At 42.7% G+C, this 72,089-nt stretch overlaps 1 protein-coding gene and 1 long non-coding RNA gene across 2 annotated transcripts; one reads left to right on the forward strand and one right to left on the reverse strand.

Annotated features, from left to right (window-relative positions):
* Nucleotides 1-237: 237 nt before the first annotated feature.
* On the reverse strand, nucleotides 238-2,223 carry LOC143860469 (uncharacterized). The gene is made up of 3 exons (XR_013239719.1): nucleotides 2,067-2,223; nucleotides 1,173-1,235; nucleotides 238-453 (listed from the first exon to the last, which is right to left on the reverse strand). It is a non-coding gene; the product is annotated as an uncharacterized LOC143860469 (long non-coding RNA).
* Nucleotides 2,224-31,652: 29,429 nt separating this feature from the next.
* LOC143861471 (uncharacterized protein At2g29880-like) lies at nucleotides 31,653-33,703 on the forward strand. Its single transcript, XM_077372398.1, has 3 exons — nucleotides 31,653-31,771; nucleotides 33,202-33,523; nucleotides 33,608-33,703. Exons 1-3 carry the CDS (start codon nucleotides 31,653-31,655, stop codon nucleotides 33,701-33,703), a joined length of 537 nt encoding a protein of 178 aa, XP_077228513.1.
* Nucleotides 33,704-72,089: the final 38,386 nt, after the last annotated feature.

The following is a 72,089-nucleotide window of genomic DNA, read 5'->3' on the forward strand; positions in this document are numbered from 1 at the left end:
ACTTAATTTGGTCGCAAATACTATCTTCAACGTATGCATGTTCTATTAGGGACCAAAGTAATTGGGTAGCTAATACTCAATTTTAAGATTTTTTTTTTGAAAACTTTATTTTATTATCTTGTTGCACCTGCATCTATACAATATATATCAAAACTTACATAAATATCCATACTCATAGCAAAATTGAAGTGACATATAAATCAAAACTTACAAAAATATCCATACCCATTACATATGTTCAATATTAAAGTAAAAAAATAATTGTAGCCATGTCCATACACACAACACCCTTTAAAACTCTAAAAAACAAAAAACAAAAAAAAAGTCATTATTCATGTCTATATATTATGAGTCCTAGTACTCCTCATCCTCTTCGTCAACATCTTCTCCATCATCTTCTTCTCCGTCACCATCTTCTCCATCATCAACATTTTCTCCTTGCTAAGTTGTTAGCTGCAAAAGAAAAATGCGATGAATGAAGTATTTTTAGAGAAAGCTCAATTGAAAATGAGTAGTGTATTACTATTAGCGAATAAACACCAATTAATGAATCATAGGCACCCAAACAGATTAGTGTATTTTTAGAGAGAGTTAATTGAAAATGAGAACCACATATATGAGAACCACAAGTCATCAAGAAAATAAACAAACATATATCTATGTTTTCAAACAACTACATGTACAATTCCCAATTAATTGGGTAGAGCACTATTCCACAGTGAATCTCTTGTCTTCATCTCGTTTGCTTCTAATGGAAATAGGAATATCCATCAATGTTATTCCTCCGTTCACTTGAACCTAGAACAACTCAACAAGATTATATGTGTTCATGAAACACCTAATAAATGGTTGAGGAAATGTAACAAAAAGAAATTTGATAGAGGAAATGTAACATAAAAGAAATTTCATAGAGCAATGCAAATCAGACAGCTCTTTGAACAATGATAGCACCAAACAAACAAGCTCTAAGTACAAACAGGGCAATCAAATTATAGTCTTAATATTTCAAAATGATGATTTGATACATCGTGGAGTATGCAGATCTAAAACCAGGACCTTAAGCTGTAAACCTGGAAAAACATGAATTACATCTGAAAATTCGGAATGCCACTGTTATCAAGCACATCTAGCTTATGGTAAGCACATCCAGTACATAAGCAAACCATGCATACCTTCACTTTTATCAAGGATGTCGATGAAGCGAACCTTTGGAGATTTAGAACCGATTGCAATCCCTGAAAACAATAAAAATTTTGCAAGCAGCATTCGGGAAAAGTAAAATGAAACACAGTTGCAATTTCTGAATTTATAAAAACAAATTAAAAGAAAAATGACAGAAGATGGAAGCAAGGAAATGGAGGTCAATAGATAGGTCATGGGTAATAAGGATGTAAAGAGTTTATATATCAATCCCAAAGCATAGGAAAATCAATGTTCAACAGAATACAACTCCAACATGAATTCACTTAGGTGCTGCTGTTTAAGCATACAAATAACAACATGATGCTAATAGATAGATTTTTGTACAACATATTGTGTTAGCTTATGGCGCAAATAGATTAGCCTCGCTATTATCATCATTTTGAAGACAACTATGGTGAAAGTGAAAGGCCAACCGTGTACTGTGATACATGCCTTGAATAATCAAATGGAAGGAATAGTTCCAGTTCAAAATTTACTTTTGTAATATGTGTATCATGTTAGTTGTATAGTGACATATCTCAATTTCAGTCTGAAATTTGTAACTATGTCAGTTAATTCAGTGAACAAAACCTTTTTTATTTGGTTCAAATTTTACTTGAACTCCAAATTTGCAACTTGCGGGTCATTCTTAACATAGTATGTGGGATTGAATTTTGAATGGACATAAAGATGCATCATATATAAATAAAGGTAAAATGGAAAATAATGGAAAAAATGATAGATGAAAAGAGAAATCGATTAATTAAGGCCACTAAAAGGGTTGTACAATAAAGAGAAAGATAAGCATCAGATGGAATCTATGTAGAGAAAATTCATGCTGAAGTATATGCAAGCAAGGTGAAGAAGCTTTTAGATAAGAATACCCGAAATCTCTATTCCTTGGCTGCTTGTATGCAAGTGGCAAAATTCCTTAAGTTCATCATCTATGAACCATTTATTTCGAATTGCATCCTTTGGGCATGAAACAATAATTGCTGCAACTGGTTAATAGCATAACTTTGAGAGGGCATCATCTGCAACAACATTATGGAAATAAAGGAGTCACAAACATTACAAAAACTGAGCATTCTGTTTCATCCAAGAATAGGGGGAAAATACAAATAATGAGCAAGGCGGCGCTAATGGGGTAGAGAAAGTAAGATGATCATGGCAACATTTAATAAGTCACATCCTCACTATGCATGTGCAATCAACAATGTCGTGGAATATGTGCAGAAAAATGCAAAAGAATGCCGAATTATATCAAGTACAAGTGATAATGAAGCAGGATGTAAAACCAAACATGACGATCTATTTTTTATTATGAAACAATAAGAAATTTTCATTAATAAATTAGAACAATAGGGGCAGAGATTGCCCCCACACAGAGAACTTCTCTATTAGATAAAAGAATAGATGCCACATCCAGTTTGGGACTAAAGAGAGCAAGTTTTATATAGAACTTTCGAAAGCTTAACACTAATTGTACATTGCTTAACATGCCTATGATCAAATATACCTCAAATAGACCATTGATCCAAACTGATTATATCATTTCCCTATACATCATGGGAAAAAAATATCCAAGATAAAAATACCCTTGGAAGTATTTTTTCTTGCAATCCAGTTTTTGCTTCGGCTTCTACTAACATGGACTCATTGCAAAAATCTAGAAACCCTAATGTTGTCTTGGTTTGGCAATATCATCAAACAGATAAGGGGCAAGGTTGGTTAACTACTGCATGTCTCCTTCAGTGCAGTTGTGACTGCTTGGTTAGTCGAATGCTGCAGAGAGAGAGAGAGAGAGATTGAATTAGCCTGAAAATGCATATAAAAAAGGGAGAAGAGATGATAAGAGGGCGGTTGAAGATACCTTTTTGAATTGGGCGCTTGCGCTGGGAAATCCATCTCTTAAATGAATTCAAAATCCTGAAAATCAACCAAAAAGACATTAAAATCCCCAAAAAAACGAAAGAAAGATTGAAAACAGATTAGTAACTGATGGGGTCCAAAATCTGCAACCAATCGGCTGTTGACACGTGGCCCTCACAGGGACCACTGCAAGGCCAACACCTGTCCCTGCTAGGTGTGACACCTGGACCAATCAGGGACTTCCATCTGCCCCTCCTAGGTATGAGACCTGGTCCATACAGGGGCTACCACCTGTCCTGGACAGGTGGCTCAGGATCACACTATAAATAGCCCTCATTTGTGCTAAGGTGAGGGATCTGAAATAAAAAACCCTAAGCTTTCTGCTCTGACATTGCTCTGCACTCCTGCTCATACTAACTTGAGTGTCGAAGCGCCCGTCCGGAGCACCACTCCGGGTTGCTCTTCTGACCCTTTGTATTCTTGTCTATGCCCTTGTGCAGCGCAGGACTCCATTAGCCCTTCAGCTGTGGCCTGCCAGATCAGCCCTTCCGGCCCTACCATAACCTGTTACCAATTTTAGACCTAACAGATTTGGCGCCATCCGTGGGACCCCGGAACAAAAAGCTGTTCGGAACCTCACTCAAGCAATGGTAGGGAAAAACGGAAAGCATGTGCCAACCTCCCGGACGACCCGGGCTACAGCTCCCCGCGAAGGAAGAAGCGAGCGACTAGCCTCGCAGATAGAGGTCGGGGCGGTAGGGGAGCGAAGTCCGACTCGCTCGGACCGCTCAGACCCTACCCCGACCCCGAGGGAGATGCGGGCCCTTTTCCAAGAAATGACTGCTGTGGTTGCGCAGTTCAGGAATCCGGCTACCGCACTCCAGCAGCACCCAGCCGAGGCCTCTCAACCCACCCAGAGGAGGGGAAGCTCCCGCAGAGAGCACATGCCCCCGCCCCGGGAGCAGACTCGTCACTCCACAAGACGAGATCACCTCTCCCGGGACAAGCATGTGCGCCCCGAGCCTCGCCTACATCACCGGTCACGATCTCCCTCTGTACAAAGGCATGGCAGCAAGAGAGACGCCACGCACGGAGAGGGATCGCGGCACCGGCGAAGGAGTCCGGCCAGTCAGTCCGGATCGGCTATGAGCCCGCCAGCAAGAAGAGAGAGGCCCGTCCACCGGGCTGAGGAAAGAGAGGACCCGGTATTGCGAAGGATCCAGCAGATTGACCACCGAATTGAAGAGCTTGCCAGAGAGCAGGGCCGGCCTGCATCCCGGATCTTCACAAGCGCTCAACCATTTTCGGACAAAGTGCTCAGCGCGGAGGCCCCCGCGGGCTGGAAGATGCCGCAGATTTCGCAGTATGACGGGACCACCGACCCCGTGGACCACTTGGAGACTTTCAGGACCACAATGCTCCTCCACGGGGCGTCGGATGGATTCCTTTGCCGGGCATTCCCCACCACGTTGACTGGAGCAGCGCGGGACTGGTACTCGCGGCTCAAACCCAGGTCCGTGGACAATTTTGATGATTTTGGGGATGACCTGGCCCGTCATTTCATGAACAACAGAAGACCCAGGAAGACGACGGCTTCGCTGATGGCCCTCAGGCAGGGAGATGATGAGGCCTTGAAAGTGTTCGTTGGTCGCTTTAATAGGGAAGCCCTTCAGGTTCCCAACCTGGACCCCTCCGCGGCCACGAATGCCCTTCTGGCCGGCGCCCGATCAACTGACTTCAGGCGAGCAGTGGCCCGGCGCAATCCGCAGTCCCTCGCAGACCTGATGGCCGGGGCGGAGGAGTACATCTCGGTGGAGGAAACTCTCGCCGCCCTGGACTCTGCTAGCAAGAGAAGGCCTGAGGAGAAGAACCCTACCAAGCAGCGTAAGGATGATAAGTCTCAGAAGAAGGAGAGAAGCCCTTCCCGCAGGAAGAGAAGCCCTTCTCGAAAGGGGAGAAGCCCCCACCCGAGAGAGCATTACACGCAGCTGATCGCGTCTAGAGCACAGATCCTGGCAGCCATTCGGGAAGAGGACTTCATCCGGTGGCCGGAGAGGCAGACTTCGTCGGCAGAAAGAAACATGTCCCAGTACTGCAGGTTCCACAAGGACCACGGCCACGACACCAACGCGTGCCTTCATTTGAAGGAGGAAATCGAGCAGCTGATCAGTAGAAGGTACCTCGGAAGGTACTTGAAAAATGATGACAACAAAAGAGAGCGCAAGGACAAGCCGAGGCCCAGAGGCAGAAGCCCCCGGGGCGCTCAACCTCTGGGCGACCGCATTCAAGCTCCGACCCCGGCCGACCCCCCTCCTCAGGTACCTCAACCTCAACCTCATGGTGTTATTGGTACCATTTCAAGAGAGCCGACCGCAGGAGGAACCTCTTCATCAGCCCGCAGGACTTATGCCCGGCAGGTCAACGCCGTCCATACCTGCAGCAAGAAGGCCAGGCTAGAGAACGAGATATCCTTTTCAGATGCAGATCTCGACGGCCTGATCCTCCCGCATGATGATGCCCTGGTCATCACCATGCTGGTGGCGAACTGGGAAATGAAGAAGATCTTGGTCGACAACGGGAGCTCCGCAGACATCCTCTATTATCACGCCTTCGAGCGGATGCTGATCGGAACCGACCGTCTGAAGCCGGCCAACTCTGATCTGTTCGGGTTCTCCGGAGAAGTTGTCAAAGTTGAAGGACAGATCGAGCTTCCAGTTCTTATCGGGGAGTCGCCCTGCCAGTCCGTCGCCATGGTGAACTTCTTGGTGGTAAGGGCCAAGTCGGCCTACAATGCTATCCTGGGTCGCCCCGGCCAGAATCTCCTCCGAGCCGTTCCCTCCGCCTATCATCAGAAGATGAAGTTCAGTACACCAGGGGGCATAGGGGAAGTCAGAGGGGATCAGCCCCAGTCGAGGCAGTGCTATGCAGCGGCACTGAAAGGGAAGAATGCGTCCGAGTCTCTGCCAATCGAGCTGTTTGATCTAAGGGATGAAGCCCAGATCATAGTAAACGAGCCGGCCGAGGACCTTATATCTATCCCCCTGTACAGCGATGACGACCAGAGGATTGTCCAGATCGGCTCTGCCCTGCCAGAGGCCGCGCAGCAGGATCTTGCTCAGTTCCTCAGAGCCAATGCAGATGTCTTCGCCTGGGCTCCTTCAGACATGCCCGGCATCGACCCTGCAATCAGCACCCATGAGCTCGGGGTTGATCAGACCTGCAAGCCCGTGAAACAGAAGAGGAGGCACTTTGCACCGGAGAGGCGAAGGGCCATTAGAGAAGAGGTGGAAAGGCTTCTGAACGCCGACTTCATCCGCGAGATCCAGTACCCGGACTGGCTCGCGAATGTTGTGATGGTGAAGAAGTCTAATGGGAAGTGGAGGACTTGCATAGATTTTACAGATCTGAATAAGGCCTGCCCAAAGGACAGCTCCCCGCTCCCAAAGATCGATCAGCTCATCGACGCTACTGCAGGTCACGAGCTGCTAAGCTTCATGGACGCCTTCTCAGGATATAATCATATCAGAATGCATGAGTCCGACATTCCGAAGACATCCTTTGTAACCGATCAGGGGACTTATTGCTATCGAGTTATGCCTTTTGGACTGAAGAACGCAGGGGCTACCTACCAGCGGCTCGTCAACAGGCTGTTCAAAGAGCAGATCGGCCGCAATATGGAAGTATATGTGGACGATATGCTGGTCAAGAGCAGAGCTGCCTGCAATCATGTGGCCGACCTCAAAGAAGCGTTTCAAGTCTTGAGGGAGCACAACATGAAGCTCAATCCGACCAAGTGTACGTTCGGCGTCGGAGCAGGCAAGTTTCTGGGCTTCATGGTAAGCCAGAGAGGGATAGAGGCAAATCCTGAGAAAATCAAGGCGGTGATGGAGCTGACTCCGCCCAGAACTATCAGAGAAGTACAGCGCCTGACCGGGTTAGTAGCTGCCCTGGGGCGGTTCATCTCTAAGTCCGCGGAAAGATGCCTTCCGTTCTTCAACGCGGTCAAAGGTATAAAAACCGCGCCCTGGACTTCGGAGTGTCAAGCGGCATTTGAAGAGCTGAAGCAGTACTTGTCCTCTCCGCCATTGCTGTCCAAGCCAGAGCCAGGAGAAGAGCTGATTTTGTATCTCTCAGCAGGACCTTTGGCAGTTGCAGCAGTACTGATCAGAGAGGAGCACCACCAGCAAAAGCCGATCTACTACGTCAGTAAAGTCCTCCATGATGCAGAGACCAGATATCATCGAGTCGAGAAGCTCGTATACGCCCTCGTTATGGCGGCCAGAAAGTTAAGGCCGTATTTCCAGGCGCATACGATCAAGGTCTTGACGGGACAGCCCCTCAGGCAGATCCCGCACCGTCCAGACACTTCAGGCCGACTTGTGAAGTGGGCCGTGCAGCTCAGCGAGTTTGACATCAAATATCTGCCCAGGCTAGCAATCAAAGCTCAGATTCTTGCAGACTTCATAGCTGAGTGTACAATGCCAGATTCAGACCCCGGGTCGGAAGCAGCGCCTCCTTTAGAAGCAGAGCCAGTTATGCCCGAGCAGCAGATCGAAGCCGAAGCGGTTCCGCTTCCCGGGCTTGAGGGTGCAGCTCCACCAATCAACCCGCTTCCGTGTTCTGAAGAGCCGCTCTGGGAGGTATATGTCGACGGATCTTCAAACAAAAGTGGCAGCGGTGCCGGACTAGTTCTCACAGGACCAGAGGACTTTGTCCTGAATTATGCCCTGAGGTTTGGCTTCCGTGCGTCAAACAATGAGGCAGAGTATGAAGAGCTCATCGCCGGAATGACCTTCGCCATTCAGGCCCGCGCTCAGAGACTGAAGGCGTACTGCGATTCACAGTTAGTTGTATGCCAGATCCAAGGAGTATATGAGGCCCGTGAAGAGCGAATGATCAAGTATCTGCAAAGGGTGCGTAGCCTGGCCAGTAAGTTCGGAAGTTTCGAGGTCATCAGAGTCCCTCGGACTGAAAATGCAAAGGCTGATGTGCTCTCAAAGCTAGCGGCATCGGGCTACATCGCTCTCAGAGAAATTCGTATGGAGTTCCTAAAGACCTCCAGTATTGATGGCTAGCCCGTCGTAGTAATGCAGATCGACGACGAGCCGTGCTGGATGGATGAGATCATCAGATATCTGCGCAGCGGAGAGCTCCCCGGAGAGAAAAAAGAGGCTCGTAAAGACGTACAGCGGGCAGCAAGGTTTTCACTTGACGGCGAGACTCTGTACAAGAGATCTTACACCCTCCCGTACTTGAAGTGTCTCCGGCCAACTGATGCCCTGTATGCCCTGCGAGAAACCCATGAAGGGATTTGTGGAGAGCACCTTGGGGGCAAGGCCCTCGCCATCAAAGTCCTTCTAAGAGGCCTGTACTGGCCTACATTGAGACAAGATGCACTGAGCCTTTTGAAGAAGTGTCAGAAGTGTCAGAAATTTTCCCCCGCCGTTCACCAGCCTGCCGTGCCAATGGCTCCGATCATCAGCCCTCTCCCTTTTGCTGTCTGGGGAATGGACATCTTAGGTCCTTTTCCGCCGGCCTCCGGAGGCCGCGAGTTCGTCGTTGTCGCCATCGACTACTTTACTAAGTGGGTAGAAGCTGAACCTCTGGCCAAGATCACTGAGCAGAACGTCCAAAACTTTTTTTGGAAATCAGTGGTGTGCAGATTCGGGATACCCCGGGTCCTCATAACAGACAATGGCAAGCAGTTCGACTCAAGGAACTTCACAAAGTTTTGTTCAGATCTAAAGATTGAGCAAAGGTTCACTTCCGTGGCACATCCTCAAACAAATGGACAGACCGAAGTGACGAAGAGGACTCTGCTGCAGGGGATAAAGAAGAGACTGGATGATAAGGCCGGACGCTGGGCTGACGAGCTGTACCATGTGCTCTGGGCGTATCGGACTACCCCACGCACTGCAACGGGTGAGTCGCCTTTCAATCTCTCCTTCAGAACAGAGGCTGTGATTCCGGTTGACATCGGCATTCCCTCCCCAAGAATTGTTAACTTCAATGAACAGCTCAATGGAGACGGGCTCCGTGTCAACCTCGACTTGCTTGAGGAAGTCCGTGAGGAGTCACAGATCAGAGCCGCAGCGTATAAGCAGAAGATGTCTAGATACCATGATACGAAGATCCGACCAAGGGAGTTCCGCACAGGCGACCTAGTTTTGAGGAAAGCAGCCGTCTCCCAGCCAAGAAGGGTGGGCAAACTCTCCCCGACTTGGGAAGGGCCGTACCGAGTCAAAGAGGTCATCCGTCCAGGAAGCTACCGGCTAGAGACACTTGACGAGCAGCTGCTGCCGCACGCCTGGAATTCCAGAAATCTTCGAATATACTATCAATAGTCTTTTCTTTTGCCTTTGAAGGCCTGTAATGAAATTTCAAAGAGAAATAAAGTGGAGTTGTCACCAAATAGTGTCCCTCACTTTTGAGTCACTAATATATGCCAGCTCCTCCAATAAAAGACTCTAAGTGTTTGCAGACTTAGCTCTCAGCCTAAGTGTTTGCAGACTTAGAGAGCGGCAGTGGTGCACTCCGGCGCGTCCAATTTGGTGTGGAGATCAGTTCCAACCACATGAACCCGCCCTAGTGGAAAACCACCTCAAAGACCTGCCCGGCCTGGCCGTCCAGAGCCTTAGCCGGACAGGATATGGCGCAATCGCTAAACGCCAAAAGACCTGCCCGGCCTGGCCGTCCACAGCCTAAGCCGGACAGGATATGGCGCAATCGCTAGATGCCAAAAGACTCTGAGTGTTTGCAGACCTAGCTCTCAGCCTAAGTGTTTGCAGACTTAGAGAACGGCAGTGGTGCACTCCGGCGCGTCCAATTTGGTGTGGAGATCAGTTCCAACCACATGGACCCGCCCTAGTGGAAAACCACCTCCAAGACCTGCCCGGCCTGGCCGTCCAGAGCCTTAGCCGGACAGGATATGGCGCAATCGCTAAAAGCCAAAAGACCTGCCCGGCCTGGCCGTCCAAAGCCTAAGCCGGACAGGATATGGCGCAATCGCTAGACGCCAAAAGACTCTAAGTGTTTGCAGACTTAGCTCTCAGCCTAAGTGTTTGCAGACTTAGAGAACGGCAGTGGTGCACTCCGGCGCGTCCAATTTGGTGTGGAGATCAGTTCCAACCACATGGACCCGCCCTAGTGGAAAACCACCTCCAAGACCTGCCCGGCCTGGCCGTCCAGAGCCTTAGCCGGACAGGATATGGCGCAATCGCTAAACGCCAAAAGACCTGCCCGGCCTGGCCGTCCAGAGCCTTAGCCGGACAGGATATGGCGCAATCGCTAGGCGCCAAAAGACACTAAGTGTTTGCAGACTTAGCTCTCAGCCTAAGTGTTTGCAGACTTAGCTCTCAGCCTAAGTGTTTGCAGACTTAAAGAACGGCAGTGGTGCACTCCGGCGCGTCCAATTTGGTGTGGAGATCAGTTCCAACCACATGGACCCGCCCTAGTGGAAAACCACCTCCAAGACCTGCCCGGCCTGGCCGTCCAGAGCCTTAGCCGGACAGGATATGGCGCAATCGCTAAAAGCCAAAAGACCTGCCCGGCCTGGCCGTCCAAAGCCTAAGCCGGACAGGATATGGCGCAATCGCTAGACGCCAAAAGACTCTAAGTTTTTGCAGACTTAGCTCTCAGCCTAAGTGTTTGCAGACTTAGAGAACGGCAGGGGTGCACTCTGGCGCGTCCAATTTGGTGTGGAGATCAGTTCCAACCACATGGACCCGCCCTAGTGGAAAACCACCGCAAAGACCTGCCCGGCCTGGCCGTCCAGAGCCTCGCCGGACAGGATATGGCGCAATCACTAAACGCCAAAATACCTGCCCGGCCTGGCCGTCCACACCCTCAGCCGGACAGGATATGGCGCAATCGCTAAACGCCAAAAGACCTGCCCGGCCTGGCCGTCCACAGCCTAAGCCGGACAGGACATGGCGCAATCGCTAGACGCCAAAAGACCCTAAATGTTTGCAGACTTAGAGAACGGCAGTGGTGCACTCCGGCGCGTCCAATTTGGTGTGGAGAACAGTTCCAACCATGGACCCGCCCTAGTGGAAAACCACCTCAAAGACTCTAAGTGTTTGCAAACTTGGAGACAGAGCTGGTTCACTCCGGCCAATTACATCCGGACAACCACTCCGGCTCGGCAGAAAGACAAGGAAGAAGCACAGACGTCATAAATACAAAAAATAAGGCAGCTGTACAGACAGTTGGACAAAATTGAATATGTATTCATATTACAAAAGTGCTCTTTTCGTCGAGCTGGCTTACAAAGAATGAGCCTCATGGGCCATTACAAAAAATTTACAAACCAAAATTAAAGATAGGAGCAAGAGGGTAGCCATTCAGGCCTCCTTGTCAATCACCTCGTCGGTGACTGCCTCTGAAGTAGGGGCTGCAACCTGGCCGGCCTCGGCGATTGGAGGGGTGACCTCGGAAGCCAGAACGACTTCCTGTTCCACCTCGACGGGTTGGGAGGAGTCCAGTTCGCCTTCTTCCTCCTTGTCCTCTTCCTCCTCTGGAGGTGCATACGGGACGGCCAGTCCGTCCAGAGAAATGTCGGGGTGAGCCTTCTTCACCTGCTCCGAGCAGAGAAGGAACCCCACCTTATAGGCTTGGAGGCCCAGGTTGAAGAACTGTGTGTCCTTCCTCTCTTCGGTTTTCTTCATGGCCTCCCGCACTGCCGCTTTCACGGCCGCCTCGATAGCCGCCTTTTCCCTCTGACCGGCTCTCTCCCTCGCAGTTAGGAGATCCTGCACGGCCTGGTTCTTGACCCTCTGCAGCTCGTCCTTCAAGCTGTTAAATTCGGCCTCTTTGATCTGGACGGCTTCGGTAAGCCCGTCCTTGTCCTTCTGGAGCTGGCTCTTCTCGGACTCTATCTGTGTGAGCGTATCAGAGAAGAGATAACGCTTCTTGGCCATGTCCCTTGAGTACACCTGGAGTTGATAGAGGGCGGAGGCGATTGCCTCTTCGCAGGTCTCCGGCGCCTCCTTCTCGACTTCCCGCCGGTCGTGCGGGAGGACGCCCTGGTACATCAATTCTGTGGCCACCCGGCTATCCCCCAGGTCGGTGTCCGTTTTCTGCACCGCCCAGTTCGGGCGGAAGACGTTGTCGCCTCTCGCCGCCGGGACAGCAGGGATGCCCAGAACCGCCCTGCTGTGTTGGGGCTCTGTCACCCTTGCAGACCCGGAGCTCTGCCCGACGAGATTTGTCCGGCTCGACTTGACGGACAGCTTATGCGTCGCCCGGCTGCTTTTAAGAGGCTCGGCCATTGCCGGAGTCGACTCCGGCACCTTTCTTTTCTTGCCCTTGGGTTGGGGCTGCTCCTGCGTTGGGGACGCTTGTGCGGTCTGCTTGATTTTGTCCAGCATGGACATCTGCTTCACCATTTCTGAACGTGAAAACAGAACAGAGTTAGAACTGTAAAAAAAAAAGAGAGAAGAGAAAGGAACAGTTCAAAAAATAAAAGCTGGCCTAAAAGAGTCTACGTACGTGCCGGCGTCGCATGGCTGATTCCGAGCCCTACCAGGGCGGCCTCCTCGGAGAACTCCGAGCCGTTTGTTTGACCGCGCTTCAGCTCTTCTTTGATCAAAGCGAAGGTCATGTAGTCATAGCCCTTAAGGGCTGGCTTCTGACTAAGGTTCTGGGTGTCCGGCGTTCTCCATTCCAACGAGAACGGCCGGTGGGAGCCCTGCTCGGTGTCCCTAGCGTAGAAAAACATGTTCTTCCATGTGTAAATGAAAGTAGGTATGCCAGTGATCATTTTCACTTCGGGCCGTTGGCTGATGTAGATCCAGCCGCCGTCCTTGTGCCTCTTCAGGTGCGCACACATCCTGAAGACGGGCAGGGTGGGGTTCCTACGGAGCCGAACTCCCAAAAGGTACAGGAAGCCGACCAGCGTCCTCCAAGAGTTCGGCACGACCTGTGTAACCGCCAGCCCGTAATAGTTCAGCACATCGACAAAAAATGGATGCAAGGGAAGCCTGAGCCCGGCCCGTAAGGCTTCTTCGTATAGGCAGAGATCTGCACTATCGTTGCTGGCCCGGTCCCCTTCAACGGCCACCCTCAAAATGTACCGATCAGGGATACAGTATTTGTCCCTGACGGCCTGAAGTTTGCCCGGCCCCAGATGATTCGCCTCGTACAGGGCCCCGATGTTGTACTGTGGGTTGGCCTCCATCCGTGCCTCCGCTATCACCTCGACGGGTGCGCGCGGCAAGCGAGGAACTACCGCTTCAACGTCTTCTTCGTCGTCGCTGGTTTCTACCCGGTGCGGTCCGTCCCCACGGACCGGGATTGTGTCTAAGTCCACAATCACTTCCTCTCCGCTCTCCTCGTCTACTACGATTATTATCTCCTCGTCCTCAGCACCGGCCTCCGCAGGAGAGGCCGGCCTCGTCCTCTCCGACGCCCCGGACCCCGTACTACTAGTCGAACCGGACTCCTTTGAGCCAGAGTCCGACTCGGAACTAGTGCTAGACATTAAAAGGGAAGAAAAGAAAAGCTAAAAGAAATTACCGAACTGAGGTGTTGACCGAAGATCTCCGGGCTCACTGATCCGAAGCGGGCAGAAATTTGGCTAGCCGAGCAGCAGAGGAGGAGAGCAAAATGTGAAAAGTGAAAAATGAGGAGTAAAAACTCCCGTATATATAGGCTTGGAAGAGCGGGAAAAATCCCGCCCTTTTCCCACCAGCCGGAGTGCGCCACGTCACCTACCGCATTAAATGCGCCGCCCGCATTAAATTCGAGGTACAAGTTCCAAAGTGATAACGCCAAAGGACCTGCCCGGCCAAGCCGCCCAGAAGGCTTAGCCGGACAGGATATGACGCGTCCGCTAGAAGACAAAATTCTGCCCGGCAGGCCGTCCAGCGCCTTAGCCGGATAGGATACGGCGCAATCGCTACGCGACAAAATTCTGCCCGGCAGGCCGTCCAGCGCCTTAGCCGGACAGGATATGGCGCAATCGCTACGTGACAAAATTCTGCCCGGCCAAGCCGCCCAGAAGGCTTAGCCGGACAGGATATGACGCGTCCGCTAGAAGACAAAATTCTGCCCGGCAGGCCGTCCAGCGCCTTAGCCGGACAGAATATGGCGCAATCGCTACACGACAAAATTCTGCCCGGCAGGCCGTCCAGCGCCTTAGCCGGACAGGATATGGCGCAATCGCTACGCGACAAAATTCTGCCCGGCCAAGCCGCCCAGAAGGCTTAGCCGGACAGGATATGACGCGTTCACTAGAAGACAAAATTCTGCCTGGCCAAGCCGTCCAGAAGGCTTAGCCGGACAGGATATGACGCGTTCACTAGACGACAAAATTCTGCCCGGCCAAGCCTCCCAGAAGGCTTAGCCGGACAGGATATGACGCGTTCGCTAGACGACAAAAGACCTGCCCGGCCCGGCCGTCCAGCGTCTAAGCCGGGCAGGATATGGCGCAATCGCTTGGCGCCCAGAAACAGATCTGCTCGACCTGCTGCGACGCCCAGAGGATCTGCCCGGCCAGGACGCCCAGGAGGTTTTGGCCGGCCAGACTTCTGGTCCAAATTTTGGCCGGACTGGGTCGCCCACAGACTCCTGTCCGGCCGTACTCCTTTAGGCCATACTCCAAGGTCCGACCAGGCCACCCGGAGGCCCCTGTCCGGCCGCGGTTTCTTCTGGCCCAGTTTGAGGCCGGCCTCAGCTGCCCAGAGGCCTTAAGGCCGGCCAGATGCTGTTTTCACCCTCTTTTTGCTTCCCCTAGCCGCTATCACGACTCGGAGAACCAGGGGGCAACTGATGGGGTCCAAAATCTGCAACCAATCGGCTGTTGACACGTGGCCCTCACAGGGACCACTGCAAGGCCAACACCTGTCCCTGCTAGGTGTGACACCTGGACCAATCAGGGACTTCCATCTGCCCCTCCTAGGTATGAGACCTGGTCCATACAGGGGCTACCACCTGTCCTGGACAGGTGGCTCAGGATCACACTATAAATAGCCCTCATTTGTGCTAAGGTGAGGGATCTGAAATAAAAAACCCTAAGCTTTCTGCTCTGACATTGCTCTGCACTCCTGCTCATACTGACTTGAGTGTCGAAGCGCCCGTCCGGAGCACCACTCCGGGTTGGTCTTCTGACCCTTTGTATTCTTGTCTGTGCCCTTGTGCAGCGCAGGACTCCATTAGCCCTTCAGCTGTGGCCTGCCAGATCAGCCCTTCCGGCCCTACCATAACCTGTTACCAATTTTAGACCTAACAGTAACCGTGAGAAACAAATGAGAGAGAGAGAGAGAGTTGGATATTTTGGGATTGAGTTGTATCGATCCAGACATAAAAATTGAAACCCCAAATATGTCGATCCTGACAAAAAATCCTAATGTTGAAACCCCAATAACTTAGAAACTCTAACAGTACCAACTGGAATTTTGTCGGGAGGCAATGTCTTGATTTTGAAAAAGTTCTAATTAGGATTTGTACTATTAGGATTTCTAGCTTTTTAAGGTTTCAATATTTTCTCTGGGTCGACTTATTTTGGGTATCTAGATGGACATCTCTGGATCGACATATGTAGAAGGGAAAGGGGAAAAGCAGAAGAATGGAAATGAAAGAGAGAGTCATCTTCAAGAGAGAGACCGTATTTTCCCACTATGGAGATATTCACGAAGAATTAGAAAGTGGCGGGCAATTTGATTTGGTGGTGAAACGAAATTAGAGGCTCAAATTACTCCACTGGTTTTGCTGAAGTAGGCTTCCCTAAAAAACTGTAATGCTTCTGCAAAGAAGATTTTCCCTTTAAGATCAAATGAGCGGAGACAAAATTAATCTCAACAGGAAAAAGAAGTGAAATGAAGAGAGAGAAATCCGAGAAAAATACCTTGAAATGAGTTGCAGAAAAGCCTATTGAGAAGTCTAAAATACCATCCACGGAACCTTGCTTAATGGTGAGAGTGAAACTGCTCTGCTAAAATGTTAACAACCCAAAAGAAATGATCCCCGATAACACTGGAAAAGGAAACAAAAGAGGTCTATCAAAAGCAATGTAAAAAGGGGAGAAAAAAAAAGTGAAGTACAGATTTAAGGGGAAAAAATGCTTTCACTTCCTGATGGGGTCCAAAATATGCAACCAATCGGCTGTTGACACGTGGCCCTCACAGGGACTACTGCAAAGCCCACACCTGTCCCCTGCTAGGTATGCTGCCTGGACCAATCAGGGACTTCCACCTGCCCTTACTAGGCATGAAACCTGGTCCAGTCAGGTGTTACCACCTGTCCTGGACAGGTGGCTCAGAATCACTATAAATAGCCTTCACTTGTGCTAAGGTGAGGGTTCTAAGATCTGAAATCCAAAATCCTAAGCTCCTCAGTTCGGAATTGCTCTGCACTCCTGCTCATACTGACTTGAGTGTCGAAGCGCCCGTCCGGAGCACCACTCCGAGCTGGTCTTCTGACCCTTTGTCTTCTTGTCAGGCCCTAACAGCGCAGGACTCCATCAGCCCTTCAGGCCCAGATCAGCCATTCAGGCACAGATCAGCCCTTCAGGCCCAGATCAGCCCTTCAGGCCCAGATCAGCCCTTCAGGCCTAGATCAGCCCTTCAGGTCCAGATCAGTCCTTCAGGTCCAGATCAGTCCTTCAGGTCCAGATCAGCCCTTCAGGTCCAGATCAGTCCTTCAGGTCCAGATCAGTCCTTCAGGTCCAGATCAGCCCTTCATGTCCAGATGAGTCCTTCAGGTCCAGATCAGTCCTTCAGGCCCAGATCAGCCCTTCAGGTCCAGATGAGTCCTTCGGTCCAGATCAGCCCTTCAGGCACAGATCAGCCCTTCAGATCCAGATCAGCCCTTCAGGCCCAGATGAGTCCTTCAGGTCCAGATCAGTCCTTCAGGCCCAGATTAGCCATTCAGGTCCAGATCAGCCCTTCAGGCCCAGATCAGTCCTTCAGGTCCAGATTAGCCCTTCAGGTCCAGATCAGTCCTTCAGGTCCAGATCAGTCCTTCAGGTCCAGATCAGCCCTTCAGGCCCAGATCAGCCCTTCAGGCCTAGATCAGCCCTTCAGGTCCAGATGAGTCCTTCAGGTCCAGATCAGCCCTTCAGGCCCAGATCAGCCTTTCAGGTCCAGATGAGTCCTTCGGCCCAGATCAGCCCTTCAGGCACAGATCAGCCCTTCAGGTCCAGATCAGCCCTTCAGGCCCAGATGAGTCCTTCAGGTCCAGATCAGTCCTTCAGGCCCAGATCAGCCCTTCAGGTCCAGATCAGTCCTTCAGGTCCAGATCAGTCCTTTAGGTCCAGATCAGCCCTTCAGGTCCAGATCAGCCTTTCCGGCCCTACCATAACCTGTTACCAATTTTAGACCTAACAGATTTGGCGCCATCCGTGGGACCCCGCAACAAAAAGCTGTTCGAAATCTCACTCAGACAAAAATGGTAGGACGGATTGGCGCGGAGAACAGACGCCCCCGGACCGGAATCAGACTCGTCATTTCACAAGACGAGACAACAGCCTCCGGGACAGGCATGTGCGTCCTGAGTCTAAGTGTTTGCAGTGCTTGCAGACTTAGACCTCAGCAGCGGTGCAGAGGTTCACTCCGTAGAACCTGTTTGCAGCGCAGACTCAGCAGCGGTGCAGAGGTTCACTCCGTAGAACCTGTTTGAAGCGCAGACTCAGCGGTGGTGCACTCCGGCTCATCCTAGTGGCTTGGAGATCAGTTCCAGCCGAGGACGCCAGCAGTGAAGACCACCTTGAAGACTCTAAGTGTTTGCATACTTAGCTCTCAGCTCGGTGCTTGCAGACTTAGAAGCCCAGCAGTGGTGCACTCCGGCTCATCCTAGTGGCTTGGAGATCAGTTCCAGCCGAGGACGCCAGCAGTGAATATCAGTTCCAGTCGAGGACGCCTGTAGTGTGGCCCACTCCGGCTCATCCTAGTGGCTTGGAGATCAGTTCCAGTCGAGGACGCCAGTAGTGTGGCCCACTCCGGCTCATCCTAGTGGCTTGGAGATCAGTTCCAGCCGAGGACGCCAGTAGTGGAAACCACCTTCAAAATTGGTAACAGGTTATGGTAGGGCCGGAAAGGCTGATCTGGACCTGAAGGGCTGATCTGGACCTGAAGGACTGATCTGGACCTGAAGGGCTGATCTGGGCCTGAAGGACTGATCTGGACCTGCAGGACTCATCTGGGCCTGAAGGGCTGATTTGGACCTGAAGGGCTGATCTGTGCCTGAAGGGCTGATCTGGGCCGAAGGACTCATCTGGACCTGAAAGGCTGATCTGGGCCTGAAGGGCTGATCTGGACCTGAAGGACTCATCTGGACCTGAAGGGCTGATCTAGGCCTGAAGGGCTGATCTGGGCCTGAAGGGCTGATCTGGACCTGAAGGACTCATCTGGACCTGAAGGACTGATCTGGACCTGAAGGGCTGATCTGGACCTGAAGGACTGATCTGGGCCTGAAGGGCTGATCTGGACCTGAATGGCTGATCTGGGCCTGAAGGACTGATCTGTACCTGAAGGACTCATCTGGGCCTGAAGGGCTGATCTGGACCTGAAGGGCTGATCTGTGCCTGAAGGGCTGATCTGGGCCGAAGGACTCATCTGGACCTGAAGGGCTGATCTGGGCCTGAAGGACTGATCTGGACCTGAAGGACTGATCTGGACCTGAAGGGCTGATCTGGACCTGAAGGGCTGATCTGGACCTGAAGGACTGATCTGGACCTGAAGGACTGATCTGGACCTGAAGGGCTGATCTGGACCTGAAGGGCTGATCTGGACCTAAAGGACTCATCTGGACCTGAAGGGCTGATCTGGACTTGAAGGACTGATCTGGACCTGAAGGGCTGATCTAGGCCTGAAGGGCTGATCTGGGCCTGAAGGGCTGATCTGGGCCTGAATGGCTGATCTGGGCCTGAAGGGCTGATGGAGTCTTGCGCTGTTAGGGCCTGACAAGAAGACAAAGGGTCAGAAGACCAGCCCGGAGTGGTGCTCCGGACGGGCGCTTCGACACTCAAGTCAGTATGAGCAGGAGTGCAGAGCAATTCCGAACTGAGGAGCTTAGGATTTTGGATTTCAGATCTTAGAACCCTCACCTTAGCACAAGTGAAGGCTATTTATAGTGATTCTGAGCCACCTGTCCAGGACAGGTGGTAACACCTGACTGGACCAGGTTTCAAGCCTAGTAAGGGCAGGTGGAAGTCCCTGATTGGTCCAGGCAGCATACCTAGCAGGGGACAGGTGTGGGCTTTGTAGTGGTCCCTGTGAGGGCCACGTGTCAACAGCCGATTGGTTGCATATTTTGGACCCCATCAGTTGCCCCCTGGTTCTTCGAGCCATGAGAGTGGCTGGGAGAAGCAAAGAGAGGGTTAAAAACAGCATCTGGCCGGCCTTAAGGCCTCTGGGCAGCTCAGGCCGGCCTCAGACTAGGCCTGAAGAAACTGCGGCCGGACAGGGGCCTCCGGGCGCCCTGGTCTGGCCTTGAAGTTTGGCCTGAAGGAGCACGGCCGGATAGGAGCCTCTGAGCTATCCAGTACGGCCAAATTTTGGAACAGAAGTCTGGCCGGCCAAGCCCTTCTGGGCGGCCTGAAAGGGCAGAAATTGCGCTGGAGGTCTGTCCGTCTAAGCCTTCTGGGCGGCTCGGCCGGGCAGGTCTTTGTCTTCTAGCGAACGCGTCATATCCTGTCCGGCTAAGCCTTCTGGGCGGCTCGGCCGGGCAGGTCTTTGTCTTCTAGCGAACGCGTCATATCCTGTCCGGCCGAGCCCTTCTGGGCAGCTCGGCCGGGCAGGTCTTTGTCTTCTAGCGAACGCGTCATATCCTGTCCGGCTAAGCCTTCTGGGCGGCTCAGCCGGGCAGGTCTTTTGTCTTCTAGCGAACGCGTCATATCCTATCCGGCTAAGCCTTCTGGGCGGCTCGGCCGGGCAGGTCTTTTGTCTTCTAGCGAACGCGTTATATCCTGTCCGGCTAAGCCTTCTGGGCGGCTTGGCCGGGCAGGTCTTTTGTCTTCACTTAGCTCTCAGCTCGGTGCTTGCAGACTTAGAAGCCCCGCAGTGGTGCACTCCGGCTCATCCTGTTTGGTATGGAGATCAGTTCCAGCCGAGGACGCCAGCAGTGAAGACCACCTTGAAGACTCTAAGTGTTTGCATACTTAGCTCTCAGCTCGGTGCTTGCAGACTTAGAAGCGCAGTGTGGCCCACTCCGGCTCATGCTAGTGGCTTGGAGATCAGTTCCAGTCGAGGACGCCAGTAGTGTGGCCCACTCCGGCTCATCCTAGTGGCTTGGAGATCAGTTCCAGTCGAGGACGCCAGTAGTGTGGCCCACTCCGGCTCATCCTAGTGGCTTGGAGATCAGTTCCAGTCGAGGACGCCAGTAGTGTGGCCCACTCCGGCTCATCCTAGTGGCTTGGAGATCAGTTCCAGCCGAGGATGCCAGCAGTAAAAACCACCTTCAAAGGCTCTAAGTGTTTGCATACTTAGCTCTCAGCTCGGTGCTTGCAGACTTAGAAGCCCCGCGGTGGTACACTCCGGCTCATCCTGTTGGCTTGGAGATCAGTTCCAGCCGAGGACGCCAGTAGTGGAGACCGCCTTGAAGACCCTAAGTGTTTGCATACTTAGCTCACAGCTAGGTGGTTGCAGACTTAGAAGCCCAGCAGTGGCCCACTCCGGCTCATCCTGGTGGCTTGGAGATCAGTTCCAGCCGAGGACGCCAGCAGTGGAGACCACCTTCAAAGATTGCAGACTTAGAGAGCAAAAGTGGTTCACTCCGGCACGTCAGCTCGGCACGTCAGCTAAAGGATAAAAGACCAGTTCCGGCCAAGGACACCCAGTGAAAAACCACCTTATAAAGCTCAAGTTCTGAAGACTTGGATCCGACCAGAAAATGAGGTCATCTCAGGCCGACCAGAAAATCCTGGTCATCTCAGGCCGACCAGAAAATGAGGTCATCTCAGGCCGACCAGAAAATCCTGGTCATCTCATGCCGACCAGAAAATGAGGTCATCTCAGGCCGACCAGAAAATCCTGGTCATCTCAGGCCGACCAGAAAATGAGGTCATCTCAGGCCGACCAGAAAATGAGGTCATCGCAGGCCGACCAGAAAATCTGGTCATCTGAAGACAACAAAAGACCTGCCCGGCTGGCCGCACACAGCCTTAGCCGGACAGGATATGGCGCAATCGCTAGACGACAAAAGCGCTAAAAGACAAAAGACCTGCCCGGCCGAGCCGCCCAGAAGGCTTAGCCGGACAGGATATGGCGCAATCGCTAGACGACAAAAGACCTGCCCAGCCGAGCCGCCCAGAAGGCTTAGCCGGACAAGATATGACGCGTTCGCTAGAAGACAAAAGACCTGCCCGGCCGAGCCGCCCAGAAGGCTTAGCCGGACAGGATATGACGCGTTCGCTAGAAGACAAAAGACCTGCCCGGCTGATCCGCCCAGAAGGCTTAGCCGGACAGGATATGACGCATTCGCTAGAAGACAAAGACCTGCCCGGCCGAGCCGCCCAGAAGGGCTCGGCCGGACAGGATATGACGCGTTCGCTAGAAGACAAAGACCTGCCCGGCCGAGCCGCCCAGAAGGCTTAGCCGGACAGGATATGACGCGTTCGCTAGAAAACAAAGACCTGCCCGGCCGAGCCGCCCAGAAGGCTTAGCCGGACAGGATATGACGCGTTCGCTAGAAGACAAAGACCTGCCGGCCGAGCCACCCAGAAGGCTTAGCCGGACAGGATATGACGCGTTCGCTAGAAGACAAAGACCTGCCCGGCCGAGCCGCCCAGAAGGGCTCGGCCGAACAGGATATGACGCGTTCGCTAGAAGACAAAAGACCTGCCCGGCCGAGCCGCCCAGAAGGCTTAGCCGGACAGGATATGACGCGTTCGCTAGAAGACAAAAGACCTGCCCGGCCGAGCCGCCCAGAAGGCTTAGCCGGAGGACATTAGAACTAGCAGTGTCATCAAGAAAATAAGGGAGATGCTGTTTCTTTGTTTGATCCAAGCCGTAGTCATCTTCAAGAGAGAGAGAGACCATGTTTTCCCACTATGGAGATATTAACGAAGAGGCGATTTGATTTGGTGATGAAACGAAATTAGAGGGGCGGCAAACCAAAATCCTAAGCGTATTTTTCATCCTAGTATATGGTCTACAGGATCATCCAAGCCTTCAATGGGCCACAACATCAATAGGTTGTGTTTCCAAAATCATTTCCATAGGATGATCGCAACCTTCTAATCTATAGAGGTTCCATAATATGTAGTTTCTTTTTATATTGGAGGGCTAGGATCATCTCGTGGAAATGATTTTTTGGAACACAACCTATTTACGACGTGGCCCAAATGAACAGTTTGGATGATCCTATGGTGTGGGCCATAATTTAGGCTCATTTTGAAAAACATGGGCCGGGCCTACCTTGGTCAAAGATTTAAACAAATTAATTGTTGGGCCCACCAACCGTTCATATTGGAGAGAGAGAGACCAGTAGAGGAGTGTTGTACCGGCTGTGGAAGGGGATTTTATCTTAGATAGGAGGGAAATAGATGGGGGGAATATCACTGCGCTATTTTTAATATAAGACTTTTTAGCGACCCTACATAGGCCGTCCTAAAAGCATTATTTGCGACCCTAATTTTAAATTCGTCGTTAATACTCGTGCGCCACAATGCGCCAATTTTTGGCACCAAAATATTCACTTTCTGTCAGTAATACAACTATAGCGTGGTGTTATTTGCGACCCTAATTCTAAATTCGTCGATAATGAACTCAAGCCACAAGGCGCCAATTCTTGACGCAAAAAAAAAAAAAACTTTTTGCGACCAAGTATTAGCTACAACACAAAAAACCGTTGCTAATACAACTATCAGCGACCCATTTTGGAGTCGTCGCAAAAAAAAGTATCTACATTTAATTTGTGGAAACGACATTAGGAAATGGGTCGCAATTAGTACTACTAGCGACCACTTTTTAATTGGATCGCTAATACCACCTTTTCTTGTAGTGACCTTATTCCTGAAGTCCTATCCTAGATCTAACATAGTTGAGGTGAAAACCTAGAGAATTTGGGGTTTCAACCCTAATTCTCCTAATTCTCTAGATCTTCACGTAGATCTAGATGATCAACTTAAAATTCCAAATATAAAAAAAAACATGTTTTGAAGATAGTTGGAGAAGAACAACGAAATCGACGGAGCTTTTTGGCAAAAATTCGGCAAGCTCCACTCCAAAACTCTAGTTAAATTTTTAAATTTCCAAAAGTTTTTTTAGAACTCGGGCTTATTTATAGGCATAAATGGGAGGGAAAATTCCCGCACAAATTTTGAAAAGTGGTTACATATCTGATTTTCTTAAGATCGGAATTTCGTACTCAAATTTTGTATGTTTTTAGAGCATACGAATGTAAAGTTCGTACAAAGACAAATTTCACCAAACTCATGAAAGTTCTTACATTTTTAAATGTACGAAAATAAATTCATATGTATTTTTATACATACAAAATCAATTTTGTACACCTATAAATGTACGAAAATTCAGCATAAGTTCAACTGGGCTCAGAAAATGGCTAGCTTTTTGCTGTTTTGCTAGTTTTTGGGCTCGATCTCAGGGATCTCAGATTTACAAGCTCAGGGCTATAGTTGCAAACTGATTTGGTCAAATTTATGTTGGGTTTGGGTAATATTTGGGATCAAGCAAAGGTTTTTGTGCATGAATTCTTCCCACTCTTTATACGTACAATAGATCATAGTTCTGTTGTACAGGAAACACCAAAACTCTTCGGTTCTCATACCAGAGATACTATACCACAAAGGAAAGCATCAACTCTCGTGGCATGGATTCATCATTGGAATTATCATCGCGTCAAAAAACTATTATCAGTCCGAACTTGGAAAAATGAGGTGTCTACACACCCAAACTTATAAAAAATTGTAAAATACATGTAAAAGTTTTATTGTGGGTCCCCTTCTAGAGTGACATCATGGAATGAAATAAATGGCAGGTCCACTTGTATGGTAGATCCATGGAACGAAATACATGGGGCTATGCACAAGCATAAGTGGAGCCTACTTGTGGACCCTTGGCAAAGAATAAGTGGGCCCAACTTTTAGAGCTAGATGAACGTACTGTTGGGTATATAATATAACCCATGTATGTTCTAATATAAGCCTAATAAGATAATGGACCGGTGTAGTGGGCCTATTTGGGCTAGAGCCCACTAACCTATTAAAACCCTAGTGTATCTAATATATATAGGGGCTGGAGGCAACAAACTAGGTATTCCAAATTAGATACCTTGGGTGTAATGCTTCAAGCAACCTCTTGCTTGACCTAATTACTCTAACAATCTTGAAGCAGTAGAATAAACCCTAATGTCGTTTGCCTCTTTCTCTCGTGTGGGTTTTATTGCTCGTGGGTTTTATTCATCGTCTGATCTTTTCTGGCTCGTGAGTTTCTCTCGTTCGGATTTTTTCATCCAACTTACAGCCATTGTTGGACTCTTTCAATTGGGCGTGAGAAATATTGGGGGCAAATTGTCGTCGTTTCTCTCTGCCTCTTTCTCTGCAAGTGAATTGATTTTCACGAATGAGGATAACGACACGTCATCCCTCTAAGACGAATCAGGTGGGCGTGGGTTTTCTCTTCACGTCAGTTAGCAAAGGCGAAACGTGGTTTCTGTTGCATGTATATGCCCATGCCTTGTTTCTCAATTTGCGTGCAAGATTTGTCTGGTTATAAAATCACGTTGGCTTCCACTGAGAAGGGGACGATTTGGATTCACCCTCATATCAGCCCTCTTTCTCATGGTTGGAACTTGTGTTCCGATAGAAGAAGACTCTGTTCTTGTTTAGATCTAATTGGAAGTTCCAATCAGATCTCTTCTTTCCTAAAACGTGAAGAGGCTCTAATTTGGGCAACCTGCAATTTCTTGTTTAGGCAACTTTGGCTAACAACCACTAAAGCCGAATTAAGTGGGATTCGTTCTAATTCTTGTGAAAAAACTCAAGTTATTGGAGTCGAATCTCTCTCTGCACAAACAGTGGGTATTCTCGTTTTGAAGGGAGAAGAACTTTCGTTTTTTTTTCTCTTTGGGGGTTTAACTCAAGGCCATAGATCACTCGGAATTTGGGGGTTTTCTCATGGCTCGGATTGTTGCTCATATTGGGGGTTTACTCACGGCAGTTGGTGTTTTTGCCGCAGGGCTAATTCTGGCGAGAAATCTGGACAAGATTTGCAAGAAAACAACTTTGTAAATCGCGAGTTATACAGAAGACCCATCTGTTTTGGGATCTGCACTTGGTTTTAGACCAGTTCTTGCCAACTAGTTTTGCCGACAGTTGGATAGTCTGAACAACCCTCGCCTCGGGTTTCGCCTTGGCTGGTTCTTTGTTCTTAGTTCACCCCCTGTTAACCCCAATAGGTTGGGTTTGGGTTTTTCCCTTGGTGGTAATCTCTTGCTGTTGGGTTTCATCTTGGATATCTCAGATTCGAGTTTGGATTTGGTTCGCAACTTAGTTATTCTTATTTTGTTATCACGCTTCGCAAATCAGGTGCACCCTTTCCATATTTTATTTTGGTAAATCAGACTAAAATGAACAAGACTGCAATTCCCTTTGAGATGGTCAAACGTTAATCGTTTGGACACACCATATAAGGAAGCTACTATGTTGGTAGATAAGGCTGAGCCTAAAAGTTTCACTGCCATGTTGAAAAAAAAATAAGGCCAGTACTTCTTCAAATTGGTAGTCGGATACAGAAGCCATTTGTCATGCTTAGAACTCAAAAAAAAATTTCACTGGTGTTATCGAAGTAAAGGAGACTGGTACAGTGGCTAGTGGGGCAAACATGGAGGTCACTCACACTGGTACTGTGAACTTGGCCCTTTCTTCAGGTAATCAACTAACTTTATGAGATGTTAAAGTAATTACTATTATTTTGGTATATGCACTTCATTTATATGTGGCAGAGTACCCAAGAATTTTGGTGAGAACTTTGTGACCTACCCTTTGGAGAATTATCCATCATCCTATCAGGAAGTGATGAGATCTAGGGACTCTTTGTTATGGGCAGAAGCCATTCATGATGAAATGAGCTCTCTGTTAGAAAATCTAACTTGACAGCTAGTCGATTTGCCAAAAAGGGCTAAGACTATGGGTTGTAAGTAGATATTTGTATGTGCTTATACAAAATTTTGTTATGGTCTTAATCAAACACCTAAATTGTGACATCAAAAATTTGACAAAGTAGTAAAGAGCTTTGGATTTTCTCATCAATTACTCTGATAAATACTTTTACTATCATTTTGTGTCAAATAAGGTCATGATTATTTGCTTGTATGTAGATGTTGATTCTTGTTTCCAATCTCTTTCTGTGGTGAGTAATGTGAAACTAACCTTGGGTAAAGAATTCGACATGAAAAGACCTCGGTGTTGTTAACACCATTCTTGATACGAAAGTAAGTTTTTGAAAGGCAAGGAATCGCCCTTGGCCTAGCCCATATGAAAAAAAATACTTTCCTTATGGAGATGCAGTGAGTGCAAACCGATTGAGACACCATTTTGATTATACCAAGAAGCTGATCTCTAAGGCAGAGACAGTGTGTGCATCAGTTAGATTATTCTAAACTGATTGGTAGTATCATGTTTGTCATGTGTTGCACTAGACCAGACATAGCCTTTATAGTTGGCATGCTAAGTCATTTGACTAGCAATCCTGGCCATGAGCATAGAAATGCCCTAATGAGGCTGATGAGATACCTTTCATGTACTCAAGAGTATGCTCTGAACTATGGTGGCCATCCACTTATTGTGGAAGTTTATTCTGATGTATCATGGGGCTCAGAATCAGATGACAGCAAATTTATTGTTATTGTGTGGAAGTCGAATTGGAACTTTATACCCTAACTTCAGCTATAGATGAAAGCTAAGGGATAAAAAATTTGTTTATGGTTATGGCATTCCACTGACCCGATTAAAGATTAGTTCTTTAGTGGGTTAAGGATTAGTTCCTTATGTGTGTTATGTGATAATCAAGCTACAACAATGGTTGTGAAGAACTCACTCTTTAATGGTAAGAGGAGACACCTTAGGCTGCAACAGGCCATATGCTGAATTATCTCAAGAACACGGGATTATCACTTTGATTGATACGAAATCGAAGGATAATAGGCCGAAGCTCTCACAACAGGGACTAACCAAAGATCGAATATTCAAAATTGTGGGGGAGATGGGGTTAAAGACCGTGTAGACATGTCTTAACCTACATCCATGTTATTTTGAATTTTCGAATCTCCCTCTTTTTTGGCTAAGATAGGCACTTGATATGTTTCGATGATGTTTACAGTTGTTGTATGTCATTCCACATTTGATGACATATCCTTTTTTGGAAAAGGTTGTACATTCCAAACTTGATGATACAGCTTAACTCAAATATGGATAAGATGACTGTAACATTCCAAAAAAGAAACATGAAATGGTTCTTTGCAAAAGAAACTATTTGGTTTTGTTCTTTATTGAAACTTGACAATTAGGAATTGTTATTTGCAAAAGAAGCTGTTTAGGTCTTGTCTTTATTGAAACTTGACAATGATGCTTATGGTGAGAGTGATACTGATACTTTTTCAATCATTTTATAATTGTACTAAGTTCTTCTTCAGGTAGAACTAGATACTTTCGTAAATTATGGAATTGTACTAAGTTCTTCTTCAGGTAGAACTAGATACTTTAGTGTTTTACACAAATGATTGGATTCATTTTTATGAAATCCATATTTGGTAATTCACAAGGATTGGCGAAAAAGGAGGAGCTTGTCTTGATTTGGACTTTGATGAAGATGACTTACTTAAATCTTCTAAAGTCATAAAGACTATGCTTTTATTTCAGTATGTATAGAGTTCACTTTTTTGTGGAACTTTATTTTGGATCTCGATGAGAATCATACCCCATGAATGAATTCCTCTAAGATCAGTGGGGTTCACTTATATGTGAAACTACCTTTTGGTTGAGTTTAGTTTGTTGTATATCTAAAACTCTTGGTTTGTCATAAAAGGATTCGTGTTTTCAGTTGGATTACAGATCTTTTATGATATAGACTATATGGTGATGTGGATGATTCAATATTTTGTTGTGAACATTACACTATCTATCTATTGGATTGTGCTATATGTCGAACATAGGAGGAGATTGTTGGGTATATAATATAACCCATGTATGTTCTAATATAAGCCCAATAAGATAATGGACCGGTGTAGTGGGCCTATTTGGGCTAGAGCCCACTAACCTATTAAAACCCTAGTGTATCTAATATATATAGGGGCTGGAGGCAACAAACTTGGTATTCCAAATTAGATACCTTGGGTGTAATGCTTCAAGCAACCTCTTGCTTGACCTAATTACTCTAACACGTACTAGGGAGGCATACTTGTGGGGGCACATGAATGTACTATTGGGTTATACTTGTGGGCTCGCATGAGAGTATAAGTGTGGCTTACTTGTGAGCCTTGTGAAAACACTAATGGGACCTACTTGTGAGGACCACATAAAAGTATGAATTCGGCCTACAAGTGAGGCCTAAATGTGGGCCTTCATGCGAGTACAAGTAGATCAAATACCTATTCAAATTTTCGTCATTTTATGTAGCTTAAATATATCAAATGATATATATGATATAAATCTAAATATATAGAAAAATTTAAACCATGGTTTGCGCCCCTCTCATTAACTCATTCTCATTTTAACAAAATTAAATGGCTACAATGAAACCTACCTTATTGGACCATGCCGCACCATTTGAGCCATATTGTTTAATGTAATTGTGGTTTAATGTGATGCAGAAATACCTTTTAGGAAATGCATCATTTTCGCATAAGGAAAACGGCTTGCTACGGTATGAACCAAGGTTTGAAAAGACCCTAGCTCATATTGATTTGTCGGCCAATTTTTTTATTTTCTAAATTCTTATTATTTTTTAAGTATAGGAAATAGCAAAGATATTGTTAGCCCGAGGGTTCAACCTTGGTTTTCAAGTTTTGATGACAACAAAATATGTAATTTTATATTAGTTATAATACTAGGGAAATGATAAATGCACTCCTTTTCATCACTTGGGACTAGGGGTGTTTGTTCGGTTGTAATCGAACGGAATAGACCGAAATTTGATAACCAAAATAAATTTCGGTTATCAATTTCGATAATCGAAACTGAACTGAAATTTCCAAAAACCGAACCGATTAAAAATTCAATTATTCGGTTATAAACCGAATAACCGAATAGTGGGAGAAAAAGAGGAAAAAGTAAAATCTTGATTTGGATCGGAGGGCTAGGATCATCCTATCGAAATGGATTTTTGAGCACAACCTAATTAAGTTGTGATAAATCAAATGGACGGTTTTGATCATCCTACGGAGTGGCCATATAGCACTTTTTTTTGGAAAAATAATGGTTTTTATCCATAATTTTGGTTATTCGGTTAACTGATTTTTTTTTGAGATAACCGAACCCGAATAACCGAATTTTAAAAAAAATAACCAAAACCGAACCGAATAATGAACACCCCTATTGGGACACCCAGCTGCATTGTGCGTGGCAATCAGAACCGGTTATTCCTTCAAATGTGATACATCAGCACCTTTGCAATCATAGATACACTGTAGCTGGGTGTCCCAAGTAATGAAAAGGGTGCATTTATCATCTCCCTAATACTGATGCTTAAATGTTGTTTAAGTATTCTTCTCAAAGGTCAAAATGGAATATATAGAGCATGGATCACAAAGATTGGAGCATAGAGATAAAGAAAGAAGAAGATCCATGGAGCAAGAAGAGGAGGAGTGAAGACATGAAGATTAAATTGAAGTTTGAAATGTCCAATTGTAAGATAGAATGTATAAACCAATTACTAGTTGTAATTGTGGAGCACAGGGGCTAAATTACGACAAGGGTATTTGAGCTATGAATGAACACATTTCGGGCTATGAACGGATGACCGCGGGTCCTCGTGGGCAACCATGGCTAAGAAATGTGCACAATAATGCAAACCGAATAGATCCTTGCACAGATGATCATGAGCATGGATGGACGTTCGTCCAAGGGACTGGCCTAACAGCAGTCCAACGGACATCCATGGATTGTTTGTTGAGACCCTTTGGAGCCCAAACATTTGTTAAAGGAGTCCAAAGGTCCCAAAACATGCAAACAACACTCATGGGCTTATCTTAGACTCATATACTAAGTGTTAACCTCTTGTGCCATCTTTTGTAAGATCAATTGAGGGATTAGCTTAGGACTTCAATTGTAAATCTTTCTTAAGAGTATCTTGTGAGCATCAATTGTGTGTATTAATCTTATGAGAAGGTTGACTTTAATTTTCTTTATTGTAATTGGTGGACGCCACCATATCAACCCTCAGTTACGAGCTTGGGGATAAAACTCAGTGTTGAGAAAATCCGCCAGGTAAAACAATCCGATCGCGCACAAATTAAACGGAAAGTAAAATTACACAAGCAAGCCACAAGATAAACACCAAGGTTTTAAATGGTTCTGCCAAGCCTACTCCACAGGCGAGAAACACGATCTTCCACTATGAGAAAACAATATACGAAGATTACAATGGATTAAACTCAAACTCACGACCCGCAACCCTTTCCTTGCTTCTCAATCCAAGACCATACAAGAGAGTATTCCAAGAGAAAACCCTAATGTTGTGTTCTTTTACTTGCTTTCCCCTTGGGTTTCCGCAGAAACCACAGTTTTTTTCTGCAGAAACTCTCATTTTCGGTGTTCTTTTAGTTTCCTGGGAAACTTTTTTACCTTACGTGGGAAATAGAAAATATTACGTGGAAAAGAGATTTCCATGACTTTTCTCTCGTGACTTTTCCGATAGATTATATCGGAAACCCTAGTTTCCCTCTTACTTTCCTCGACTCAAGCATGCTGCCGTGTGGAGAAAAAAAAGGGCAAAACTTCATCTTCAACCTCTCACTTGGAAATCGTCGTCAACCTCATCATGCAAACAGTAGGTACTCTCTCTCTCTCTCTCTCTCTATATCTATCTATCTACAAGGTCTTCTATGTTTCTTGTCTTCCTTATCTCTCTCTTTCTCATTTTTTGTATTTTATTTTTGAGAAACCCTTGTGTGCTCATCTTCTCTAAACCTGAAATAGATCTTGTGCTCATCTTCTCCAAGCTGGAAATTTCGTGTGAAACCCTATTTCATGATTTTGAGAAACCCTATTTGAGAAGAAGCCTTATTTTGGGTTTAATAAAATTGGGGGTTTTGGTTGCTAGGGTTTCTAGGGTTTTTTTGACTTTTTGTTTTTTGATTTTTTAACTCAAAGAAGTATGATTCAAACTCTCTCTCTTTTGGTTTTTTCTTTTTACAGAATTTTTGTTTTTTCATTTCTTCGTTAATTTTTTCTGATTTGATATGGATTTGCAGCAAAAGCTCACCCCGTCCCAAATTTGATATGGTTTTTTTTAATTTTCAATATTTTTTACAGATTTGGGTTTTTTGAGGGTTTTGACTAGTCGGTAGGGATTGAATGAATACTTGGGTTTTTGTTATTATTATTGTTAACTCATGATTAATGTTTTAATTGGGTTTTGACCGTTCATGTTTTAATTGTTATTGTTAACTCATGATTTGTTTGAGTACTATCCACTTGTTATTAGATGGACGATAGGAGACTTAGAGCTGAGGATGGTCGCCCCACAAAGCGAGCAGAGTTAATTGTGAGTGTTGTTGTGACAATACTGAGCGCAACAGCCACTGCACTCGTATTCTTCCAACAGTATTACGACGAATACTTATGAAGAGCTCCATACGAAAGCAACCACTTCACAGATCGGGAATTTATTAGGCGTGCCGTGATGTCAGACGGACATTGCAAGCACTTACTTAGGATGAATGTCAGGTGCTTCGAACGATTTGTTCGACTGCTTAGAAGCACCAGCGAACTTCAAGATACAATACATTGCAACGATGAAGAGTATATTGCAATGTTCTTACATATTGTATCTAACAATCAACGGAACCGGTCAATTAGAGCCTTCACACAACGATCAAGTTCCACAGTTTCTCGTTATTTCAACAAGGTCTTGAAAACTATTCTTAGCTTGAAATCCGAGTTTATAAAACCTCCGACGAGTGATTCTGGCCTTATTTCAAGGTAACAATAGTTCAAGATATGTCATGGGAAACAACTATGTTCAACATAATGACTGATATATTTTAACCTATCAATGCGAGGATTGCATCGGTGCAATAGACAGAACTTATATTCCTACTAAAGTGAGAGCTGAATATAAACCTCAGTTTATAATCAAAAAGGTTATCCTTCTCAAAATGTATTGGCAGTCTATGACTTCGATTTAAAATTCAATTACATTTTGGCTGGGTGGGAAGGATCGGCATCCGACTCAAGGATATTAGGAAATGCAACATCACGACCTAATGGGCTTCCTTGCCTTCGAGGTATCCTTTACCTTTCCTTCTACTTATTATGTCGGTTATGAATTGACAATGGCGATACTGAGACAATAATTTATTCATTGTAGGGAAGTTTTATCTCGGCGATGGTGTCTATCCTTTACTTCGTAGTTTTATAACACCGCACCAAGGCATACCGTATCATTTAAATGAAATCAGGGGTCGAATACCACGAACACCAGAGGAACTCTTTAATCACAGACATTCGTCACTCTGGAATGTAGTGGGACGTGCATTCGGCGTCCTCAAGAAGCGCTTTAGAATTTTAAACGAGAAATCGATGTACCCATATGAAAAATAGATTGATATTCTTCTAGCTTGCTGTTGTGTCCACAATTTCATTCGGAGGGAGATGATGATCTTCTTGATGACATCGATCTAGAGTTACGAGCAGTGGTCCCACCTGAGGAAGAAGAGCTTCTCCCATATGTTCCACTTAGTAGGGCCGATGATGCACGTGAGGGGACTAGGATTAGAAATGAATTGATCACGAATATGTGGAATGATTTTCAACGTTGATTTATGTTTAAGGTGTTTGGTTTTGTTTGTTGTTTATGGCTTGACCTCATATGTATCGCCCTTTTTTTATGTTTATGGGTTGTTTGTAGCTTGTTTATGGCTTGACCTCGTAAACTTGTATTGTATGGTCTCATATTATGTATGGTCTCATGAGTTTCTCGTTATTGTATGGTCTCATGAGTTTCTCGCTATTGTATAGTCTCATATTTTTAGGATGGCTGCAAGTCGTGTGGGTAGGAACCATTTCTGGAATACTGAGATGGATAAGGTGTTGGTGGATGCGTTATTGGAACAAGTATCGAAAGGGCATAAGATACCCAATGGCTTTAAAGATGTCGCATACATGGCGGCAAGCAGAGCAATGAATAGTCGATATGGGAAAGATATGACGAAAGAGCATATCAAAAATCAAGTCAAGAGCCTCAAAAAGAAATACATGGCCGTCAACACTATAATAAACACAAGCGGATTTTGCTGGGATGACGTGAACAAGAAGATTGAAGTAACAGAAGATGTCTACAATGCTTGGGTCGCTGTGAGTACAAAGTTACATCTTTGTTTCATTTGTTAATTACTCTTGCTCGTAATATCTATAACTATTTTTCCGTATTTATTGTAGGTTCACCCTGAACATAAGAGATATTTTGCAGAGAAACATGTGTTGATAGATGATCTTCGCCACATTTTTGGCGAAGACTATGCCAAGGGTGGGTGAAGTAGGGATGACGTTGCCCCTAGTCAGGAGGTGCAGAGTTCAGCTCCGCATATAGATGACTTGGGGATTGACGATACCTTTGAAATTTAAACAATCCCAGAGTCTCTTATTGGAACAAGGTGGGTTTTTTTTTGGATTCAAGAACTACGAGGATTTCTATTTCCAATGACCTGGGCACAACACATGTTATGGTACGTATGTTTATGTACTATTTTATAATCTGTTTTCGTATAAAATGACGATTCCTACATCTGTACTTCAATATTCTTCCATGTAGGAAAATTCTGAAGTGATGGGTATTTTGACAGGGCGACATGATTTGTTCGAGGAATCCTGGTTGTTTTTTGGGATGATTATGCAACTGGGCAGTGAGCCCATTAAGTAGGATCTATTGGCATACATATGTAGTTTTTATGTCAAGTCTATGTTGGTTGCCTGATTTATATCTTGGCAATTCTATCTTGGCAACTCTATATTTCTGACAATTTGATTGGCATTGTTATTGTTCAACTCTATCCTGGCATCTCTACATTTGTGACAATTTTATATCAAGTCTATGTTAGTTGCCTGATTTATATCTTGGCAACTCTATATTTGTGACAATTTGATTGGCATTGTTATTGTTCAACTTCTGTTTGTCATGGTTTTCTTATTTTGATTGACTTCAGAGGGTTGAACCCACTTATTTAGACTAGATTCTATGTTCGCATCATTCTGCATGTCAGTTTGTCACAGTTTCTATTTCACAGGTTTCTATTGAGATTCCCTGCAACGAAATGCATATTGTTCTAGTTTCTATTAGTTTCTGTGAGATTTCTGTTAGGTTTTTGTGCAACGAAACGCTCATCTGACAAGTTTTCTGTCAGGTTTCTTTTCCTTCACTTTCCTTTATACCACATCAGTTTCATTCCCTTCACTTCCCTTTCCTTTCCTTTCCCGACGAGATAATTGAGCATAAGAGAAAACCCACGAGAAGAATCCAAGAAGAAAAAAGAACCCAAGAACAAACTCTGTCTCCCTCTCTCTCTCTCACGTTTCCACACGCACAAGATTGCAACCAAGATGCCTTTTTATAGGTTTCTACAACCCACCCCCCCCCCCCCCCGAAAGAAAGAAAGAAAAAGAAGAAGCCACTTTCTATTTTACTTTTGCCTTCCCACCCAAGCAACCCACGTGGGTGGGAAATAAGGCAACTTTCCCAACACTCGGGGTGGTGACAAGGCACCCGATCAGCCTTCGGACAAAAAGCTTGGGATAAAGCTTGGAGTTTGTGGGAAGGCACTAAATCAACCTTCAGAGTGTATGGTTTGATCTTCACCTGTAAGAAGATCGGTTTGGTGATGGCTCAAGGAGGGGACGGCCTTGAGAGAGTGGATGTAGACCAGGTTGGGCCGAAGCATAATAAAATTCCGGTGCACTCTTTCTTGTCCCTCTCTTTATTCCTATTTATGCATGGTTGATTCTCTTATTTCTTAATTTACTTTTTCTTGCTTTAATCTGTTAAATTGCTTTTTAAGTCAACAAAAGTTTTTAATAGGCCAATTCCCCGTCCCCCGGGGTTGCCTCCTGGGCCAACAAATTTAAATCAGATATCGACTATTGGGGTCCAATATATAAAAATATCGGCTAATAATTTTAAAAATATGAAAAACAGTTTAAATCCTAAAAATCACAAAATTTTATATAATTTAAATCCTAATTATAAATATATATTTCTTTAAATTCTTAGAAGCTGTGCAAAATTAAAAATAAATAAGAATTATAAAAATTCATGATCCACATACATGTAAAAAGAAGTGAAATACTTGTAATACATTAATGTTCCTCTTTTATTGTGTCCAGCACCCATGACACGTGGCACACATCTAAGGTAAGCAAGGCATAGAGTCCAATCTTTCTGTCTCATGGTAGTTAATTCTTTAATTTGAAGGCACTTTTGTTAATAATATAAGAGCAACGCTAGAAAGTGAACATTCTATGTGTCCCTGTTTGATAATGGCACTCCTGACCTTATTAAAGACTTCTCTGATTGGTTGATGATAGCTTTTGAGGAATTGCAATAGCCTTTCATAGCTAATTAGAAAGTTTTAGATAGAGATAATTGTCATTTAAACAAGGGGTGCGGATATCATTTCTAAAGTATATGTATATACTTACATATACATATACATATACATATCTATATAATTAGACACGTTATAATCTAATGAAATAGATTAAAGCTACTTGGGATTTGCTAGGGAATTTCGCGGAAAGCCATTTCTGGGCTGACTTTTGCACGAGAAAACAACCACACATCCTCACTTTTCAGCAGATTTTGTCTTGTTCATTTTATTCATATGAGGTGGCTGTTCTCTCAAGCAAAATTCGCCCTCGAAATGGGTTTACACGAAATTGCCTAGCAAGTCCCAAGTTACTGGGCTTGAGCCTCTAGCTCAATGGTAAGTGTTTGTTCTTCAATCTAGAGGTCAGAGGTTGTTAGCCCAAGGGTTCAACAAGTACTCCTATTGAATTGTTTTGATGATTAACAAACTAAATTTGTTTTAAAGGTTTTATACACTAATGATTTCCATTGGCAAAGTTATAATGTTCACAGTGTACCATCCTCAAGAGTGCATGACAAGGTTGAACTCAAGGTTGAACTCGAGGTTGAACTCAAGCACAAGAATGGCAAATCAACTCAAGCATCAATGGAGTTGAGTGAAGACATGTCAAAGCCTCTACAAGGTGCCAACAAGATTGAAGACCAAGTAAATTTAGAATGTAAATGGTCCTCAATGTTTAGTCTAGGTCTATGGCACAAAGGAGAGTTAAAATCAACCTAGATAGAATTTAATGGGTCTGTGAATGTTCATAGTGGTGTCTCAACATTGTTGGACCCTCATGACACTCCATTTATCTTGAAAAATCAAAGTTCCAAAAGCCCAATCAAAATCAGCAAAATATAAGGAAAATCTGCTGGCCGTAGGCTTCTCGGAACTCCGAGAATATTCTCGGAGCTCCGAGCTCGGAACTCCGAGAATATTCTCGGAGCTCCGAGCTCGGAACTCCGAGAATTGTTCCAGGTTCAAAAAAATAGCCGCTCGGAGCTCCGAGCCCGGAGTCCGAGACGACCGTTGGGGTGCGAATATTTTGTGATTTTTTGTCCCCTCTATTTATATGAACCTAGGGACTCTTGGGTTTCCTACCCAAGGACATTACAAAGATTTCAAGAGCACAAAAAGTCATTTGTTCTCCTTCTCTTGAAGATCTTCACTCTCCATCTCTCTCTTGTGCCATTTACCTTAGATTATTCTTGAGAGACCTTAGGACCTTCACTTGTTCAATCTTGTTCTTGTGAGAGTGAGTGAGCTTTACCTTAAATTAGCCTATCTAGAGGCAAGCAAGCTTTTTCATTTCATCTTCTTTGTATTTGGCACAAAGGGCGCCGTAGAAGACCCTTGGAGCGTAGAGCTCGATTTGTACAAGGCGGAAGGAACGCCGTATTTAAGTTCCTTGGAGAAGATAGTGGAATCCTCAAGGAGAGTAACTTGAGAAGAGTGGAGTAGGTCTTGAGATAAGACCGAACCACTATAAAAATCTTGGTGTCAAAGCTTCTTTGCCTCTTCACCTCTTCTTGTGTGGTAAGTTTTCACTATTGCTTTGAATACTATTTTTGATTTCCTATTCAATCTAAAACTAGTGCAATCTAAGTTTTCAAAATTCTTAAAATTTGAAAAGAAACCCAATTCACCCCCTCTTGGGTTGCTAAGTGGAATTTCACTTGGTATCAAAGCATAGGCTCTTACATAGGAATTCTCTTTGAAAACCTACAAGGGAAAGATTCAAATGGCAACCTTTTCTCATAGCAATGAGGGGCAATCCACCACTAGACCTCCCTTCTTCAATGGCTCAAACTATCCATATTGGAAAGCTAGAATGAGAGTGTTTTTAAAATCTTTGGATTTTGATGTTTGGAGAAGTATCCAAAATGGATATAATGAACCTAGTGTTGATATGGAACTATGGGATGAAAATGAAAGAAGAGAATCCACTATCAATGCAAAAGCAATGAATGCCTTGATTTGTGCCTTATCTCCCGAGGAGTTCAATCGAGTTTCTACTCTTGAAACCGCTAAGGAGATTTGGGATATGCTAGAGGTAGCTCATGAAGGGACAAATCAAGTGAAAGAGTCCAAGATGAATCTTCTCTTTAGAGAGTATGAGCTATTCATGATGGACCCAAATGAAACCATTGCCGAAATGCATACTAGGTTCACAAACATAACAAATGGGTTGAGATCCTTAGGTAAACAATTGTCTAGCAAGGACTTAGTTACCAAAATACTTAGGTCTTTACCTAAAGATTGGGATCCTAAGGTCACCGCCATTGAAGAAGCAAAAGACGTATCAAAAATGGGCTTAGAAGACTTAATAGGTTCCTTAACAACTTATGAAATGATTTTAAAAGGAAGAGAAACCTTAAACAAACAAAAGGAAGATACAAAAAGGAAAGGAATAGCTTTCAAAGCAAGAGTTGAGAGTGAAGAGGAAGAGAGTGAAGAAGACACACAAGATGATCTTGCTCTCTTCACCAAGAGATTCAAGAAATTTCTCAAATTCAAGAAAGGAGGCAACTCTAGCCAAGGAAGAAATAGACCCTCAAACAAAGAGGAGATGGGATGCTATAAGTGCAACAAGGTTGGTCATATACGGCCAAATTGCCCACTCATCAACAACAATGACAAGGATAGGAAGAATAGAAGACATGGCAAAAAGGCTTTGTGTGCGGCGGCTTGGGATGAAGGGAGTGCTTCATCCGGAAATGAATCCAACGGAAAGGATGAAGATGACCTTTGCTTCATGGGACTCGCCGATGTAACACAAGACATCTCCTTATCCGAGGTAAATGATGTTGATGATATATCTCATGAATTCTCTAATGATGAACTAATTTTTGCTTGTGAAAAACTTCATGAAAATTTGGATTTACAACTCGCCAAAAACAAAACAATGAAAAAGTCCTTACAAAATGTCACTAGGGATTTTGGGTTCATGAAAAAGGAATTCGATTTGCAAACCAATACAAGTGAAAAATTGTTTTTGGAAAACAAAGCTTTGAATGAAGAAGTAGACAAATTAATCTTTGAAAACAAAAGCTTAAAAGAAGAAAATGAGAAACTTATTTTGAAATGCAAAGAACTTGATTTGACATTTAAAAAATTCTCATGTGGCAAAAATAAACTAGATGAAATTCTTGAAAATAAGCTTGTCTCTCTAGAAAAAAATGGTCTTGGTTACCAACCCTTTTCTAAAGGAAAAGCCTCATTCAAAAATAAAGCTATAGGAAATTTCTCCTACATCCATGCTAACACTAGTGCCTTTATTCCCACTTGTCACTATTGTGGTAGAATAGGACACTTAAGGTTTGCATGCAATGTTAAGAAATCAAAAGCAACAAAATTTATGTGAGTTAAAAAGAATGAGCTTTATGATGTTGCTAACCTTGAAGGACCCAAGAAAAAGTGGGTACCTAAAACTTCAACATGAGCTTTGATTCTTGTAGGTGTGCTTGAAAGGAAAACCCTCAAAGGACAAATGGTTTTTGGATAGCGGTTGCTCAAGGCACATGACGGGAGATGTAAGCAAGTTCGCCTTTGTCACCATGAGTCATCAAGGAAACGTCACCTTTGGGGATGATACAAGAAGCAAAATCCTCGGTGAAGGTACCATTAAAATTAAGGACATTAAGGTTGAACATGTTTTGCTCGTTGACGGTCTTTCATTTAATTTAATAAGCATTAGTCAACCATGTGATCTTGGTCACAAAGTTCTTTTTGAAAAAGATAGATGTAAAATTTTGAATTCCAAGAATAATGAAGTTGAATTTGTTGCATATAGAGATGGCAATATGTATTCATTAGCATTAGAAGACCTTGAAAATCAAAACATCCAATGTCTCTCCGCCATGGATGATAACCCTTGGTTATGGCATAGGAGACTTGGTCATGCTCATATGGATTTAATTTCAAGATTATCTTCTAAGAATCTTGTGAGAGAGTTACCTAAACTCAAATACATTAGAGATAAAGTTTGTAGTGCTTGCATTCATGGAAAACATGCTAAAAACTCTTTTAAACCCATAAGTGTATTATCTACCTCTTGTCCACTCCAACTCCTTCATATGGACCTATTTGGTCCCATGAAGACTAGTAGTAGAGGAGGAAGTAGATATGTATATGTGATTGTTGATGACTACTCTCGATTCACTTGGGTGTTATTCTTAACTAGTAAAGATGAAACCTTCAAGAAATTTGTCAACTTGTGCAAGCGAATTCAAAATGAACAAGGGGTTTTCATAAATGAAATTAGAAGTGATCATGGAACCGAGTTTGAGAACTTTGAGTTTGATACCTTTTGCAATGAAAATGGAATCAAGCACAATTTCTCGGCTCCAAGAACTCCCCAACAAAATGGGGTAGTTGAAAGGAAAAATAGATCTATTATTGAAATGGCTAGAACTATGTTAAATGAGCACAATGTTCCAAGAAACTTTTGGGCGGAAGCCGTTCACTCGGCTTGCTATATTTTAAATAGAGTGCTCATTAGACCTCACCTTAACAAAACACCTTATGAACTATGGAGTGGAACACCCCCCAAAGTTAGCTATTTCAAAGTCTTTGGTTGTAAATGTTTTATATTAAACATGAAAGACACCTTGCATAAGTTTGATTCAAAATCCGATGAAGGTATCTTCTTAGGCTATTCAACCCATAGTAAAGCTTATAGAGTCTATAACAAAAGAACTCAAATTGTGGAAGAATCCGTGCATGTCAAATTTGACGAGTCATTTGAACCTCCTAATGTCATTAATGAAGATGATGATGGTGTCAATCTTCTAGAGCATCTTAGTCAAGTAGAGTCCATTGTCCAACCCTTAGAAAATCTTAATTTAGAAGGTCAACCTATAGAAGAACTTGAAGTAGAAAGTCTTCCTAAACATAGTAGAATCATGTCTAGTCACCCCTCTACTCAAATCATAGGTGAAACCTCACAAGGAGTTAAGACAAGATCTCACTATAAGAATGTTTGTGCCAACATGGCCTTTATCTCCCAAATAGAACCCAAGTCCATAAAAGAAGCTGAAAAGGATGAATTTTGGATGATTGCTATGAATGAGGAACTAAACCAATTTGAGAGAAACCAAGTATGGAGGTTAGTTCCTAGGCCTAGTGATCACCCGGTTATTGGGACTAAATGGGTGTTTAGAAACAAACTCGATGAGCATGGAGATATTCAAAGGAATAAAGCTAGATTGGTAGCCCAAGGTTACAACCAAGAGGAAGGTATCGATTATGATGAGACCTTTGCTCCGGTTGCTAGATTGGAAGCCATAAGGATGCTACTTGCATTTGCATCCCATAAAAACTTTAAGTTGTATCAAATGGATGTGAAGAGTGCATTCCTAAATGGGTATATTATGGAGGAAGTTTATGTTGAACAACCTCCCGGTTTTGAGGATTTCAAATACCCTAATCACGTATATAGGTTGGACAAAGCCTTGTATGGTCTAAAGCAAGCTCCTAGAGCTTGGTATGAGAGGCTTAGCTCCTTCCTATTAGAGAGTGGCTTTCAAATGGGCACGGTTGACAAAATCTTGTTTATTAAAAGAAAAGGAAAAGATATGCTTATTGTTCAAGTCTATGTAGATGATACAATATTTGGTGCTACTAATGATAAGATGTGTGAAGAATTCGCACAATCCATGCAAAAAGAGTTTGAGATGAGTATGATGGGAGAGCTTACCTATTTCCTAGGACTTCAAATCAAACAATGTAAAAATGGAATTTTCATCAACCAAGAGAAGTATACTAAGGAACTCCTTAAGAAATTTGGCATGGATAGCTCTCAAATCAAGCCAACTCCTATGAGCACTTCCACCAAATTAGAAAAGGATGAAAGTGGGAAACCGGTTGATGAGAAAAAGTTTAGAGGAATGATAGGAAGTCTATTATATTTGACCGCTAGTCGGCCGGATATAATGTTTAGCGTGTGCATTTGTGCTAGGTTTCAATCGGATCCTAAAGAGTCTCATTTGAGTGCCGTTAAGAGGATATTCAAATATCTCAAAGGAACTCCTTCTTTAGGATTATGGTATGAACGATCGAATGAATTCAATCTAGTAGGATTTTCGGATGCCGACTTTGCCGGTTGTAGAATTGATAGAAAAAGCACAAGTGGCACTTGTCAATTTCTAGGAAGGTCTCTAGTGTCCTGGTTTAGCAAAAAAAAAAACTCGGTAGCCTTGTCTACAACCGAAGCAGAATACATTGCGGCCGGCGCTTGTTGTGCACAAATCCTATGGATGAAGAACACTCTCATGGACTATAATCTTGCATTTAGTAATGTTCCAATCCATTGTGATAATACAAGCGCCATCAACTTGACAAAAAATCCAATTCAACATTCTAGGACTAAGCACATAGAGGTAAGGCATCATTTCTTAAGAGATCATTCTCAAAAAGGGGATATTGAAATTAAGTACATCCACACCAATGAACAATTGGCGGATATCTTCACAAAACCCCTTAATGAGGATCGATTTTGTGACCTTAGGAGTGGACTCAACATTTGGAGTCTAGATCAAATGAAAGAGTTTGCACATGAAGCATGAATAGAAGACATAATTATCTTTGTATATATATATCTCATATTTTGATTGTGACTACATGGTTTTTGATGATCCAACCCTAACTCTAAAAATCACTCAATTGGTACCCATAGCCCACTTCATTTCAAGGGGGAGTCGGTACCATCACCCTAAATTAAGATACTTAAAACTTTGGCCTTCCGCCATCATCAAAACCCTCGGAAAGTCATCTATGTTCATGCATTGGATCATGGTTGGTTAAGTTGCAACTCAAAATATCACATATAACTCTGTTCTCCTCCCATTCAAAAAAAAAAAAAAAAAATTCTCGGAACTCCGAGATTTTGTCTCGGAACTCCGAGGAAATGAACAGAGGGCTCTGGAGCGTTTCTCGGAACTCCGAGAAAATTTCTCGGAACTCCGAGAATCGGACAGTAGAAAAATAAAAAAAAAACGCGTGTGTTCTCGGAACTCCGAGACTATTTCTCGGAGCTCCGAGAATCGGTCCAGGAGCGTTAAAACTCCTGGATCCGGTTCTTTTTTTTTCATTTTCTCCTCTCCCCTTTCCCTCTTCCTTCCCTTTCTTCTAAAATACTACCTCCATTTTCGTTCTTTCTCTTCCTTTTTCTTCTTCCACAACCCCTTTTCCTCCTTCAAACCATTTCCTTTAACTCTCTTCTTCCTACCAACCCATTTTTCTTCTTCAAACCCTAAAATTTCTCTTTTTTTTCTCCCCTTCTTCTATTTTCTTCCATTCTAGGGCCATTTTCTTGTTTTTAAACCCTTATCCTTCTCTATTTCTCTATTTTTCTCTATTTCTCTCTATTTCTCTCTATTTCTCTTATTCTCCTTCATTTTAGGGCTATCTCTCCACTCACATTTCTTCTCACAATGCCTCCCAAAACCAAAAATCTCAACATTGGAGGCTCCTCCCAAGCTGCAGACCCTGAATACTTTCCTGAAGAAGTTCCCGAGGAAGAAGGGCCTTCTCGGAAGAAGGCAAAGGCAAAGGCTGTAGCGGCTGAGGTTGTGCCTAACTCATTTTTTACTGGGGATAAAGCCAAGAAACTCTGGGCCGACATCGGCACTAGGGGCATCCTCACCGGCAGGTACATTGATCCTCCTGTCCTTCAAAATTTCGACTTACAGACCAAATTTGATGCCCTTCACTGGACATCCATCCTACACCTCAATGAACCAGTATACCCTCGATTGGTGCGTCTCTTCTACGCCAATCTCACAATTTCTCCTTCCTTCTTCAAAATTGAATCCAAAATCAAGAAAACAGTGATCAAACTCAACTATCACACCTTTGCCACTCTTCTTGGGATCAGCTTTGATGGCCTCACCCACTATTTCTGGCCGGAAGATGGGACCCATTCACTTGATGATATCGATCATGACACGGTCTATGGTAGGATTACGCGGAACTACCACTCTGGTATGCCCGTCCAATCCGCCGACCTCATTCCGGTAGCGCGTATGCTTCACAACTTTATGTACCACATCTTCATCCCTCGTGGTGGGATGCGTGAAGCCCTCAGACCCTTAGAGGCCTATCTTATCTACAGCATTCTCGAGGGCCGCCAGCTTTGTCTGCCGTACATCATGTTTCGCTACATGTTTCAGACCCCTGGCCGCTACCGCTCTTCGTTGCCCTATGGCATGGTCCTCACCCGTGTCTTCCGTCACTTTGGCATCACCTTGGATGGTGAACTGACCATGACTCCGACTGCCCCGTTTGATGAGCAGACCTTTAACCGCATGGCTTTGAATCAAGTAGCGGTTGACGATGCTCCTGCCGCTGGAGGCGGCTACGAAGCCGATGCTCAGGCTGCACCGGCCCCGCAGCCATCACAGGATACATCTTCATACTGCACTCGCCAGGATTTGGCTCAGATGCAGGAGGCTATTGAACGATCCATGGCCTCACAATTTGCGCAGCTAACTACTCACGTTGATGAGCAGTGGGCCGCTTATTATCGCTACCTCTCCGGTGACCAGTGGGGCCAGGCGCCGGGCAGCTCTTCTCATCAGCCACCGCCTCCTCCGCCTCAGTAGATGGCTCGAGTTCTCTAATGCTCAGATTTCTATTTCTATTCGGTGTATCTATCTGGTTCTGTTGTGTATCGATAGTCTTTGGACTATCCGCTGGTTGTATGGATCTTTTTTTTTGGGATGTTTTAGGTTTATCTACATCTGTCGCCATTATGCTGTGTCATGAATGCTATGTATGCTGACCGATTGTATGCACTTTTCTGTATGCCATTTCACATCCTCTATATATATCTCTATGTTTCATTCTTTTTGCTTGCATACCATGTATTATGCCTACTCTCTTTATCGCATTTCATGTTACTTGTTCATTTGCTCTCACCTACCCTCACTCCTTTTGTTCCACCTTTTTGGTGATGACAAAAGGGGGAGAATATTTGAGCTCCCAATGCATATATTAAGGGGGAGCAAAGCTCTATGCTTAAAATGTTGCAATCAAATTTTCATCCTTAAAGTAATGCCTTAAATGTTCAATTAAATCAAACTCTTAGGGGGAGCCCAAAGTGTTTTATTCATCCCTAAAGGGGGAGCTCCTACCCTAAAACAAATTATGTTTGTCATCATCAAAAAGGGGGAGATTGTTAGCCCAAGGGTTCAACAAGTACTCCTATTGAATTGTTTTGATGATTAACAAACTAAATTTGTTTTAAAGGTTTTATATACTAATGATTTCCATTGGCAAAGTTATAATGTTCACAGTGTACAATCCTCAAGAGTGCATGACAAGGTTGAACTCAAGGTTGAACTCGAGGTTGAACTCAAGCACAAGAATGGCAAATCAACTCAAGCATCAATGGAGTTGAGTGAAGACATGTCAAAGCCTCTACAAGGTGCCAACAAGATTGAAGACCAAGTAAATTTAGAATGTAAATGGTCCTCAATGTTTAGTCTAGGTCTATGGCACAAAGGAGAGTTAAAATCAACCTAGATAGAATTTAATGGGTCTGTGAATGTTCATAGTGGTGTCTCAACATTGTTGGACCCTCATGACACTCCATTTATCTTGAAAAATCAAAGTTCCAAAAGCCCAATCAAAATCAGCAAAATATAAGGAAAATCTGCTGGCCGTAGGCTTCTCGGAACTCCGAGAATATTCTCGGAGCTCCGAGCTCGGAACTCCGAGAAAATTCTCGGAACTCCGAGAATTGTTCCAGGTTCAAAAAAATAGCCGCTCGGAGCTCCGAGCCCGGAGTCCGAGACGACCGTTGGGGTGCGAATATTTTGTGATTTTTTGTCCCCTCTATTTATATGAACCTAGGGACTCTTGGGTTTCCTACCCAAGGACATTACAAAGATTTCAAGAGCACAAAAAGTCATTTGTTCTCCTTCTCTTGAAGATCTTCACTCTCCATCTCTCTCTTGTGCCATTTACCTTAGATTATTCTTGAGAGACCTTAGGACCTTCACTTGTTCAATCTTGTTCTTGTGAGAGTGAGTGAGCTTTACCTTAAATTAGCCTATCTAGAGGCAAGCAAGCTTTTTCATTTCATCTTCTTTGTATTTGGCACAAAGGGCGCCGTAGAAGACCCTTGGAGCGTAGAGCTCGATTTGTACAAGGCGGAAGGAACGCCGTATTTAAGTTCCTTGGAGAAGATAGTGGAATCCTCAAGGAGAGTAACTTGAGAAGAGTGGAGTAGGTCTTGAGATAAGACCGAACCACTATAAAAATCTTGGTGTCAAAGCTTCTTTGCCTCTTCACCTCTTCTTGTGTGGTAAGTTTTCACTATTGCTTTGAATACTATTTTTGATTTCCTATTCAATCTAAAACTAGTGCAATCTAAGTTTTCAAAATTCTTAAAATTTGAAAAGAAACCCAATTCACCCCCTCTTGGGTTGCTAAGTGGAATTTCAGAGGTTCAATCAGCTAAGTTAACGAAAAACAAAGTCTCAAGTTACTTTAATAAAGGCGCAAAGCATTTTTGTCTATTAGAAAAGTAGAAGGATACCTTTCTCGTATGCTTTTAGAATGTAGCATGTTTGTCACTTTGTCTATTTAGAAAAGTATAAAGGAGGGCTTCATGGCCCATCCCTTCACGTTTGCATCTAAAGTCGTTGGAACAGAAAGTGTCATTGATAAATCATTTGAACTCCAAATTTGTGATGCTTAATGATAGGAAGAAATTCTGCAAGAAAGTAGAACAAATTTTTAAACAGTCACTCAAACCAGGTTTGATTGTAGGAATTTCTTGAAAATGTTTGAAAATAGAAATTCTTTTTTAAGAATTTTTTGCCTTTCTATTGTTTGATTACAAATAAAAAACGGTTACTTGAACCACCAAGCTTCAATTTTTATTTATCAGGATCGTCTATTTATCACGATATCCCTCTCTAATTATATCATTTCCCTCTAAATCGTAGAAACAGAACTTTCCTTGGATAAAATCTTCCGCAAGAAATATTTTTCATGCAATATGAGATCAAACTCCTACGTGTGAATTGATGCAATCAATGCAAACTATGACAAATAAGGTGTTTTCTCTCGAACATAAGTTCATGTGAGATGTTTGGGAGTTGGAGAATGTCGGGCGTGATCAGTCAGTTAGGGGGTGCAACTCGGGTGGGGTTCAACCTGGAAAAAATGTTGGGTCGGGTTGAGTTCGGGTTCAGGTTAACTTTTCCCAACCCGGGTTGAGTTCGGGTTGAGGATTTGGGCAACTCGACCCAAGTGAAACCTGACATTTTTTTATTTTGTTTTGTAAGCTTAAAAGCTCGGGTTGGGTCAGGTTGAACTCGGATCGGGTCGGGTTGGAAGAAAGGGTTCCTCCAGTCGGGTTCGGTTGAACCTCGTTGGGATGGAAATTGGGTCGGGTCGGGCTCAGATTGGCAAAAAAGGTATCTCGGGTCAGGTCGGGCTCGGATTGGCAAAAAGGGCATCTCGGGTCGGGTCGGGCTCAGATTGGCAAAAAAGGCATCTCGGGTCGGGTCGGGTCGGGTCAGGTTGGCCTCAACCCGACCCGAGCTGCACCCTTACGGTCAGTGCAACTTGTACGATGTGTTTGCGTGTGTGGTGAATGTGAGGGTGTTCCGGTCTTTTAGAGGACAATTCGAAATTCAATTCAAGGGGTCAACAACCAAAACTTTTCGTCCCCTAGGATTGGATTTCAGGCGATTTAGAAGAAGAGCGGAATGCCACTTCTTCCTAGGGCTCTAATACCTCTACATAGATGGAAATGACTTTTTCATTACGATGCGATGCCACATGTGGGGATGTCGACCCATGCAGAATGTGAACGATTCGCGGGAAATGCCGTTGTGTGCAAGTCTTCGATGCATGCAGAATGCAAACAACTTTGAGGATTGACAATTATCCGATTGGCAAACTATCAAAACAACACTAACAAACAACTTTGAGGATTGACAATTATTTGATTGGCAAACTATCAAAACAACACTAACAAACGCCAATACGAAGGATAGGGAATTAAAGAGAGCCTCGCCTAAGAAGGTGAATTCATATTTTCATACTTCGATCGAGAAAACTACAGCAATGAAAAATAAGTGACAATGCAAAAAAAGTAAATGATAAAGATAAATGCTAAGACATGTTTGTGTTTGGTTCTTGGACTTCTTCTGAGGCACTTGTCTCCTTTTACAGCTCTTCTCTTGTAACTGCTCTCCATGGTCCCAAATTCTCAGAGAGGGAACTTCTAATAACCATCTGTGGACCGGATCCAAGAGAGGGGCGGGGGACGAGCCCCCGGAAAGTCTCTCTTGAATCATCCACGTGAAGGAGAGCTCTACCAAGGAACTCTCAAAAGGAATGCCTCTCACAGCATGAGTGGCGATGAAAGGTGAGATACCTCTCGATTCGGGGACTAGCCCGGATTCGAGACGTACCTTAAACAAAGAAGAGTCGTCATCCAAGGAAGTGGGCCCTGGATCCCATACTATGCTCTGTTGCAATGGATAACCAGATATATAAAAGAATGTTCGTGCCTGGTTACGAATTTGGAAGGTCCGAAGAGCACCTCGTCCACCCAAGTGCAAGCACCTGATCTCTTATTCCATTTATTATTGATTTTGAAGAGTTTTGGGTGAAAGTCATATGAAATGGGAACATATATCTCCAAGAAGACGTCTACCTAATCGTGCATGTCTCGAAGATGCTTGATAAGCACACTTAAAAGAAATAAAATAAGTGTCACCTAAGAATAACTAGGTTATGAGTGTCATACCTAATTGGTGTCTAAGTTCTTGTGTGCAAACACATGCATGCTACAGTTAAAGGTATAGGGTCTGTACATGAAAGTAAGAAAACACAAAAAACACACATCACAACTTGACTCTACACCCGACTCGACACAACAAATCCTAAAACTCTAATATAATACTTGACTCGGACCAAAATGACCATCCATCCTGGCTATTCTACGTATCCCGGCCTCGGGAAGAATCAGAATCAACGTAGTTTGATGACCAATTCTAAACTACGATGCCTAACCATCTAGAACCACTATCATAAACTCGATCCACTAGACTCGATTGATTTTTAAAGTTTTTTGTACGATTGCTTAAGTTCAAATGAATTGTAATTTTTAGGACTCTTTATATACCCTAACTAATGCAAGTTGGTTAGCCTTAAGCTAATGCAGGTGGGCCCTACATCCTATGTGTAGCTAGGTTGTGCATCCTAATGAAAACCATGGGCTGACTATATGCTTCCTAGTCTAGCCATTAGTTCGACTAAATGTCTAACCGATCGACTCGAGGCCTCCTAACTCTAGGGACACTCACACGATAAGATACACCAAATCAACACAAATTAGGACAGACTCCTAACTTTAAAACACCCCAAACAATCTAGGACAGACTCCTAACTCTAGGGGAAGATCTTTTTTGAAAAGATTTTGAAGATTTTTTATATTTTTGGAAGGTTTAAAATGTTTATTTTTAAAGGTTTGGCTGGACTTGGGATATGGATCCCAAGCTGCACTACGTACCCTGTGGAAAGAGACCAAGCCAACGTAGTTCGAAACATAACTTCCTAGTACGCTCCTAAGACTTGAAACTTTTTAGATGCTTTTTTATGTTTTTGACTGAACAGGACAGAATCCTATCATCATAAGGGTAGGACAGACTCCTGATATCTCGCAAAGGTTGGACAGCGTCCTATGCTTTGCAGGGAGGGCTGGATGGAATCACATCTCTGCAAGGGTTGGACAACATCCTATACCTTGCAGGATTGGATAAAATCACATGATTTGATGAGAGGTTGGACAGAATCCTAACCCCTATGATGATAGGACAGACTCCTGAAAGGCTGAAGAACTTACTCCTATGCTAAAGAATGACTCTCTAACTAAAGACGGATTCTCTAGCTAAAGACATGGCTCATATACGAAAGGACTGACTCCTAGTGCACAACCCTAAGAGGGGAGTGCTAATGAGACTATGTTAGTCTCCTAAAAGAAAAAGAGATAAAGAAGGGTGCTAGTGAGACCGGACAAGTCTCCTAAACACAGAGGTGGGCTCCAAGTAACCTTATCATTGCCCATGCAATGATGAATGGGAGTGCTTATCAAAGGCTAGACTGGCATTTAATTAGTGAGGGGCGTTCTGATATGAGACTAGGTAAGTCTCCTATGGGTGACTCTCTAAATGAGACAAAGCTTGTCTCCTAAAGTTGTACTCTCTCCTAAAGGGTTTAGCTTGAATCCATGCGCGAAATAACAATCTCAGTCATATCATAAATGCCCAAACACTCTTGAACTCACATGTAGTACATAAAAATATGTCCAAACATATAAAAATAAAATCACAATTGGCAGGCAAATACCCCAAACAAAAATTTTCATCTATCAAATGACCATCTCTTCGCAGGGAACAAACTAAAGACAAGCCAATTTCATATTATGCTAACTGTGTAAAACCGGAATTTCATTAAAACATAACAGCTTTATATATCTAGCACCTCTATTCATCTAATCTGACAATCAAATGGTCTTAAATTCCTATAAGGAATCATTTAAAAGATGATCAGTACATTTTTTTTCGAAACATATGAGAGATTCATTTTGCGATCATCCAAGGCCATAAATCCAAATCAAGGTAAGAAAAGAATTACTATTTGAAACATTCTAACCAAATCACTTCGAGACTCAATTACTTAATGAAGATCCATTCAACTAACAGGAAGAAATTTAAGTCACAAACTGATTTCAAAGAAACGAATCAGACTATCTACAAATGTTAAGAAGGAAAAATAAATAAAACTACCTGAGAATGAAAATTCCAGATGCTCCTCTACGCTTTACCTCAATGAGCAGCAGAGGTATTGAAGCCTGATCTAAAATAGATCCACCAAAGGCCCTTCTACAAATATCCCTCTCTATCTCTTCTCTTCTTCAAATCTATGTAAGTGCTAGAATAACTGGATCTTAACTTTGAGATCAAGAAAAATTAGATTCTAACACAGAGATCAGATTTTAACAATGTTTGCGCTGTAAAACAGGGGTTTTAATGCTCAAATTAAGAAGAGGAACATGCTAGAGGTTTGGATCTGGAATTTAGAGGTGAAAATGTAAACCTATGACTTTATAAGAGAATAACGGTAAATCTGAAGCTTCTGAGAAAGAAAAACAACAAATTAAGATGAAGAAACCAACTAAGAAAAGGATTTTTTATTAATAAATTGGAGGCATTGTTCTGGCCGGAAAAATGACTGGAATTTGGCCGGAATCCAGCAAAATCAATCGGAGAAGATAATTTTGGGGATTAAAAACTTAGCTTTTCTTCGTTTTCTTCTTTGCAGATCCAAAAAATAGTAACAGAAATATTGGTGATTGGGTAATATGGTCGGAATCAATGGTGAACGGTTGGATTCTGATCGGATTCCGCAGGATTTCTACCGAAAAAGATGAATGGCTTAGGGAAAAGCTAAGGTTTGGGTTTCTATGAGTGAATCTGAGGCTAGAATATGATGCAAAGCTTAAATTCAAGTTCTAATAGAGTAGGGACAAAGGAGAATGCTAGAAATACTTGCCGACGGTAGAAGGAATGGACGGAGCTCCGACGAAATAGCTGAAGAAGATGAATATCTCCCTTTTACTTTCTTCCTTTATACTTTCCTTCAGAACTTAAGAATTTTCCAAACCCGAAATAATACCAGCTCTCCTCCTTCTCCGTATATCTCTCTGTCCTTCTCTCAAATCTTCTCTCTATTTTGTGATGGAGATGCTGACCGGAGCTCCGGTGAATGGTCGGAGAAGATGATCCTTGGTAGAGAATAGTGATTGAAGTAGGAAGAAGAAAATAGCTAGGGTTTGGGATTAGAAGCCCTAAAATTGAAATTTCTGAGAAGAATAACACAAAGCCAAAATGATTTAAACAAAGAAAATAGTGTTATCAGCAAATTCCGGCAAACAATTGTCGGAGAAGATGACCGGAGGCTGGAAAAAATGGCCGGAAGGTTAGGGTTTGGATCAAGATCTACTTTGTCTCTATAAAAATCCTCACAACTTCTTTCTCTCTAGAAATATCTGTAAAAACCCTTAGATTAGCCTTAAACGAAGGCTTAAGCTGCTATTTATAAGTAAATGGAATGCTGATATTGGCACTACAAGTTTTGATGGGCGCGCGGTTTGCGCGAAAAATTGATGGGTGCACGACCGAATCGTGTCCCATATGGCTTTGGGTCGGCCTCCTCCAGGATAAGTTCGCCCTCCCTTTCAGGATAAATTCACCCCCTTCTAAACTTGCACAACGACACTGTCTTAGCTCGTTCGCTAGGCAAACGTGCTCGGATCTTGACAAAATTTTACGGGGACCTTGGTGGGACCCTAAGATGCCCTAGGGTTGAATTTAGGGTTCCAATTCATAGATTTGATGGGGTTTATCATTTACACGAAGAGATTCAGGGTCCGGTCTACACCATCCACTTCAAGCATCACTTTCATCATGTTCCCTTGTTCTAGATGATTACTGTCCCATCTTTTGGAGAGCGCCAGTTGACACATACCCCCTTGAATTTTTCTGGCTAGGTCATCAACCAGTAACTTTGTCTCTCATGACTGATTTCAAATTCAAATACGAGTGTAAACAACATCTGAACCTACACATAGAATTGAATAGTTTTGTCACGGTTGAAAATGGGAACGCACATTACACAAGTAACAGCTACTCTATTTTGCGAAGAGAAATCTTTACTTCAATTCCTTAACACAACAAATAATGTCAATTGTATGGATTAAAGAAAATGAATAAAATTCATGAAATGTTTGGATAGAGACAAGTATTTTTTACTTGTAAAATTGAGAAAAACTACGAAGCTATGTCAGTATTTTAGCAACACCTCCCCTTGTTGGAATTAATAGGGAATTGACTCTAAAGCACAAAGAATGACCTTGGGGCCGTGTTTGGATTGTCGAAATTAGGAATTAGAATCGATATTCTATTCCAATTTATGTTATGATTTCTGAAATCTCGTGGGGAGATGGCAACCCAAGAGGGGGGTGAATTGGGTTTAAAAAACTTTTCCCAAAATAGTGTGAAATTAAAAACAAATTGGAAAACTAACCCTTAAGTACAAAACAAAGTAAAAATCAAATGCGCACACAAAAGAGATAGAGAGACCGGATTTATAGTGGTCCGGTCCAATCCAAGGACCTACTCCACTCCACCAAGAAGTCTTCTTGATGCCTTCACTAACAACCCCCTAACGGTGAGGATTAAACCAATTACAATACGGAGAAAATGCTCTGCGTCTCCTTCATTTGCCTTTGTGGAGATGGCTCCGTGACTCCACATACACTCCCCAAGTTACAATGATCTTTAAAGAAAGAAAAATAAAATCCCTTCAAGAAGGTTACAGAAGACAAATAAAAGATGTACAAAGATAAGCTTAATTCCACTTCTTTGCTTTGGGATGAGAGAGGCACTAAAGCAAGTTTGATTCACTCTTTAGGATGTTCAAGATGTATTTAAGAGTGTCTTTCATGGTTTAGAATGAAAGGAAAACTCATATATATATATATATATATATATATATATATATATATATATATATATATATATATATATATATCCTAAGGTGTCACCTCATATAGCTTATATGAGGTGGCGCTTAAAAACATAAGGGGCCCACTTTATTTGGATGATCCAAAGCATTCATTTGATACACCCTCACATAGATAGGGTGTGCCCAAAAAATCAACTTCATAGGATCATCCTAACCCTTCCATTTGTGGAGGTTGAAATGGATGGGTATAAACCTCCATAAATCTACCCATTTTTAACCTCCATAAATGAAAGGGTTAGGATGTCCTATGGACCTGATTTTTTGTAGGCACCATATCCATCTAAGGGCCTTTCAAATGAGTGGTTTGGATCACCCAAAAAATGTGGGCCCTTTATGTTTTGTGAGCGCCACCTCATATAAGCTATATGAGGTGACACCTTAGGAACTCTATTCTCATATATATATAGTGGAAAATCAAAACTAGCCATTACAGGGGCAAAACTGTAATTCTGTGCAACTTTGAAACTAGTCGTTGCACCCCAACAGCTATTTCCAGCACACCAGGGGCGGTCGACCGCGGTGTTTCAACAGCCCGTGGGGCAGTAGCTCGCCGTAGGGCTGCTGGAATTTCATGCAAAAGGCAGTTTTTCAATCCCGTTTGTAAAATTCATATCTCCCTCATTTCATATCGGATTTTGATGTTCTTATACTCGATTTGAATGAAAATGATGTGATCTTTCTGTTAAAAATATTTTCAAATATATTTAAAAATATTTTGCACCAATTATTATCAAATTAAGGTATGTGGTCACCAAGTAAACTGTTAAGCGAGTGCCAATGATGTCTATTTTTTGGGTGTGTTCTCTAAGGCTTGTCCCAAGATATTTATCATGTTTTAGGACCCTAATAAATTATGTTTAAACCTTGTTAAGTTCCTTTAACATCTCTCAAACAAAGATGAAGAATACAATCTAAAATGACTTGAAAAACACTTTAATTTTCTCTTGAACTTCAAGACTTCAAGTCACCTTCACTTCTTGGATCTCAAAGTTCTTTGGCACTCCAAATGCTTCCCAATTAAGCTTCTAGGTGTGGGAGCCAGATCCCGCGAGAGGGGCGTGGGGCGCGAGCCGCCGCGCGCTCTCTTGGTCTCTAGTACTCACGCGATTGGCGTGTGCTTCTTAGTGTTGATTTAGATTCGTCTTTTATGTGAACTTGGGATCACTAAGGCAATCCGAATTCCACATAAAAGAGACTGACAGAGTCGCCACCTAGATGTGGGATCTAGGACCCGTAATTAACCAGAAATCTAGACTCGCTACCTGGTTACAAGAATGGAAGGTATGGGGATTTATCCACCACATGCACCATTCCTGCCCGATAATCGGTCTTCGATTCCAAAAGCTAACTCTTTTAAATTTATTTTAAATGGCTCATTCAACTCTATGTTAATATGTTATCTACGGGACATGCATCCTATGATTTAATTTCAATGTGAATCCTAAATGTGTATTTTGATTTCTTGATTTGTCTGGATTCAATCTAAGTGCAAGTTCTCCTAAGATTCTAATCTCATGGAAGATCCTAAGTGATTTAATTAAGAATTTAGAATAAAATTAAAATACAAAACACCACAATTTGTTGTGGTGCCGACTCGCGGTTGGTATGCCATCTGACATCCAAGCTGCCTACGTACCCAAGCCTCACTGGGATCAGAGTCGACGTAGTTCGGTGCACCTAAGCTAAGCTACATATGCCTAACTCAACTAGGACACCGACTTAGACGGATTTGACTGTTTCAACAGTTTTAAGAGGAATTATTTAATTCAAGTTGAGGATTTTATTATCTTAGGATTTCATCTAAGATGCTATATGATTCTTATCTGAATGCAAGTTGTCCCTTAGACTAATGCAGGTTTTGCCTACATCCTAGTTTACTAGGCTTGTCCTAGGGAAAGATCGGGTGACTAGTGTAACTAGACCTATGGTACGGTTGCTATTCATAGCAAGCGTCCGTGATGAGGCTGGACTCCTAACTCTAGGACTCCCTAAAACCTAGGACACGGCACGACACCAGTGTTCCTAAATTGGGCTCTAATGGTTCTTAGATTGGAAACCATAATCCAATGGTTCCGAAAGACACAAGATAAATCGATTTAAGTTCTCGAGGTTAATGAGTTTCAGATTTCGAAGATTTTCAGTTTCTAGACATTTAAGGATTACCAATGGTTCTAGGGTTCACCAATTTCGGCCTTGAATGGCATCCAAAGGAGGGAATCGTGCGCTCTTTCCTTGTGCAATTTAATACTTAGGTTATAGCATCTTATTGCCTGGCAGAATCTCAGGATTTCCGTGGACACTAACCTCGGAGCCAACAACATGCTATAACTTAAATATTCAAATTGTCAAAGATCAAGTTGCAATTGGGATACGATTATGGATGCACGGGCCATTTTTCCAGGAAAATCTAAAGATCCTAAAATTTCTGTTTCAATGGATTAAGGAGTGAACATGTGACAGAATTTTAAAGTTCTTTAGGAATTTTTATATGATTTTCAATTAATTTCGAATTTTCCATGGATTTTATCAATTTTAAGCATATGAGCGGTTTTACAAGTGAAATTGTTGCAAATAAATTCGAAATGATTTGAAATTTCTACAGCAGCAAGATGAAAATGTATGTAGCTTACAGGATGAGTTTTGCATATTTTTATATTAAATTCACATTTAATCTTGATTAAACCATTAAATGTCCAGATTGCACAATTAACACATAAACTAGTAGAAATATAACTCTAAATTCTATGAAATTTCTACAGAAATACTATATGAATCAAAATAGCATGCAGTGAGATTTTCATGAATTTTAGAAATTATTTACTACCAATTTCGGATTTTACAATTTCCAGACCAGATTATAAATTAACACTACATCCCATATTAAAACAGATCCAAATCACACGAAACTTTTACAGTAACAAGTAATATGGAAGATAAGACTACTGTAAAAATTTTATGAATTTTAATGATGATCTGATGTTAGTAAAAATTCTCCTAAAATCTGATAAGTTTCAAAGAAAATATTAAATAATATACCAAATAAACTCCAAAAATCTTTACAAATTCATGGTAAAATGAATCAGTAACATATTATTTTCCCACGAAATTTCATTAATTGTAGAATCTGTTTGGTATATAATTTAATTTTTCTTCGTCAAAAGATGTTTTTTGAAGAGTTTTCCATTTTTAAAACACAATTTGCGGAAAAAATCAGAAAAATTCGGAAAAATACAGAAATATTTTGAGAACAATGCACCTACCTGTGGTGAAGATCTCCGCCCAATCCAAAAAATATAAAAAATCCTGCCGCCGCCGATCCGCTCCGCCGTCTTTCGCTTTCTCTGGAGTGTTTAGAGGGAGTGATTGAGGGAGTGAAGAGATAATGGAAGAAGAATATTAGGGAGAGGGATGGAAGAATATATTGAGGAAAGGGATTGGAGGGAGTGATTAGAAGAGATAATGGAAGAGAAAGAGATAATGGAAGATAAATTTCTTTTTTTTTCCTTTTCTCTTATGGATGGGAAGGGAGATATATATAGGGAGAGAAAGAGAGAGAGAGAGATATGTTGGTGGAGAGCTCATCATGTTGTCCCTCTTAGTGGAGAATCCATCATTATTGTTCTTAGTGGAGGGCCCATCATGTTTCTTAGTGGAAAGTCCATCATTATTGCTCTTAGTGGAGGGCCCATCATGTTTCTTAGTGGAGAGTCCATCATTATTGCTCTTAGTGGAGGGCCCATCATGTTTCTTAGTGGAGAGTCCATCATTATTGCTCTTAGTGGAGGGCCCATCATGTTTCTTAGTGGAGAGTCCATCATTATTGCTCTTAGTGGAGGGCCCATCATGTTTCTTAGTGGAGAGTCCATCATTATTGCTCTTAGTGGAGGGCCCATCATGTTTCTTAGTGGAGAGTCCATCATTATTGCTCTTAGTGGAGGGCCCATCATGTTTCTTAGTGGAGAGCTACCATCATTGCTCTTCATAAGAGGCCTCACAAGAGGCCCCACTGAGGCCCCACAACGCGGGCCCCACAATGTGGGCCCTCGGTTGATTCGATTTTAAACAAATGTTCAATGCGGGCCCACCAAACGAGTCCAAATTTAATCAAAATGCATCATGCGGCCCCACCAAATGGGTCCAACTTTCTCGATCCAAATTTAATCGAAGCACCCAATGCGGGCCCACCAAACGGGTCCCAATTCTCTCTGGTTTAGATTTTTCTGAATAATCATTCTCAACATTTAGCGGGAAAATACGAAACACGACGGAAACGACCAAAAATATTTAGAAATGTAACAAACGGATGCGGGAAAGAAAGACATTGGAAAACCGACGGAAAACAAACCCTAATTTCTTTATCGATTAAGGTAGAGCAAAATGGGGTGTCTACAGATGCCCCTCTTTGGTAGAGATGACGTAGTCATCGAATACCAAAGTCAAAATGACAGAGCCATTTTGCGTAGCTTTAATCGACAAAAGACTCTACACAAACGGAACTTAGACGCAAACATTTACTACCTAATGCAAGGCCCTAAATGAAATCCTAGAATTAGAACATAATAAGAAATCCTGATGCGGTGCCGTTCACAAACGGGCAACGAGAGAATGAGATACCACTTTCGAATGGATTCCGAACAGAAAGAACAAAGATCGTTCTCAAGCGGTTTTTTTTTTTTTTTTTTTAAAAAAAGAAAAAAGAAAATGAGACATCTTTCACAAGCGGGCTCAAGGAGGATAAGAGACCATTCACAAATGGATTCAGAAAATGAGGTACCGTTCACAAACGGGCTCAAGGAGAAGACGAGACCATTCACAAATGGACTCGAAAATGAGGTACCGTTTACAAACGGGCTTAAAGAGAACACATGACCATTCACAAATGGACTCGAGAAACGAGGCACCGTTCACAAACGGGCTCAAGGAGAACATGAGACCATTCACAAATGGACTCAGAAAATGAGGTACCATTCACAAACGGGCTCAAGGAGAATAAAAGACCATTCACAAATGGGCTCAGAAAATGAGGTACCGTTCACCAACGGGCTCAAGGAGAAGACGAGACCATTCACAAATGGATTCGAGAAACGAGGCACCGTTCACAAACGGGCTCAAGGAAAACATGAGACCATTCACAAATAGACTCAGAAAATGAGGTACCGTTCACAAACGGGCTCAAGGAGAATAAAAAGACCATTCACAAATGGGCTCAGAAAATGAGGTACCGTTCACCAACGGGCTCAAGGAGAAGACGAGACCATTCACAAATGGATTCGAGAAACGAGGCACCGTTCACAAACGGGCTCAAGGAAAACATGAGACCATTCACAAATAGACTCAGAAAATGAGGTACCGTTCACAAACGGGTTCAAGGAGAATAAAAAGACCATTCACAAATGGGCTCAGAAAATGAGGTACCGTTCACCAACGGGCTCAAGGAGAAGACGAGACCATTCACAAATGGATTCGAGAAACGAGGCACCGTTCACAAACGGGCTCAAGGAAAACATGAGACCATTCACAAATAGACTCAGAAAATGAGGTACCGTTCACAAACGGGCTCAAGGAGAATAAAAAGACCATTCACAAATGGGCTCAGAAAATGAGGTACCGTTCACCAACGGGCTCAAGGAGAAGACGAGACCATTCACAAATGGATTCGAGAAACGAGGCACCGTTCACAAACGGGCTCAAGGAAAACATGAGACCATTCACAAATAGACTCAGAAAATGAGGTACCGTTCACAAACGGGCTTAAGGAGAAGACGAGACCATTCACAAATGGACTCGAGAAACGAGGCACCGTTCACAAACGGGCTCTAGGAGAACATGAGACCATTCATAAATGGACTCGAGAAATGAGGCACCGTTCACAAATGGGCTCAAAGAAACAAGATAGCTTCAACCACGAAGAATTTAGAGATTTTTCATAAACTTGAATTTGACGTAGGATTGGATTTGATGAATTTTTGATTTTTCAGAAATAAGGCAGCGTCCACAAACGGGCTCAAGGAGGACATGAGACCATTCACAAATAGTCTCAGAAAATGAAGTACCGTTCACAAACGGGCTTAAGGAGAAGACGGGACCATTTACAAATGGACTCGAGAAATGAGGCACCGTTCACAAACGGGCTCAAAGAAACAAGATAGCTTTGATTGATGAACTCAACAACGAAGAATTTAGAGTTTTTTCATGAACTTGAATTTGACATAGGATTGGATTTGATGAATTTTTTATTTTTCAGAAATAAGGCACCGTCCACAAACGGGCTCAAGGAGGACATGAGACCGTAAATGGACTCAGAAAAATGAGACACCGTTCACAAACGGGTTCAAGGAGAAGACGAGACCATTTACAAATGGACTCGAGAAAAGAGGCACCGTTCACAAACAGGCTCAAAGAAACAAGATAGCTTTGATTGATGAATTCAACAACGAAGAATTTAGAGTTTTTTCATGAACTTGAATTTGACATAGGATTGGATTTGATGAATTTTTGATTTTTCAGAAATAAGACACCGTCCACAAACGGGCTCAAGGAGGACATGAGACCGTAAATGGACTCAGAAAAATGAGACACCGTTCACAAACGGGTTCAAGGAGAAGACGAGACCATTTACAAATGGACTCGAGAAAAGAGGCACCGTTCACAAACAGGCTCAAAGAAACAAGATAGCTTTGATTGATGAATTCAATAACGAAGAATTTAGAGATTTTTCATGAACTTGAATTTGACATAGGATTGGATTTGATGAATTTTTGATTTTTTTGAACTTAATGAAATCGAGGATGTTATAGATCGTGCCTGACAAAGATATCGGAAACTAGGACTTTGACGAATGATGAAACGGCAAACCGAAGAACCATTACTAACAAGAATGGATTAGAAACACTTTTATGAAACTTCAACAAGATTTTTCTCAAAGAGACTGCTGGTCTTGTCTTTGGGGATTTGGATGACTGAAACCTTGAACAAGACACTTGAAATTGGTAATCTAGAACAACGGCTCTCTTGGATATAATCATGGAAAAGTGGGACTTGCCTCTTGATAGGTGTTTAGATAAACATTTCTTGACCAGGAAAGTATTTAACTAACTGGAAGGAAATTCTGAATTTTAACGGTTCATCTTTCTGAGAAATTGGCTCGACCATCATTGCATCTGAGGCTCTTCCAAGCTTAAGATGCCTTCCTGGGGTATGATCTTTTTACGGAAGCTGGGCTTTCTGATGTTTCTACTTCTGAATTCTTCTGGGTCGATCATCTTTGAAATATAGCTGTTTGACTAGATTCTTGAACTTTTTCAGGTACAATCGCAGGGAGCTGACGAGGCCGGGCCTCCTTCACCGAGACAGTTGCATCATTTGGACATATGGATGACGATTGACTCTTTTTAAATAGAAAACTTAGATAAAAGGCACTACTCAAAGGATTGAGGAGCTCTAAAGGAGTGAACATAGAATAACAATGATTGATTAACTACACTGACAGACACAGTAATGCTTCTGACTTAGTTAACGTTTTATTTGGTAAGTCTATCCTTTCAAGGAATATTTTTTTCAATTGGTAAACACTGGACTTTTTCCTTAAAACAGTAATGCCTCAATGATTTAATTACAACTCCTAGGATTGCTTAGCTCCAATGCCCCCAGTTTTGAGGATGTCACTTGAATTTGTTTGAACTTCAATTGATCTTCAGTCCTGATACCGGCTGTAAACTTCTTATAAATTTGCTTGAACTTCAGTTGATCTTCAGTCTTGATACTGGCTGTAGCCTTCTTATAATGATTCTCTTACCGTGACCAAGTCACCTCTTCAGGGTTTTTAACTTGGCGGACCGTGGTAGCCTTAACTTTTGCCTGAACCGTCTTTCTAGGTTTTCGATTCAGCAGGCTATCCCCTTAGCTTTTGCCTAAGCCGCCCTTTCGGGTTTTCAACTTAACAGGGGAATGATCTTAAATTTTGCCTAAACCGCCCTTTCAGGTTTTCAGTCTAGCAGATCTTCAAACTCCATTTTTTTTTATTCATCATCATTTTTTTTTTTTGTTTCGGGACCTAGATCATTAGTTCTGAACACCGGAAGGACTTTATAGGTAGGATAGGGCTTTTCAAAGAATGGCTTAAGGTTCAACAAAGATTTCGACCGAACCTGTGAATAGGTTGCCTACATATCCCAAGGTAGGAATCAGGTCGTGTATAGTTCAGGGCGAATGCCCCTAGTTTGAAGATAAATTGTTCGAAAGTTTATTGATTTTTCTTTTTTTTTCTTCTTTCTGGAATAATTGACTTCTCTTCTTTAGGAACTTGTCCCCTTTTTTTTCTGAAAGGATTGAATTTCTCTTTTTTTTTTTTGGATTGATTGAATTGCTTTTCTTTTTTGAATTGACCGAACTCAGTTTAACCGAGCTGCCTACGTACCCCAGTGTAGGGATCAGGTCTCGCGTAGTTCGGGGCGAATGCCCCTAGTTTGATGGGTTTTCAAGAAAATTTCATTTAGGCTCGAAGGGTTTGCAAACCAGTATTCTTTTGACGTTGGGTTCTGATTTTGGGATTTATTCGGCCAAAGGAGGCCTTCCGATGTTCAGATTGGGAGTCGATCTAGTTTACTAGAGTCCCTTTGGTACTGATTATTTATTTTTTTATTTTTTTTTCACGGAGCTTGACGGCATTTCCAGGTAAGATAATGGATCTTCTTCTTTCAAGATTCTAATGCGTGCTTTAGACTTTCATAGAGCGAAACTTGTTCTTTGACATCCTCCATCTATGGATTTGTAACTCTTGATATCTGATGATCACTTTTCAATGCTTGCTCTTGAACTTCTTATCTCGAATTTGATGGCTTTATGTTATGGATTTAAGAACCAAGGTCATTGATTGGAAATATGAAAGTTGTTTCCACTCCATGCCCCTTGCATAGCATATGATATTCACTTCATTCTTTCTTGAACCTTCTATCTGGGTCTTTCTCTTGGCATTAATGGTAACGCTTACCGGACCATCTTTTTATCCTCAAAATGGGTTTACCAATTCTTTACACTCTTCAGAGGGTAATGTATTTTCAATCGGCATTTACTGGATCAAGGTTTCAGTGCCAGTGTTTACCACTTCAATTTCATCTTTGAAAGGCTGAGATTGGCGCTCCTCCTCTTGTTCAAGTAATCGTTGTGACTCAAGTGGAGTTTCGTCAATTTTGTCCTCATTCGAGGAGGGAGTCTTATTTTAAGATCAGAAGCACACTTAAGAAATAGACACAAGTGAACTATTGGAACTGAAATTTTATTTAAAGAAAAAGATACTACATCTCACAACCTATCCTGAACATGTTCAGGATTCACAACTCTAAAAGAAAAGCAAAAGATAACTTGCCTGGACTAGGCATTAACCTTGAACTGTAGAACCGGACTCAACAATTGTACTGACCATGATGGCTGACTCAAAATAAAATAATAAATGACTAAAACTTTAACTGCTGCAACTGTCTAGCTTCGGAGGCTCGGCGAAAGCTGGTTCACAAGTAGTTGGGACAATAGAATGAATCCTAAAGGACCAAGACATGACAATGATGACAGATTCGCATAGGGGAATGCCCTTAGTTCAAGGATTATGAGAGTAAACTCTGAAGGATTTAGCAGAAATATTCTTGAAAAATGTTGCCCTTAGAGGAGGAAGAGACCAAGGGTACAGGCAAGATTGGATCATCAAGATTGCACGATCAAATGATTGAGACACAATTTCCGCCAATGAAGACACAATCGAATCCCACAAGAGACAAATGATAGACACATGATCAAAATGTGAGATTGCATAGGACTATTTTCAACGGATAGATCATGAATGACTAATCCTATGAGATCTTTGAAAATGATGGGATTTATATCCTAACCCCAAAGGGAAAATTTTTAATCTTCACACATTTTATCAGTGTTACCTGAAGGCATCAACCTTACTCCTAATCTAGCGGAGTGGAGAGAGGATCTCGACTCATGACTTTGTTCGTGTATCTAAGGACCGATCGTAGCCATTGGAAAATGGACTACGGCCTAATCTAGACACAAATGGGTAGGATATCCTAAACTAGGCTCACACACGTGATGCACATGTGTTCGTATACTACATGCATGTGTGGGTTAATCTAGGGGTAAGGCCAAGAGTTCCCTTAGCGCGAATCCATGTTCGATATACTGTACCAGTGTCCGGCGTATCAGTACGTGAACAAGAGATCCGTTTACGCACCATAAAGGTACTAGGCTAAGGGTGGAATGCTTCTCTAGCACAGAGGCACCAGGTGATGAAATCCCAGTCAACCATGCTAGATAACACTCCGGGTTCCTAAAATAGGATGTGTGTGCATGTGAGATGCAGGGGTTTAGATGAAAGTGATGTAAGTGTGTGCAATAAGTTCGCGCAATCTATGATGCCTTCAGGTTTTGTTAGATTAAGTTTGAGTATATGTGATGAGAAAATAAAGCATACAAACTAATCTAACAAGCATAAAAGAGATAGAGTTTTCATGAGCCAGTTAAAATAGATTCAAATGAGTTATCCTTTGGAATTGTAATGAAGTTAGGTGGTCCCCAGCAGAGTCGCCAGACTGTGGGAGCCAGATCCCGCGAGAGGGGCGTGGGGCGCGAGCCGCCGCGCGCTCTCTTGGTCTCTAGTACTCACGCGATTGGCGTGTGCTTCTTAGTGTTGATTTAGATTCGTCTTTTATGTGAACTTGGGATCACTAAGGCAATCCGAATTCCACATAAAAGAGACTGACAGAGTCGCCACCTAGATGTGGGATCTAGGACCCGTAATTAACCAGAAATCTAGACTCGCTACCTGGTTACAAGAATGGAAGGTATGGGGATTTATCCACCACATGCACCATTCCTGCCCGATAATCGGTCTTCGATTCCAAAAGCTAACTCTTTTAAATTTATTTTAAATGGCTCATTCAACTCTATGTTAATATGTTATCTACGGGACATGCATCCTATGATTTAATTTCAATGTGAATCCTAAATGTGTATTTTGATTTCTTGATTTGTCTGGATTCAATCTAAGTGCAAGTTCTCCTAAGATTCTAATCTCATGGAAGATCCTAAGTGATTTAATTAAGAATTTAGAATAAAATTAAAATACAAAACACCACAATTTGTTGTGGTGCCGACTCGCGGTTGGTATGCCATCTGACATCCAAGCTGCCTACGTACCCAAGCCTCACTGGGATCAGAGTCGACGTAGTTCGGTGCACCTAAGCTAAGCTACATATGCCTAACTCAACTAGGACACCGACTTAGACGGATTTGACTGTTTCAACAGTTTTAAGAGGAATTATTTAATTCAAGTTGAGGATTTTATTATCTTAGGATTTCATCTAAGATGCTATATGATTCTTATCTGAATGCAAGTTGTCCCTTAGACTAATGCAGGTTTTGCCTACATCCTAGTTTACTAGGCTTGTCCTAGGGAAAGATCGGGTGACTAGTGTAACTAGACCTATGGTACGGTTGCTATTCATAGCAAGCGTCCGTGATGAGGCTGGACTCCTAACTCTAGGACTCCCTAAAACCTAGGACACGGCACGACACCAGTGTTCCTAAATTGGGCTCTAATGGTTCTTAGATTGGAAACCATAATCCAATGGTTCCGAAAGACACAAGATAAATCGATTTAAGTTCTCGAGGTTAATGAGTTTCAGATTTCGAAGATTTTCAGTTTCTAGACATTTAAGGATTACCAATGGTTCTAGGGTTCACCAATTTCGGCCTTGAATGGCATCCAAAGGAGGGAATCGTGCGCTCTTTCCTTGTGCAATTTAATACTTAGGTTATAGCATCTTATTGCCTGGCAGAATCTCAGGATTTCCGTGGACACTAACCTCGGAGCCAACAACATGCTATAACTTAAATATTCAAATTGTCAAAGATCAAGTTGCAATTGGGATACGATTATGGATGCACGGGCCATTTTTCCAGGAAAATCTAAAGATCCTAAAATTTCTGTTTCAATGGATTAAGGAGTGAACATGTGACAGAATTTTAAAGTTCTTTAGGAATTTTTATATGATTTTCAATTAATTTCGAATTTTCCATGGATTTTATCAATTTTAAGCATATGAGCGGTTTTACAAGTGAAATTGTTGCAAATAAATTCGAAATGATTTGAAATTTCTACAGCAGCAAGATGAAAATGTATGTAGCTTACAGGATGAGTTTTGCATATTTTTATATTAAATTCACATTTAATCTTGATTAAACCATTAAATGTCCAGATTGCACAATTAACACATAAACTAGTAGAAATATAACTCTAAATTCTATGAAATTTCTACAGAAATACTATATGAATCAAAATAGCATGCAGTGAGATTTTCATGAATTTTAGAAATTATTTACTACCAATTTCGGATTTTACAATTTCCAGACCAGATTATAAATTAACACTACATCCCATATTAAAACAGATCCAAATCACACGAAACTTTTACAGTAACAAGTAATATGGAAGATAAGACTACTGTAAAAATTTTATGAATTTTAATGATGATCTGATGTTAGTAAAAATTCTCCTAAAATCTGATAAGTTTCAAAGAAAATATTAAATAATATACCAAATAAACTCCAAAAATCTTTACAAATTCATGGTAAAATGAATCAGTAACATATTATTTTCCCACGAAATTTCATTAATTGTAGAATCTGTTTGGTATATAATTTAATTTTTCTTCGTCAAAAGATGTTTTTTGAAGAGTTTTCCATTTTTAAAACACAATTTGCGGAAAAAATCAGAAAAATTCGGAAAAATACAGAAATATTTTGAGAACAATGCACCTACCTGTGGTGAAGATCTCCGCCCAATCCAAAAAATATAAAAAATCCTGCCGCCGCCGATCCGCTCCGCCGTCTTTCGCTTTCTCTGGAGTGTTTAGAGGGAGTGATTGAGGGAGTGAAGAGATAATGGAAGAAGAATATTAGGGAGAGGGATGGAAGAATATATTGAGGAAAGGGATTGGAGGGAGTGATTAGAAGAGATAATGGAAGAGAAAGAGATAATGGAAGATAAATTTCTTTTTTTTTCCTTTTCTCTTATGGATGGGAAGGGAGATATATATAGGGAGAGAAAGAGAGAGAGAGAGATATGTTGGTGGAGAGCTCATCATGTTGTCCCTCTTAGTGGAGAATCCATCATTATTGTTCTTAGTGGAGGGCCCATCATGTTTCTTAGTGGAAAGTCCATCATTATTGCTCTTAGTGGAGGGCCCATCATGTTTCTTAGTGGAGAGTCCATCATTATTGCTCTTAGTGGAGGGCCCATCATGTTTCTTAGTGGAGAGTCCATCATTATTGCTCTTAGTGGAGGGCCCATCATGTTTCTTAGTGGAGAGTCCATCATTATTGCTCTTAGTGGAGGGCCCATCATGTTTCTTAGTGGAGAGTCCATCATTATTGCTCTTAGTGGAGGGCCCATCATGTTTCTTAGTGGAGAGTCCATCATTATTGCTCTTAGTGGAGGGCCCATCATGTTTCTTAGTGGAGAGCTACCATCATTGCTCTTCATAAGAGGCCTCACAAGAGGCCCCACTGAGGCCCCACAACGCGGGCCCCACAATGTGGGCCCTCGGTTGATTCGATTTTAAACAAATGTTCAATGCGGGCCCACCAAACGAGTCCAAATTTAATCAAAATGCATCATGCGGCCCCACCAAATGGGTCCAACTTTCTCGATCCAAATTTAATCGAAGCACCCAATGCGGGCCCACCAAACGGGTCCCAATTCTCTCTGGTTTAGATTTTTCTGAATAATCATTCTCAACATTTAGCGGGAAAATACGAAACACGACGGAAACGACCAAAAATATTTAGAAATGTAACAAACGGATGCGGGAAAGAAAGACATTGGAAAACCGACGGAAAACAAACCCTAATTTCTTTATCGATTAAGGTAGAGCAAAATGGGGTGTCTACACTAGGCATTCATCCATGTATTCTTGATTTGCAAACTACAAAGATATCTACAACTAAAGACAAGAAACATATTACTGATCAAAATCACTTGTGTTTGGAATCATCAAAATTGAAAAAAAGAATTGGGCTTACAATTCCCAATTCAAAATCCTAGGTGTAAACCATTGGGCTTACAATTCCCAATTAAACAGAATTGAAAAAAAATTAAATAAAATTTTAATTATACAAATTCATTCCGACCAGGCAAAATCAAAATACCACCTCTTGGGTGAGAAATAGATTCTAACATCTTTTCTTCCACTATTTTTGTCTTGGTTTCAATTTTGCCTCCCCGATTCCATATGTTTTTCTAGCTAATTATTGGAATTGAATAGAATTGGAATAGGATGTTGATTCTAGCACTTGATTCCAGCAATCCAAGATGTAACAAAATGAGTTGTTATGTGACTGTCCGATTCAACGGTGTGAGGGTGTGTGAAAGGAATGAGAAAAGCCATGATGAAAGGCTATGGTGAAAGGCCATGGTGAAAGGCCACGAAGGCCAAAAGGCATGTGTGGTCTTCTATAAGAAGAACCTATCCCCCCCTCTTGTGATTCATTCGAATAAGTCTTGATTTTGCCACTGTCACATAGTGATTTTCTTATTGGAAGATATATCAAAGCACTCCCTCTCCATTCTCTCATCTCATAGCATTTCTCTAATTCTTTGCATTTGATAATCTGTCTCTGTAATACATCAGTGGTATCAGATCATTGATTTACATGGAGAAGACATTTCCGTTGCCGAAGTATCAATTTATGATTTACCCGCTTTCCGGCAACAAGATACAAAGTTTTTGCCCTAACTGTTGGAAAGTTTCTAAACTTGATAGAATCCCTAAAAGACAAGGATTGATATGTTTAGGCTTGATAATTTGAGTATGGCCTTGCATGTTTAGTAACCTTTCATGTTCATAGGGTAATTCCTTGAATTTGAAAATGTTTGGAGAAGGAAAGTTAGCCCAAATTGCACTTTCTATTTTGGGTATAATTGCCAAATGAATTTGGGCAATTAAGGAAATCTCTATGGGAGCTTTTTGCCTATAAAGGAGACCCTTGGTCCCTCTTGCCACACACTACAACACTAAAACTCATTGAGAGAGAGAGTGAGAGAGTTCACTTTTGAGAGGTTTCCCATAGACCTATTGGTGTGCAAGGTAAGAGCCGTATCGGCGTTTCTAGGCCTTCAAGTGCTTAGAAAAAGATCGAAGACTCATCTGATTTCAAGCTTGTATACGGCGGCCATGGTGAAAGGTACATCAAACCCATCTCGTTAAAATTAAGTTTCTCTTTGTTTTTCATTGCCAAAGATCCAATGGGTTCATAAAGTAATGTTTAGATTAACATTTGGTATCAGAGCATAGGTTGTAGGCTTTGAAATCCAAAAAAAATTTGAGTTTTGATGAAAAATACCAATTTTACGCCTTGCCGAAAAAGTAATTCCGACCGACGACAGGCGAACTTTTCCAGCAATTGGCCAGTACCGTTTTGTTCCTCTTCGACCGACGGACCATCCTCTAAAGTTTCAAGATGATCCGAGAACTATAGAGAGAGAACAATTGGTTTGAATACCAATGGCATTTCGGTAAATAAACCAGGAAGTTGCAGCTTTAAAAGAGGGGAAGACGACCCTGAACCGTAATTTAAAAATTTTCAACACTGGTTAGTAATTATGGAAGTTTTAAAGTTGTATCATTGAATAGTAGTTGTTGAAAAACTGTCCTTTGGTAGTTTAATGAACTATATAAAGGAAAAGAAAAACTTTTATAGTGTCGGCGCGCGTCACCCACGTATAGAAGGGGGTGAATTTATCCAGCTTAAATTCAGAAGTGGGTGAATTTATCCTCAAAAGGAGTTAAATACAGAAGGGGGATGAATTTATCCTAAACCAGTTTTCTAAAAACTTTTCATGTGGCCTGTTTGGCCTTCATCCGTCCGACTCTTAGTGAACCGAAACTTGTTCCGGGACCCTCTAGGTCTCTTATATCTTTTGGTAAAAGTTTTAGAGGTCCCACCTCTCTACTTGTATGACATCTGAGCTTTTTGGCATATTTGTATTTTCTCACAACAAGCCTTTTAGACCCATTTTTGGGTCATTTTTTATAAGATAAGAATATATTTTAAAGTTTTACAGCATTACGGATCCATTGGCATATGTTTCGAAGCCATCTGAGGATGTGATCTTATAGCTGATGTGTAAACATGCTTGTAGGCCTCCCTTTGTGAGTTGTTTTTGGACCCTTTAAGGTTCTCGTTTTCGGTTTCTCACAACTGATACTTATTTTGTCTTGCTTAGATGCATTAATTGCATAAAATGTCTTCTTGTGGTTTACATGTTTGGTTTATTTTTATGCACCCAAATACATATTGTGGATGTTTTGTATGCTCTGCTTGATCTATTAACCCTTTTGTTTGATCGTTCTTGAGGTTTTGAGGCATATTATTAATTGAGTACATATTAATTTTATTATTGAACATGAATCTAATATGAAGATGTGCTTTTAAGCTCTTTTTAAATATCCAACTATATATTAAGTGTACTCTTGTGTTTGAATTTAGTTGTATTACTTAAGAAATATTTGTGCATGTTTTGCGAAGGACCTTTGGATTCATGCAACAAAGTTTTCAAAGGATTCCTAATATTTTTGAAGCACAAATTAAGAGCCTAATATATGTAAACATACAATAAGGGAATGAAATCTTGTAAGTTGCATTATTGGTTGGCCTTGGATAAATACTGTTGTTACACGTGTATCTATTTAGTTTTCATTGTGCACCCAACTACAGTTTCTACATGCTCTTTATTCACATACAAGGTTTTTGTGCCTATATGTAAATGATTCTTTGGATTCACGGAACAAAGTTTCCAAAGAATCCCTATTGATTGTGAGGCACAAATTGAGAGGCTTATATATGTATGTACACATTGAGAGTTTGAAATCTTGAAAATTACATAAACGCTTGATCGGCCCAACAGAAGGTTATTGCTCATATGTAATTTTATGTATGTGATTGCAAAATTTCATAATTATAGCCTATATGCATGTGATTGAGATATTGTATTTTATAAGATAAATACTTTGTTGGATCTTATCGTTTATGGCCAACTTTAATAATGTAATCTCCTTATACTATTGTCTGAGTATATATTACAATCTGTTTTATGAAATCATGTTCAATTGGCTACCACCCAAGCATGAAAAGGATTAACCAAACCAAGAATGGTTCTCCGGGTTGTCTGGGTAGTATATGGAAGTTGGAAATGAATAACCGGGCTTGGAATTCTATTCTGCCCAACGGTGATGGAATTCCTAGTGCTAGGTTGTTCATTTCACTTGTCTCGTGACGAGAACCCACTGTGTGTCGTGGTTCGGCCCGACGGAAGGGCCACGATGACACGCCGGGTGTCTCGGCAAGGTCAAATGAGTATATTGTGGGTGATCTTTTAAGAATCTAACAAAGTTAGATAAATTGATCAAACTCTGAATAATAGGTATTGAAAGTGAGCTTGTTAGGAAATTTAGGTCCATGACATTGAACCCTAAATGTAGGGCTGCAACTCGAGCTGGGTTTTACCCGACCCGCATCGACCCGACCCGAAAATAGCCTGAGTTGGGCTCAGGTTTCATGGGTTTCGGGTCGAGCCGGGTTGAGCATTCAAAAGCCCGCATGAATCTCGGGTCGAGCTGGGTTTGAAGGGGCCCGACCCGACCCGACCCGAGTTACATAAGTTATAGTATGTACATTTTTTTCTATTGTTAGTTAAAATTTAAAAGTGAAAACTCACGCACCCACTGTTATTGTATGTGAGTGTAATTTCTGCTTCTATGAGTTGAGTTGATTCAAGTGTTTGATTCAGCATTGTTTGATTGTAATTACAACATTGTTTGATTACAACATTGTTTGATTCAAGTGTAATGTGAGTGTAATTACATCATTGTTTGATTCAACTGTAATGTGAGTGTAATTTCTGCTTCTATGAGTTGAGTTGCCTTGCCAAACAAGAATTTTCCTTAAAAAATTGTGTCAACATGAAAAAACCCGACCCGACCCGAACCGACCCGAGATTTATCATGGGTAGGGCCGGGTTTGGGAATCGTGGGTTTTCCAAAAAAAAACCCGACCCGACCCAACCCGAGATATTTCTCGGGTAGGGTTGGGTTCTCCAAAACCCGACCCGCCCGACCCGAGTTGCAGCCCTACCTAAATGTGTTTCATTTGGATACCTGATTGTATTTAAGTACAATGGTAGGATAAAACCCGAGTGATAGAAAGGATCGATACAGTTCTATGCTACATGGATAGACTATACATTACTGGAAGACATGCCCATCAAATTCACATATGAAGGAAACTTGTGAGTGGGAGTGCACTAATAGTATTAGTCTAAGAACTCCATTTTTTGTCTGCAATCCGAGATACTTGTTCCGACTCGGAATGCAAAGGAGGTTATGAATGTTGCTGATGAACTTCTCAAATGGTCGTTCAAGACACTTGTGAGTACCCTTAAGATAAGATTGGATAACCCTAAAGTGAGTTGACCAAAGAGGTCTTTATGAGCATATTTTAAAGTCATAGAATTTACATCCTTGATGATGCTCACTCTAAGGTCATTTTAAAGGTAACATATCGAGTGGGAGATATAGTGACCGAACATGGTCAATTGGTTATAGATTAAGACTTGGTATTTAGTGCTG

This window comes from Tasmannia lanceolata, unplaced genomic scaffold (genome assembly GCF_043159265.1).
Source record: "Tasmannia lanceolata isolate RefF3 unplaced genomic scaffold, GAP_Taslan_0.1 ptg000037l, whole genome shotgun sequence".
NCBI classification, from domain to species: Eukaryota; Viridiplantae; Streptophyta; class Magnoliopsida; order Canellales; family Winteraceae; genus Tasmannia; species Tasmannia lanceolata.

Excerpts from the sequence above, each read along its gene's own strand:
- LOC143861471 (XM_077372398.1), top strand. The coding sequence starts at position 31,653 with ATGGACGATAGGAGACTTAGAGCTGAGGATGGTCGCCCCACAAAGCGA. Across the intron at positions 31,772-33,201 it reads GCACTCGTATTCTTCCAACA|GATGGCTGCAAGTCGTGTGG; the intron begins GTATTACGACGA and ends TCATATTTTTAG. Across the intron at positions 33,524-33,607 it reads TCTACAATGCTTGGGTCGCT|GTTCACCCTGAACATAAGAG; the intron begins GTGAGTACAAAG and ends TATTTATTGTAG.